Raw genomic sequence first — 60,948 nt, forward strand, 5'->3', positions numbered from 1 at the left:
TTCAGAATTAGGCTTGATGTTCATTCTTCCATGGTCAGTTTCTCCCGTGTGCTGTGTATCCAGACCTCAGTCCTCCTCCTCTCCTGCTTCTGTTTGGAAATAGGGAGGTGGAGAAACATGTCTTCGGGCAAATACCACTGTGTGCTTAACACAGGGCGGTTCCAGAGTGCTGGGGGCAAAAAGCTACAAGAAGTCACTGGTCAAACTTCCTTATTATATAGATAAGGGTGATGAGGAATCAAGGCCCAGAAAGGTGACGGGATGAGTGGAAATCTCTAGGCAGGACCCAGAGCAAACAAGTGTCCCTTTCTCCCCCTCACTTATGCTTACTATTCCATTGTTGCTCTCCCCTCCCTGGGAGGATGAGGGGAGAATTTTTGGGTTTGTTTTCAGTATTTTTGTAATTGAGATGTAATTGACAAACATGTCTTTGATTGATTTTCTGATCTTAAGTGGGAGGAAATAATTATTTAAAACATTCAGAACATTTAAAAAGCTCTATTGTAGTATTTACTGAACATGTAGGGTATGCTCCATACCCTACACGGAGAGAAAAGCATCGGCTGAACACAGCTGAGTTTGGTGGGGGTGAAGCAGGCACTCAGTGGTGGGAGAGACAAGCAAGAACACGGACGACCCTGCTGTGAAGGTGTTAGTTCACCATTCAGAGAAAGGAAGGAGCTTTCCGCTCCGGCCTTCTAGGTCTAACGGGTTAGGTGGAACTCACACAGCGGTCACGTCAAGCCTTTCTCTGTGATGAAAGTCTGACCTACCACATACTGATGCGAAGGGAGATCCTTTGGATTTTGGGTTTGTGGAAGTGGAAGAATTTCCTCCCTGAACAGCCTATGGCTCAGCAGGATTTGGAATCTTGAGGGGTTTGGTAATCATTACTGGAATAGGAAGGACTCTTCTTATTGTTCTCTTTTTCCTCTTCCTCTTTTGATTTCTCTTTATCACATCACATTGGAGACTTTCTAGAAGATCTGCTCTGATTTCAGAATCTATTGTACAGGAGCTTTCTCATTGTGTTCTTTTCTGTTTTCACTGGTTGGATCGCATTCAGCCCTGCTCTCTCACCAAGCAGAAATTCCTATTCTTTTGACTCATTCATTTCCTTTACCAGGAAATATCCAAATTAATCACTATATCATCAGGTCTAATCCTTACATGATTTTCTGTTTCCTTTTCATCCAATCTTTAAGTTGCTTAAATCTAAAACATAGTTGTAGATTTACAATGCTTGTTTTAAATCTATTTTTGATACAAGATGGTATTTTATCTGTAAATTATTAAGACCTTTTATTTCATATTGTAACTTAAACCTTTTAAGCATTATTATCCTTTTACTTTTCTGGATGAGGACTCAATAGTTTATAGTTGTCTAGAAATCTATAATTCTTTTCTTTTCTTTATAAACTCATTTTGTTACCTAAACTCATATAAACATTTCTTATAATTTCTGTTTTTAGTTAAAGCATTTTGGAACATTATAATTTATTTGCTAACATTATAATTTTGATATTGTTACAGAAAATCTGTAATGTCCAGATTTTGACCTTTAGTTTTCCTGATGACAGCATATACATCCTATATTCAAAATGTCACTCCAGGTTAACTTGTCCTTTGAGATGTGGCTCAAATCGTTTGTTTCGTGTTCAATGAGAGACAGTGCTTCTGAACGCCTTAGGGAATCAAGTGGACAGGGCATCTCCATTTCTCCTGGCCTCTTCTGGCCTCTTCTGGCCTGGGCGCCTGCTTCTGCTGATTAGCTCAGTTGATGGCTTACTCACTTCTGTGCCATTCCCTTCTACACATGCTGTCTCCACACAGGATGCTGCCCTGGTCCTCTTTCTCCACGTTCCAAGGCTGTGTGTATAGCAGATGTTCACTGAACTTTAGGGCAGTAGAGCTGTTTAATTAAAAGAAGTTTGAATTACAGCATCATAAAAGTTAAGTATGTATTATTGCAGTTCTCAAATATCTCTGGTCCTTGGGAACTTCATACTCTCCTTTCTCCAGCAGGCTGCCTGTTTTGTAATAATTTTCCTCTTTATTCTCCATCTTCCCTCTGGTCTCAACTCCACCTCTTCAAGTCTTATTATTTCTTATGTTGAGAGTTTATAATGTTCAGCACCTGGGTATCTCTTCAGAATCTCAATTTTCACCTAACTTTTCATTCAGGCATATTCCCAACCAAGGCCTACTATTTTTTCCCCCATGAGGAAATCTGTCACCTGTTGTCAGTCTCCATGGCAGCACATCCACATGCTTCCTTTCAAATAGATAACCTTACACCAGAGGAGGCCATGCTTTCCTTGGAGTCAACCTTTCGGTATACTACTTACTTTAAATGTTTTGTCTTATTTTATTACAAACATTTTTAATATTATACTTTATCTTACACTTAAAAATTCCATAAAATTATGAGAGCTACCAGTATATATAGTGTCAAACTTAATACAAGTGAAGGTGAAAATATCAGCTCAGCATTTACAAAAATTGTTTAATATGCATTATTTCAAAAAATGTTGCCTCCTTGTTGCATTAAAATTTGTTTCTTTTTTTCCCTTATGGCGATTCAAAGTTATATATTCCATTTCTAATTTTTTATGGTTCGGGCTAACTTTATATATATATTTCTCTATCAACATCAAGAATAAAAAACTATGGATTCCCTTGGGCTAAATGCTAAATTTAACACACCTTTCCAAAACCCAGAAATTGCTGCAGTAATCTGAAGTTTGAGTTTCAGATCATTATCATCTTATATCTGCACCTTCAATTTCAAGAACTCTCCTCATCTTTTCAAACAAACGAGTCAAGTTCCAGCATTTCATTAACAACAATTGTTTAGCCTCAGCTGTAAATTGTACCACCTCTATTGTTCGCTACTCTTTCTTTCATGGGATATGTTTTTCTTTTCTTGAATTCTTTATTTAAGAAAGGAAAAACCCTGCATTTTTTGTCAGCCTTGGGCACCTTAAGCACTTCAGCCCTCCCCTTGAAAATTAAAACCCATACATGACACCAAATCTTCCCTACTCCTCACGACCTTTGACACTGGGTCTGAAGCCTAAACAGGTCCTGAATTTGTCCCATTCAGGTCCTGGCCTGTCCTTGTGCTCAGCCTGTTCTGACCCGGAGGTTCTAGGTCAGGGTCTGGTAGACTGCAGCCCTTCTCTGCTGGCTGTTTGGTGTGCTGTTTCTTGGTGAAACTCTCTAGTTCTGTAGCATTATTTCAGGAGAAGTAGAGAGTAACATTCCTGTGTTTAGGACACCTAGTAGTTCTGGGTTTGTATCTTGAACAGGTACTTGTATTCACCTCTCCGTTTTTCTTTTCACCACCTCCCACATCTGCTTGATTTTGTTCTTCAAGGAGGTTAAAACACACACATAGGCATATGTCCACACGCATGTGCAAACACACTCCCACACTCAACCAAAGGGGAAGGGACATGGTGGGGCAATTAAAATAATACAAAGGCTAGTCTCTAGGAATCTATAGCAGGGCAGTCAAACACAGCCACTTAACAAGTACTCCATTTTGATTTCCTGTGCTAAATCAGTCGTGGTCTGAACCCCGCAGGAGTGCACGGTGTGGTGGGGGAGATCCTGTGAGTGCATAGGAGACATTACTGGTGGAAAGAAGAGATATGGGGAAGCTGAGTTCAAATCCCCATTTCATCACTAGGGGTTGTGTGAACTGGAAGAAGTCTCTTAAATTCTCAGAGCCATATTTCTGATTTCTTCTGACAAAAACAAATTTTGTCGTTAAGAACCACCTGCTCTGGCAGACAGAAAAACAGAAAAGGATGAGAAACAATGAAGTCCCTCTGTTTTCACGGGCTGTAACCCTCCAGGGAAGCACAACGAGCACGTAGGGAGTGTGAGAATTGCTGTCCTGTGTGACAAATAAGCCTCCTTGGTGCTCCTGTGAGATCAGAGAAAGACACGAGGTAGTGGGAGAGGAGAGAGGTATTATTTAATATCAAATTAGCTCTAAAATACACTCTTTAGCACTTGTGATCTCTGATCTCTGTTTTAATATGGCAGATGGGTCACAAAATTAGAGAGAGAAAAGAAAAGTTCGGGGACAGGTGGAGTGGCCGTCTGGGCAGCTGGCCAGTGCCTAGTAGCCACACTTGTCCCCAAAGAGAGCATTCTACTATCAGATAGGATATGTTCCCAACGCGTACGGTGTCTTCCATATGTCTCAAAATACTGACAGCCTTGAGAGGTGATGGAAAAGAGCAAATAAAAAGTGAGGAAGAGAGATTACCCAGGACAAACAAGAAGAATGGAGGCCAGCTGTTCTCCATTCTTCCTGGAGACAAAGCGTTCTGTCCTCTGCTCTGTCCCCGCACTTTATCTTATTGCACTTAGCACTTTCTACCTTGGATTGTGATTATTTATGTACGAGGCTTATCTTCCTTTTCGAGCTGCAAGTGTGTGGAGCCCAGAGCTTGCCTCCTTCTTCAGATCCCTTCGATGTGGGCACTTCATAGGGACTCGGTGACTGTGAGCTTAAGGTATACAGAGGCCATCAATGGCAGTGGTGGCGATTTAAATCACATCTAGTTAAGGAAATTTTTCTTGAGGGTTGCTGAATCAGGGAATAGTTGCCTGAGGGGATATTATCTCCTCTAGAGGTCTTTACAAAAAATAACATGTTCTCATCGATTTGAAATGACTTAAATATGGTGTTGTGCGGAGCCAGAGGGAGAGAGCAGCCGAGCTTTCCGGGTTCCTTCCAGAACTCAGAACTCTGGTTCTGTGATGGGAAACACCAGCTTCAACGTCTCACTCCGTCATTCTCTCTCTTCTCCTACCTCTTGGTCAACTGTGTTTAACTCCACCTGAGAGCAATCACTTAATGATAGGATTTATGCATCTGGTCCCTTCAGGAAAGCCTCCTCTTACCTAAAAGAGATATCTTGGCTTGGGAACAAGGCCCAGGCCTTATTGGAGGCTGTGGCAGGCCTCTCTTTCTGCCGGCTGTGATGACTGTGCACTTAGAAAGAAATCAGACGGCGGGGCTGCCCCCTCACCTGGCCTGGAAAAAGCTGAGGCCAGTTAAAGATGGCCTCAGTTCTCTGGAAATCTCCCAACTGGGTCCTCTAACCTTGGCATGAAGATTTTCTTAAGGCCTCTAAGATTTCTCCGATTGTCCTTGGATGCAGCCCCGCATGTCAGCAATCATATATGGAGGCCAGGAAAGCTTTTCCCATTTCTTGCTCCGAACCTGTGGCACAAAGTGAAAAGAGAGGGATTTCTGACAAGAGACCTGCATTCTTCCATTTGACAGTGAAATCACGTTTCTCTGTTTGAAAGGAACTTTGCTTCTGAAGTCTAATTTTTAGGAAGATTTGGAATGAGATGGTCAAGGACCATTGAAGGTGCATCCTTCTATTTTTGATTTCTCATTTCATTTGGGCTTCAGAGATTCCTCATTTGCTTATATTTCTTAGAATTTTCTGTTGAAAAATGACAATAAAGGGTACAGAACTGTTGGTGGTTTGCTGAGACTGGGTTCTTTGGGAAAGTAAATAGTGGTTCAACATTGAACTAAATTGTCTTGAGCCTTCACTCAGGGTTGTTGGAAGCTGGAGAGAGCATGCGCATATCACTGCTTATGTTTTAACGCCAGGTCTCCAACGGGGAACAGGCATCTCTGCCTTTGGAGGTGGAGGAGGGTTCCAGATTGCAATAAGCTGCTTGGAGGCAGTCCCATTGGGTCATGGAAGGACAGGTTACTCCGCTACACTTATTCTGGGAGTTTTAATTGTATAAAACTCTGCTCTCCAGCATGGTGTCACAAGCTCCACGTGGCTATCGAGCACTTAGAATGGGACTCGCCTGAACTGAGATGCTCTGTGAATATAAAATACACACCACGATTGCAAAGGCTGAGCACAAATAAAGAATGTACAAAGACATGTTTCATGGAATACATGTTGAAATGATATTATTTTCGATCTATTGGGTTACATAAAATATACTACTAAATTTCACCCACTTTCATTTTTTAAAGTATGGCCACTGGAACATTTAAAAATACAAGTGTAGCTCAAATTTTATTTCTATTGGGTGGTCCTGCTGTAGACAGAGCACTGCAAAGGGATGCAAGCGATTCCCTTCACTTGATTTTTCTCCTTCACTCTATTTCTTGTAAGTACTAAAGCTGTCCACTGTGGCAAAGAATCTTTGAAAGGTACACATGCCGTTCTCCATGTTTGTCTCATTTTTCCCATTAGATTATACATTTTCTGAGTGGCTTCAAGTCATAGAGTCAACAAAACCATAGCAAGTGATAACTTGTGTTAGGCATGGGTTCTGGGACTGCAACACTGAATAAGACCTGGCTGTTGCCCTAGGAACCTGCTATGTAGAGGTAAGGCAGGTAAGTACACAGCTGCTAGAATCAAATTCGAGAAGTGTCATGGAAGGAACTGGTACAAAAGGTTGCTGCATTTAATCCATCGTGACACCCAGGATTCAGAAGGATGGGGTGTTCCTCTGGATCACCTATTTCTACAAACTCCCCAGCTCTACTCAATCATTTTCATATTACATATGATATTTATATATTAATTTATATATGAGTTGTTCTTATTACACAGGTAGAAGATACTCATTGTAAAAAGGAAAGGAAAAGGGAAAGCAGATAAAGCAGAAAGCGCAAACTTCACGGTTGCCACTGTTAGCAGGTGGGTATAATCCTTAGGTGTCTGAACTCAAACTCAGGGTATGTACAGCATAAAAGGGTGTCTGTGGCTTCTCAGCGGCTGGGTCCACAGATTCAGGCAATTACCAACTGTGTGTCTGTACCCCTCTCTCCTCACCTTTCATTTGTGCTTTTATCTGTGCTGGCTTCATTCTCAGGCAAACTTTTTGCTTATTCTGGAAAGATGGGCCCTGGCAGTTCAGGCTTACATGATCCATTGTGCCTGCAGTTTAGGTAGAGGAGAAAGAGATAGAGACAGAGATAGAGATCGATCGATAGAGAGACGATAGATAGATAGATGATAGATAGATAGATAGATAGATAGATAGATAGATAGATAGACACAGACAGAGACACTGCTGGATCAATCACTAGGTTCAAGAAAGATTAATCCAATTTTAGATATATGGTTTTCTGGAAATCTTCCAAATGGGGACTCTAACTTGGCAAAAGGATTTTCTTAAGGCCTCTAAGATTTCTCTGATTGTCCTTGGATGTATCCCTGCATGTCAGCAATCATACATGGAGGCCAGGAAAGCTTGTACCCAACACAACCCTGTATTGAGAATAGGGGAAGAATGTTACCCCACAGACATAGAGACAGAGAAAAAGGATATGTCTGTCTGTCTACTCCCTTCCTCCTACTTACCAATGTACTTATTTATTTGGCATAATAAAATATTTGGGGGATGATGGAGACAGGAAAGTACTTTATATTTCTTTACTTAATAATGTAGGCTCATTTTACTGAAAGGGCCAAAACTAAAGCCAGGTTAATAGGAGATATATTTTTACCTTAATGTAACATTAGACTGTACTTTTTCCAAGAAAAATATTATTGTTTTTCTTGGTGAGGTGTGCTTACCTCTTCCTAGTTGACATTTCTAATAAAGAAACCAGTTGCATCTCTCTCTGTGGTGGCAAGACCGAACTGGGCTTAGAGCCTCCACGTTCACGCTTGCTCCTGATGGGAGCACTCATTCCCAACCCCCAGCCCCTCATTTACAAAAGAGACTTGCCTGGCGCTTTAGCCAGGGCTGGAGGCAGTGCTTCATTTGGCTGGATACAGGAAGGACTTAGGAGTGGAACCTCCTCTTCTTGTTGGAGAAAGGAACTGTTGCATTTCTTAAGGGAGGGATTGGGGTGGGGAACAGGACTGATAGATTTAAGGGAAAAGCCACAACTGAGTGGGGGGAACCAAAGAGACCATCCAGGAAGAAGAGAGCATTTTCGGGGGACATTCTTGTGGCAAACACCTAAGTCAACCAGGGCTTTCTATTGTGATGTGAGGGGTCAACGACATTAGATAGCATTCTTGCTTTGTTCCTCATACTATGGTTTCAAGATGGACCTGACCTGCAGTAGCTACATTCTTACCTGGCAAGGCAGGGTCTGGAGAAGGGAAGGGCCACATCTGCCTCCATTCTGTTGAGATGTCTGGGAGAATGGATGTCCCCCCTAAGAGGGAGAAAAGTTAGAGACCCCATGTGGCAGCAATGGCTAAGACAGCTCCCTGAGTGTGAGAAATCATAAGGATGAATTCACTGATTCCCCCCCTTTTTCTGTTGAAAGGATTAGTGAGACATGCCTTTGGAACAAAAAAGGAGAGGTTCTGACATTTACACATATAAATATATGTCACCTGGAAATGTCAGCATCTCCCCTGTAGATACTCATTCAGCACAGAGCACATCTACAGTAACGTGGCTTTCTTTTATAATTTTATAACAATTGGCTGGTTTCTAACAGAGGGGACCTGGGGAGGCCAATACTGGAAGTTGAGTGCCCTGAATGGCAACAGTTCTTAGGCCCTGATTGGGGTGCTTCACAAGCTGTCTCTGTGGTACCCAAGACACTTCTCTTGGTCTACTCTAAGATTCTTCTGGCTCCCGATAAAGTAAAGAGATGTTTAGGCTGCATAAAGGTCAAAAGGACACAAATAAGTAACGGGTACGCGTATTGTATAAAGAGCGACCTTAGCCTTTAGAATCGATATACCACCTGTTAATCTGATCATGTTGAATGTGGGTCTTACTTAGGCTAACATAGGACACGATAAAGCCTGATTTACAGAACAAGGTACTTGTAAAATAAATAATTGTGAAACACTTTGAAAGTATACAGTATTATATGGATGCTTAATGATTGCAGCGATTATTTTACAACTTAATTGTGGGAAAATGAAAGAAATGGAGTGGCTTAACGAATTCAAAAATTTATCAGACTGCATGTTATGAAGGAGATAAAAAGGAAAGTTCACAGCTTAACGTCACATTCTGTGACTGTGAAGCCTGCAATCAGACTTCTCAGCAATTTTCAAACAGGGGAGAGGGTTCTAAGAATTACAAAATGATTTTGATCATGCAGATTATTAAAGTGAATTACACTTTACATTCTGTAAGAACAATCTTTTAAAGAAATAACAAGTGGCACTGGCAATGGCAGAGCTGGAGGAACCAGGCACGTGGAGGAGACTTCTGCACCCAGACGTGACTCCACCCACAAGAGTGGAATCTGGAAGCCTGTCTTCCACTCAGCTGTGAGCACAGCTGAAATCGGATGGGTTTCTTTTAAAAACAAACCACTACTTATTGCAATAATAAGATGATATAAATTTGGGCTTTGGAGTGGATTTACTAAAGGCAGTAGTGCGTGGTGTAGGTACAGTTTGTCAGGGATTACAAAACACTGGACTTTTGTTCCATCCATAGAATTCCCCTGCTGGGCCAGGGAGCTGCCTGGAGTAAACTGAACAAAAATGGATATTCAAGTTTTATTGTATTTGGCTACCAAGTCTATTAAAGAAATAGCTTACCATGCTTGTTCACTAGAGGTGCTTTTGGCCTTGGGATTTTTATACCTTTGGCCCTTGGCTACAATAGTTCATACACAATAAACAGAGATTAAAGTTGTTTCCTATCATGAGATGAATAATATTTAACATAGCTAGTCAACGTATCTAACTAATAACCTTTGACCGAATCACTGGGATAACTTGATTTTTAAAATCAGATTTCATCCTGCTGTGATGTGATTTGATCGATGACCTCCAACTAAACGTTTGAAAGGGGCATTTAGGCAACATGGCTTCCTCACCCTGTAAGGAAGGTCAATGTTCAAAGGCTCTTTCATATTTACAATTCAGATTTACTCTCTCACAATCATTTTGCAACCCATCTGCATAGGGCTTACACTTTGGAGGTATAATCCCAAGTAATTTATCACTTTTTCTGTACACTAAAATTAAATGGCTTAATTCTCCGGGGATTAGTTGAGAAAACATTTGCTGTTTCGGCCAAGCCTCTATAATCTATATCTCTCTCCAAGTTGTTAAAATGTCAAATTGAAAGAGGGTCAAGACAAGCCGCCGTAAAGTTCAAAGACAGTAGACTATATTGTCTCCAGTTATTGCAATTTTTTTTATTGGTACCATTGATTTGGGATAATAAATACACGTTGCTATAAGTTTCAGAAACTCAAGAAGATTTTGAGAGATTCAATTTTAGAAATAAATGTATCACTAAAGGGAGGATTTTGCCGACAAGGTAAAGAGCTGGCTTTTCCTTAAAAAAAAAAAAAAAAAAAAAAGGACTGGGTTTGTGGTTTCTCACAGATCAGTTTGATGATTTCCAAACATTTAAAATATATCTATATTTTATCTATATCTGTTAAAAGTATGTTTGAAAAGCTCATGTGCATAGTCGAGGATCACAATTAACAAATTAATGAACTTACTTTCTGCTTACCCTGGATTATAATTGTTAATTGTTGGCTAAGCCTTGGGCCTGTATTGAAAGTGTTGTATTTCAAAGCATTGACAGCCTGAATTTCCTCAACTAACACTCAAGACTTGTGAAATTTAAACATACTTATAAAATCTAGACATCTATTAATGCCCATCAATAACCTGTAATCAGGGCCTGAAACTAGTAGCAAAACAAATAAGCAGCCTTTGGAATTAAAAGGTAAATGTAAGAACTTCAGGAATACACTAATTGCTTCTTCATGTTACAGTTGTTAGCTCCAACTTGGCCCCCAGCAACGTTTCTGTTGCCCAGCAAGAGAGACTGTGTGTGTGGCATGTGTGTGTGTGGCATGCCTGCCTGCATATGAGCACGTGTGGTGTAGCTATTATCTCTATGGGGATTTCAGCCATTTAAGTAGTTCTGAAAAAGAATGATGTGTTACCAGTTTTCCTTTACCTGTAATATTTGCATAGACACAGTCCCTTTCCCATCCTTATTTGAAAAGTCCTTTTCCTTATTCCTTCTTAGTCATTTCCTCTTCTCTCTGACTCCACTTTGCACTCTCAGGCGTTTCCCCACATTGCCTGTCTGCCCACACGGGAGCTGGTCTCTGCCCAGCAAGTCCCTGTACATCCTGACAAAGACTGAGTCTGGGCCACAGCCGAGGGCCAGGCAGCTGTTTGCTCAGTAAGCAGTGTTGGGGTCGCCAGTAGCAGACCTGCTTTAGAGGTGTCCTGTGGGTGACAGAGAAACAATTGTCCCTCCCAGACAGTCAGCAGGAGGCCCTGTGTCCTTTCCCGTTGACCAGATACCAGCCTTGAGCCAGCCATAACCTGTAAAAGGCTAAATAGCAAATGCAGCAGTCTCTTCCAAGAGTAGCCATGAAGTTGCAGGATGCTGCGAACAGCTAGGTTCGATTGTTTAGAAGAATATATGCACTTACGATTTTCCGCGTCTGCAGGATGCATGAAGTAGATCCACCAGACTGCTGCCAGAGCCCCGGGACAGGCACTGTATTAGGTACTTACGATAAATCAATCTTCTGTCATTCCAGGACTCTCAGACTGGAAGGCAGGGCAATGAATCGCAAGGCCCTGCGGTGAGGCCCAAATAGAGGGCTGCGCAGGCTGCCAAAGAAGCATCCTCTTCTCCTAGTATTGAGCTCCTTCTCTTGGTTCGCGGGTGTGCGGTGTGTTCACAGCAGCACTTCCTGAAAGGTCTGTGGACTGGGGCTTCAGGAGGGACTAGGCATGAGGGAGCGGAGTCTGGGTTCAGGAAGGCAAGCAGAGCTCACTTATAAGAGTCTGAGAGTTGATGAGGACTTGGTCTGGGTGAGCTTCATGGAAAAGCAAAGGTTAGATACATATATTTTACACACATACAAACCCACATACACGCACAGGATGTTCTTACAAACATGAGTTTTTGGAAATATAAACTACAGAGCCCAGAGCAACTTCGGATCCTTTTTTAAGAAAAAGACTGAAAATATAATTTGACAAATATGACAAACATCCCAAAATTTAGAAATATGACACTATTTTTATTAACTATCTGGCACACTTCTGTAATGCTTATTTCCTACATTTTTTCTTCCTATTTTTGATCACCTCTACATGTAACTACTTTTGCAGTATTTTCTGTAGAGAGACTGGAAAGATACATCAGCCTTTCCTTCAGCATGGTTGATCAAAATGTCTTTTTTGTTGCCTTTATTGATGGGATGCGTAAAACCTGTAACTCTACTGCTACAGAGCTATACCCTGAGAAACATAGGAATTCTAAGATTTTTTTCTTCAATTCCCATGAAAAAAAGGAAAAAAAATGTATGGCAAGTACATAATCGGACTTGCCCCTTTGTTGAGCATATTCCGGCAAGAGATGTCTCTTTTGGACTCAATGTGGATAAGAATCCAAATCCTCCATTTACAATTTTAGATGTCCTGTGACTAGAATTTCAAAGACTAGCTTTGACTTCCCTGAACCTCCTCGCTCCTTCTCCGCTACCTACGAACTTAGAACATCTTGGGGCGCAGTTCCGCTTTTGTAGAGAAACACGACCTTTTTCATTGTTTTGCCCCTTCCTGTCACAGCACAGGGGGAGTAAGTACAGTGGATTTTAAGAGTATTATTTTTACACAAGGAGAGGAGTGACTACAAGTCAAATAAATATATGCATCAAATCCGAACTAGATAGTATATCCTCGATTTCATCTCCCCTTAGCTCAGAGTTTCTCAACCATGTCACTACTGACATTTGGGACCAGGTAATTCTTTGGGGTGGGAGCCTGTCCTGTGCATTGGAGGATGTTTAGCAACATGCCTGTCCTTATTTTCCTAGATGCCAATAATATGCACTCAGTGGTAAGTAACAACCAAAAAGGTCTCCAGGCATTTCCAAATGTCTGTTCCCTGGAGAGCAAAATCACTCCCACCAGCCTGTCATTGAGAACCACTAGCTTGGACAGATTCCCCCAAATGCCTATGACCTTTCCAACACTGTCTAACAAGAGAAGACTGTGTCAAAGCAGACGCTTCAGTGGGAATGTGACAACAGTCTTTCCCAATTGCAGTTTAAATATTTTACTTGCAGATTTCACAAAAACATGTAACGTAAACACATTGCTGGGTACTCTCCAGGGTGTTGGGAGAGACCTATAAAAGTGAAGGGTTGCCGTGACCAGTGTGGCTTTGTTGGTTGTGCACTGTTCCACAAAGTGGAAGGATACCGGTTCGATTCCCAGTTAGGGCACATGCCTGGGTTAGGGGTTCAGTCTCTGGTCAGGATGTACAGGAGAGACAGCTGATCAGTGTTCCTCTCCCACTGTTTCTCCCATCCTTCTCCGTCTCTAAAATAAATAAAATAAAATAAATTAAATCTTTTTAAAAAAGTGAATGGTAAGGGCCCTGGCCAGGTGCTCAGTTGGTTGGAGCATTGACCCAATGTGCCAAAGTTGTGGGTTTGATCCCTGGTCAGGGCACATACAAGAATCAACCAATGAGTGCATGGATAAGGGGAACAACAAATTGACATTTCTCTCCCTTAAATCAATTTTTTTTTAAAAAAGGGAAGGGTAAGCATGACTCTGCGGAAGAAAAAGTGTCAACAGGATGACAAGGGTGAGACATTTGTGGTTACTGCCATGGTCCAGAACTGGGTGATTCTTGCCTTGAATGAGACAAATTTTCAAATTCTTGCCTTGAATGAAACAAATTTTCATATATTTTGTTGCGTGGATCATAGATGTGACCTAATCTCTCATGAATCAGTCCACTGCAGAAAACACTGACACAGCCCAGAAATTGACATAACCTTCTTGGCAAAACATGGAAACATAACACCCCCAAACTTCTTGGGTTCATTTGGCAATGCAAACTATTTCTTAGGATTAAAAGTGGTAAGGCATTTTAGAAACCAGTTATATAACTTGTGAATACAGGAGGCATTGAATATCAGTCCCAAGTAAGTCTAGATAAGTACTTTCTTCCCTTAGGTTAGCCAGCCTTCATGTGAGACACTTTTCCTTTTCTCCTTGAGGTGGAGACCATCTTTGCTCAAGAGGCCTTCATCCTCAAAGATCATACCATCCCCAAGGAATTTTAAGTGTTCTGCTGGACACTACTTGAAGAGACATATGTTCACTTCCACAATGCACCTGTTCTGCTGGTGGCTTTCCTCCCCACTCATCTCAGTCAAGACCACTACCTAAGCTCTAGTCTTCTTTCTTTCTTCTTCCGAGTAGCAAAAATAGCGCGTGTGTACTCAGGACTTATCAAGAGCCCAAACTCTCTTAAGCATTTTTATATACGTTATCTCATTTCATTGATGCAGCAGCCCCCTGGGGTAGGCAACAGACAAGACTGAGAAACAAGGCACTTGCCCAAGGCTCCTCTCAGTTAGGAAACAGAGCTCAGGTAATCTGACCCCAGGGTCTGAACGCTTAACTTTCATTATAAGCACTGTGACTTGTAAAGATTTCTGTGTGATTTAGGCCCATATGGATACAACTCAGATTTTGGTGATTGAACTAGAAAGGCCTTGATAAATTCTCTATTACCATATGAGAGATAGCAGCACCTCCCTGGAATGTCTTTAGTACAAATTACCCAATGGCAGTTCCACGATGAACTAAGATAGAGAGCAACACCCATAGAATTTCAAAATTGGCAGGACTTAATAAGGCTATCTTTAGGACATACAGGTATTTCTCTGTGACATATAGACATAGATACTTGTATTCCTATTTAACATGTAGACGGATATGCATGTATATATTCAGAAGTATCAAGGAGTTTTGATCACAGAATAAGGTGACTAGATGTAAATAACATTCTTGGAAAGTGACCTCTTCCTCTTCCTGATAAGACACTGACAGGATGTTCTCAGTTTTGCATACTAGGAATCCTCAGGAGATTTGTGTACGTGTGTGAGAGCATGCACACTTCCATAAAGATAATTCTTTTTCTTGCTCATGTGGTACCATCTTCATAAACCTATGATTCACAACAGGAATGTAGCTTGGAACTTCTGCTATGCAAGCAGCTGCAGATACTTCAAATACCATTGTACATGTGATCCAAGACTTGCTATAAATTTGCCCCTAAAAATAAAGTAACAAGTGACTGAGCAGCAATAGGAATTAATCACTGCAGTGCGTGAATGGAATGTGCTAGGCTCTACCTCAAAATCCTTTTATAAAAAGATTGATATAATTAAAACAACAACAAAAAACCCCCCAAAACACCCAAAGATGTTATATTTGAGCAAGTGTGCTGCAAAACTTTGGAAAGAGGATTTTTTCTGAAAAAGAAAGACATGGTAAAAGCGTGTCTCCACAACTTCTATGTCATTGGAAAAAAGGATGGTGTTATTACATCACTGAAGAATTTATCATACAGAGGAATTTAAATTGGATTAAATCTTGGTACACTGGGATTTTTTGAAGGCCGAGGGGATAAACGAGCTTCTCAATTAAGCTGTTTGCCGTGACGGGAAATAACTTCACAGTTAAAATTTCTTACCACAGTTTGTAGCAAAAATTACCTCAGTGATTCAGAAATGTGGATAACCATTTGAAAAACCCAGACAACTCAAGTTTTCAAAATTAGATGTGAATAACTGAATTATTTAAAAAGCAATAAACCAACCAAAGGCAAAAACAAAGAATATGGCTTCCTGAAATATGCCTTTTTCCTATGACTCCAACAGATTCAGTATCCAAGTCCAGCAGCCACTGTCTCTCTTACCCTTACTACTTCCTCCAAAAGAAGGAAGGAAAGAAGGAAGGAAGGAAAACAGACACCACTAACCAGAAGAAGAAGGAGAAAAATGACACTAACCAGCACTAATGAAAGGTCACTAACCAGGCAATTCAGCAAGGTCTCCGATTCTGAGTACTTCATAGGTAATAAAGTGTTTGGGCCATGTGAAAGTGAGTTTGATTGAGGATCAATTTTTGGACATGGGGAAAATGAAAAAGATTTCTAAAACCCACTTGAATTACCAAAGATGAAAGGTTAAAAGCTTTAAAGACCAAAAACTACATTAGCAACTGAACAGTAAATACCATCAACAGAGACATAGAAGGATTAGCAAAACAAATATTAAATGAAGAGAGGGGGAAAAAGAATTCATTGCAGAAGCCAAAAAAATTTCCTTTTCTTTGTATACCAAAATTGATTTTGCCATTTTAGACGGAATTACTAATGGGCAATTTCTATTTAATGCTTTCTAAACAAGTGCACAAAATCACTCTCAACTCCAAAGGGACACAGGGATCAAAACAGGTAGGTTTTCTTGGACAGCTTTGCCACTGCTCCACACTGTGTTGGGAGTTGTGAGTGTTTCTAAAATGGAAGATGATGTGTTTGGTCTGCAGCTCTCTTAATCTTACATGAATTAGGCTTAAAACCACACACTGTACACTTGGTTTCCGCGGCACTTGCTGGTTTCCAGGATAGCTGTGCTGCGGGGAAAAACTACTATGGTTACATCTTATTAATTTAACATTAAAAAACCATTCCAGATCTCTGACACATATTACTTTTGTTTCGTATTTGGTTTATAGTTTCTTTTCTCGTAGTATCTGTCTGGAGCAAATGATTTTTAAGGGAAAATATACCTCAGCCCATGATCGTATCATGTTATTATATAATGGTAGTAAATAAAGTTTAAATGATGACCTTGAGTTATCAAAAAGAGTAAATTATGTTCAATGGTCTCTTCAGGAAGGCAAGAAAATGCATTTTTGTCTCTAACAATAATGGTTAATTTTTTCAAGGTTCAGGAGAAAATTACTTCAACATAATAAAGGCCACCCATGATGCTACCATTACACTCAATTGTGAAAAAAGGAAAGAGTTTTCTCTAAGATCAGGAATAAAACAAGGATATCTACTCTTGCCACTTCTATTCAGCAGAGTTATGACAGTAATAGCCAGACCAGTTAGACAAGAAAAAGAAATAAAAGGCATCCAAACTGGAAAGAAAGAAGTAAAATTATCTCTATTCACAGATGACATTGTATTATATGTAGAAAACCCAAAACATTCCACAAAGAAATGTTAGAACTAATAAGTGAATTCAGCAAAATTGCAGGATCTGAAGTTAACACACAAAAATCAGTTGCGTTTTTTTCTCTTTTTGCACAATAAACAATTCAAAAAAGGAAATTAAGAAAAGAGTCTCATTTGTGATAGCTTCAAAAATAATAGAATACTGCCCTGGCTGGTGTAGCCCAGTGGATTGAGCACTGGCTTGCGAACTAAACAGTTGCCGGTTCAATTCCCAGTGAGGGCACATGCCTGGGTTGCAGGCCAGATCCCCAGCTGGGGGTGCATGAGAGGCAACCACACATTGATGTTTCTTTCCCTCTCTCTAAAAATAAATAAAATCTTTAAAAAAATAGAATACTTAGGAATAAACTAAACCAAGGAGGCGAAGACTTGTAGACTGAAAATTAGGAAACATGTCTTAAAGAAATTAAAGATACAGATACACACACATACACCTCCTCTGTTTATGGACCGGAAAAATTAATAATGTTAAAACGTCCATATTACTCAAAGTAATATACAGAGTGAGAAGATTTTTAAAAAAATCTAAAATGAAAAATCTCAAAGAATTGGAAATAGTCAAAATAATCTTGAAAGAGAAGGAAAAAACTTGGAGGCTGCAAGTTTCCCAATTTCAACACATATTATAAAGCTACAGTAAACAAAATGGTATGGTACTTGCATGAAGATAAGTCATATAGACCGATGGAACAGAATAAAATACCCAGAAATAAGGCCTAGTGTGGATGGCCAAATGCTCTTCCATAAGTGCACCAACACTACATGATGGTGAAAGGATAGTCTCATCAACAAGTAGTATTAGAAAACTAGTATTCACATGCAAAAAAGTAAAGATGGGCCCTTACACCACATACAAAAAGTAACTGAAAATGAATTAAAGACCTAAAAACATAACTATAAAACTCCTAGAAGAAAACATAGGGGGAAAGCTTCATGACATTGGAATGGGCAATGTAGTCTTTGAATATGACACCAAATGCACAAGCAGAAAATAAAAACCAACAAAAGGGATGGCATCAGACTTAAAAACTTCTGCTCAGCAAAGGAAATGATCAGGAAAATGAAAGTCATCTATGAAATGGGAGAAAATATTTGCATACCACATATCAGATAAGAGGTTAATATCCAGAATACAAGTAATATGAAGAAGTACTATAACTCAATGAGAAAAACAAATAAGCCAATTTAAAAATGGGCCCCAGCTGGTGTAGCTCAGTGGATTGAGCGTGGGCCGGTGAGCCAAAGTGTCACCTGTTTGATTCCCAGCTGGGGCACACACCTGGGTTGCTGCCAGGTCCCTGGTGGGGGTTATGTGAGAGGCAACCACACATTGATGTTTCTCTTCCTCTCTTTCTCTGTCCCTTCCCCCCTCTCTAAAAATAAATAAATAAAATCTTTACAAGAAAAAATATGGGCAAAGGACTTGAATAGACTTTTCTTCAGAGAAGATATACGAGTGACCAAAGCAGAAAAGACATTTAGCATCACTAATCATCAGGGAAATTCAAGTCAGAACCACAATGAGATACCACCTCACACAGGTTGGGATGGCCACTGTCAAAAAACCAAACCAAAACAAAACACCAACAAAATCCCCAGAAAATAGCAGTGTTGACAAGAATGTGGAGAAATTGGGTCTCTCATACACTGTAAGTAGAATTGTAAAATGGTGCAGTTGCTGTGAAAACCAATATGGAGGTTACTCAAAAAATAAAAAATAGAATGATCATATTATCTAGCATTCCTGCTCTGGGTATATATCTAAAAGGATGAAAACAGGATCGTGAAGAGACCTTCGCACACTCATGTTCACTGCAGTGTTCGTCTCAATAGCTAAGATGTGGAAGCAACTTAAATGTCCATCAAGGGTAAATGGATAAAGAATGTGACAAGGAGATCCTGGCATTTGCTACATGATGGATGGCTCTGGAGGATGTGCTAAGGAAAACAAGCCATCATCCAAAGACGACCACTGCATGTTTCCACGTACATACGTTATCTAAATGAGTAACACTCAACAGAAATAAAGCAGTAGTAGTCAGGGGCTGGGGGAAGGGAAACGGAGAGCCGTTCGGTGGGTATAGAGTTTCAGTCACACGAGGTGGAAAAGTTCTTTTGTACAACAACATGCATACAGGGAACAAGTGTGTATTGTAATTAAAAACTGTTAAGTGGGAAAGTTTATGTTACGTGCTTTTTATATCACAATAACAATTTTAACTGGCATATTTTTATAGTTCTTCTAGCTTTTAAATTTAAGTTAATTTAAATAATATCTGTTTCTTCTTATGCTGTCAGTTCTTCCTCTGCATGTTATAGGTGTTTCCAGTATCTAATCCTTTCTTAAGTAATAAATAATGCTTGGCGTGAGCATCTGAGTATGACCCCATCTGTCTTATAAATTCATAGGCTTTCTGTATAGCTTCTTCCTTCTCTGAAACCTATTTCCTCACCTACTCTTCATAAAAATATATATTTAAAATTACAGCGAAATGGGAAAAATAATTACGCAAAAGTGTAGATAGTAAGAAGTCTCTCTATGGGAGAATACAATACAATTGTTCTGTACTTTACTTCTTTCACTAAACAATAAATATGAAAGATGTATTTATTACCTCATATTTATATCGATCTCATTTTTAATGTCACATAATAATAGATTTAGTCAGTAAATCAAATTAATTTAATTAGTTCGGTATTGATGGATATGGTTGTTCTCATATTTTTATCTCCTCAAACTCTAAGAAAGCTATTTTTTTTAAAGTGGAAGCCCATGTGCAGCTCCAGTTCACAAAGCCGGTAATAGAAGCAGTGCATACACCTAACATAAATCCAAGGCAGATAAGTTAAAACCATTCAAACGTACCACTGGAGCTAAAACTTTCTATTCCATGTTTTTTACGTGGCATGACGCAGACTAAGTATGATGCTGAGGTGAGCACAGGGTCTGATGGGTGATGCCCGTGACATCTGTCTGGCACGGCTGACCCAGGAACACGAGAGCTGTGGATCCGTGCTTGTACCTGAGTGGGCCCCTGAAAGAGTGAATGATAAACATGAACCGTAAAATTAGTGATGCATGTACCAGTCAGATATGAACACGTGCACAGAAATGCCAGGGAAAGCTGCGTGGTAAGTTCGTGCGGGATGCATGAGCATGCTGGAGCTATTTAATGTGTTGAAATCTGGCACTTAGCACTCTGTACTCTGTATTGATTTTGATACTAATTTAAAAAACATCTAAAGAATGTAATTTAAAAACGAAACCTCAGTTCTTCTCAGCTTGGCAAGGATGTGGGAGATCAGCACTGACATGCGTTGTTTATAAGAACATACACTGGTAGACATTTTGGAGAGAAATTGGCAGTTTTAATAAAACACACATATATCTTTTGATCCCCCAACTACATGTTTTGGGACTTTCCCCAAATATATATACACATTTAAAATGGTTTTAATTATAGCACTGTATGTACTCACAAAAATGATAAACTCTGTAACTGCCCAAAACTATGAGATTATTTAAATAAATCACAGTGTGAAATGCTTTAGATTAGTATGTAGTTGATTAAAAGAATGAATATAGCTGCGTGAATCTATTAGAAGGCAAGGTTTCCAAGTTATTCCGTTTAGCCAGCAGAGCAAGGTAGAGACCAGTTGTGCATAAAACCCTCTTTTTGAGTGTGAGAGATGAGAAAGGTAAATACCTGTGCACACCCATTTGTATAAAAATTTCTCAACAAACTAGTGATACGGTTTACTTCAGGGAGACGGGTTGGGGGATCTGAGGTGGAAGACAAACTGACCCTTCAAATTCTTCTTGCACCATTTCATGTGTTTTCTTCATAATCATAAATACATATTTCAAAATTAAACTGAACTAAAATATTTAGGGAAACACTACAGCGTTTTTATAAAATGAAACTAGAAAACAGCTTTTCAGAGAAGTCCCCCTTCACCAGAAGACAGTGGTGAATATTCAGGCGATATTCAGATGGCAACGCCACTTCCATTTCTTCAGTTTGGGGGACTCAGAAGTCTCCAGGTTCCTGGTTTCAAATCGGAAAGTTTTGAAATAAAGATTTCTCCTGAGAAGATATTATCAAGGAAGATGAAGGTAAGAAGATTTCACTCCAGAAGAACCTAAGGTGGCTGAGAATTAGGTGATGAGACGTTGTCAGAGCAGTTGCCAAACCCTTGGCCTTGCTGGGCAGAGGAGGGAGTTTTGTAGGAGCCTTTGGGACCCGCTCCCCCTTTTCGTTGGGTGGTAAATCATTACCATGTGGTTCACAGTCTCTCCCAGCCTTGTAGCACCAAGGTACACATTCTGTATACTTTTGTAGTTGAGGCGTGAGGAAAATTCCCACTATTTTAATTATTCATTGTTATTATTCTTGTCTTAGCTTAAAAAGATTTTTAAAATTTTTGTTCATTATAAAAAACATGAATAATATAGACATCTCAAGAAAAATTAAAAAGAAAAATCTTCACTGTTCAAAGAGAGCTTTCACTATCTGGTAGATTTCCCTGGTTTTTCGCTTGTTCACTCATTTAATTTGAGCTTTTATGTGCATGTGAACATACTGTCTATACAATTTCATTTCCTGTTCAGACAGGCCTAGGAAGCGCTCCTCAGGACCCTGCACTGTAATAAAGATGTGAGGGGACCTGGATTATTATTATCATGAAACAGCTACAACCACCCAAAACAGTCATAAAATTCCTTAAGAAAATGTGGTAACAGGTCATTGACGGTAGATTTGGAGAGTGGGGATAAGGGATATGGACATAACAATTAAATTCAGGGACAAAGAGGGTGCTCGATTTGCACTATGCGACAGCTTTCAACTTGCAGGAAGGGGGAGGGAGAATCTGTTCTGGTTGTGTGTGTTCTTCCTGATCTGGCGGAGTCACCCCAGTGGGGCAAAGAGCATCTATCTGCTAAACCAGCCCTGGCAGAATCCGACCAGGGGTGCTTCAACTTCAGGTAATAGGGAACCCAGCCAACAGTGGATTAAACAAATAGGCCTTTATTTTTAAATTTTTATTAAAGATTTTATTTATTTTTAGAGAGAGGGGAAGGAAGAGGGAAAGAAAAAGAAAGAAACATCAATGTGTGGTTGCCTCTCACATACCCTCCACTGGGGACCTGGTGGGCAACCCAGGCATGTGCCCTGACTGGGAATCAAACTGGTGACCCTTTGGTTCCCAGGGCCATACTCACTCTACTGAGCTACACCAGCCAAGGCCAAGTAGGACTTTAATTTTCTCACATGATAAAGCCTCTGGAGGCTGCTCCTAGCTTTAATTCAATGCATGGATGATATTAGGGCTGCGCTATGTGATCCTTCATGCCTGCATTTCTTTAATCCTCATCCAAGAATATGTTTATTGACTTTATAGACACAGAAGGAGAGAGAGAGAGAGAGAGACATCATCAAGGGGCTGCCTTCCGTATGTGCTTGACCAAGGATGGAACCTGCAACCTAAGTATGTGTCCTGACCAGGGATCCAACCCCCAACCTTTTGGTATATAGGATGATGGTCCAAGCAACTGAGCCACTAGGTCAGGGCCCTTCATGGCTGCACTGCATGGTACCTAGACAGCTGCTGCTCTGCAGACACCATGACTGCTTCTGAGGCAAGAAGATGGGAAAGAGTACACCAGCCAAAAGTGCTTCCTTTTATTAGGATGTCAAAAGCTATCTCCGAATCTCCATGTCTTCTTATTTCTCACTGGCCAAAACTGAGTCAAATAGCCACCCAAACTGTCAGAGAGGCCGAGAAGACAGGTTTGTTAGTTGACCATAGTGCTATATCACGTGGAATTTGGATTCTGTTCGTAGGAGACAAGCATCATACATGTAGACAGGTCACTTTGTTTGACAAATGTTATCCGCTTCAAGTTTCTTATTTGCAAGTTGTGTGTAGAATATGTCTTCCCTTTGCTTGCTGCCTCCAAGGGTGGGTTCTGTGGAAGACTGATGAGAACGGGAGCCCAGATTTGCTGAGGACCACAACAGCACTGAGCAAGGAGAGGGGCCTGTAGAGGAATGTGAGCTTTCCTGGCAGCCAAGGGTTATCCCTGTGACTGAATCTCAAAAGAGACCGTCACTGCCTAGGGGAATGCCCACCTCATATCCACCTTGAACCTATGAGGGGCTCTTGTGAAAAAGCCCACTCGTAGGCTTGATCATTCAAGTCCCCCTTGTCTCATCATGTGTAGTCATATGAGTAGGAAATGGACATTTTCCTCTCCCTGCATTTTAACCCAACACCAGAGCTAAGGTCTGGGGAAAAGAGAGGGCATGAGAGAAAGCTGAGTATACTCTTCACCTTTAGATTACAGAAGTCAGAGAAGAGACTCTGACTGGGTGGGGAAGTAAGCTCTGGATTACATGGGATTACATGAAGTGGACTGAATCTTACAAACTCAGATGAAACTGTATTGACTAATGTGTGTGCCTGAAAAACTAGGGAGTCAGACTGAGCGATTGTAAGGGAACTGCTACTCAGCAGGAGAGGAGGAATTGACAAATCACAGTGATAGAAGCAGTAATGGGTTGAATTGTGTCTCCCCCAAAAGATATGTTCAAGTCCTAACCCCCAGGACCTGTGAATGTGACCTCTGGAAATAAGGTCTTTGCAGATATAATCATGTAAAAATCAAATCATATTGAATTAAGGTGGGCTCCAATCCAATATGATTAGGGTCCTAATAAGAAAAAGGAAAGTTGGACCCAGAGTTATTGTGCATAGAGAGAATGCCTTGCGAGTACAGTGGCAAGGGGTTGGAATAATTCAGCTGGGAACAAAGGGAAGCCAAGGATTGAGAACTACCTTCACAAGCCAGTAAGAGGCAAAGAAGTTTTCTCTCCAGAGGGAGCACAGGCCAGTCTATACTTTGATGTTGTATGTCTAGAACAGTGAGAGAACAAATTTCTGTTGTTTTAAGCCGCCCACTTTGTGATGGCAGCCCTAGGAAACTAATACAGCAGCCAAGAGAACCAGAGAACAATGGTTTTATATGTATACCCCTAATGACGTGAGACTGTTCATTAAACCAGGATCTAATAATATCATCTTTGATATGGATTGATATCTTCCTCACTATACTATTTTCAACGACAACTTAATGTCATCTTCTTTGCCTGGGCTAAATAGAAAACATTCTTTAATTGCCTTGATTTTTTTCCCTAAAGCAGAAACTTGTCAGGCTCTTCTTGCCTAGAGAACGCATAGGGGTTTTGCTTTGGTTGTTAAGCATTTTTTATTAGGTGCACGGAACTTATTAGAGAGAAGGCATTAATTGTTAATCTCTCTTAATGTTATCTGAGAGAAGATATAGCTCTGGCTCTTCTGAATCTGTTTCTGTTTCTTTTTCTGTATTTCCTTTTGCAAGGAGGACAAATTTATTTTCACAGGCTCAAAACCCTTGTGTCCTTTTCTCTTCTTGCAAAACTGCACATGAGGAAAAATTAAGGAGAAGCTCTAATCATTCTATCTGGCCATGGTGGTCTTATTCTGACTCTTGGCTACCATGGCAACAAGATTTGGTCCTTATCCATTCTCTTATCTGACCTAACTAGTAATATATATATATTTGCCTAGTTGGATGAGTAGGCAGAGGAAGGTGAGAAGCTAACATTTATGGAGGATTTAGGGTATTCACAGAGTACCTGTGCTATTTTATTTGAAGTTTCCTGGCTAAGCTCTTTCAGTATTTTGCAACTTGCCTTCTGCTTCTTACACAGCTTTAAAATTTTTCCTAAAGATTTAAAATTATTTTAACACAATAGAAGTTGGCAGTATAAACTTTACTATGATCTCTTCCTCATATCTTTTTTACTTCAGAGAATACTGAATCAAATTTTACAAATCATATTTTGAGATCTCCAATAAATGTTAATTTTTTAAATGAAAAAATGGGTTCTTATATAATCTTAAACCAAATGTTTGGTTGAAGATTTTAAAAAAAGTTTTTGATGTTTGATTTGTTTAAAGGTAGAATACCCCTGGGATTATGGCACACTAATTATATTGGGGTATTTCTTCATGTTCTAAAGCTTGTGCCATGGAATATATATTTGTCATGTGAGCATGTTTGAGATATTTGTTACTGTAAACATGTTTTTAATTGGTAAGGGTAAATGCTACTTGTTAAATATCCTAATTCTTATAATATACAAGTTAATATTTAACACAAGAAACAAAATAAGAAATAAAGACCCCCTTAATGCTAAAGTTCACCATTCAAAAGTGCTTTAAAGTTTTCTGAACTTAATTTGAACCTTAGTATGTATTTAGGGGCCATTAAGGAATCTGGAAGGGGAGTGACAGAAACATCATTTGAAGTTTGCCCCTAAAATAACTTTACCCCTTTGAATGCATATTTCAGGGCAGCATTAGAGAGCAGTAAACCCAAGAGAGAATGAGGGGAGAGGATTTTTTCTGGAGCCCCCATGTCTGTGTGGTGTAATTTGAAGTGCACAGGTACTTTGGGAACTGGTGAGTGGGGGAGGCTAGGCACCCAGGTAACAACTACAGGAGAAGGAAAACGGAAACTTCTAACTCCCTGGATTTTCCCTTCTCTCCTTTCCCTCTCTTGGCTCCTGACTCTGCCACCCAAGTTGTGAACGTGGGAATGACTTTCACGATGCAGACACGCACTGCATAACCACATTTCAGCCCACGATAGACCGCATGTACGGCAGTGGTCCCATGATGAGAGTGGAGCTGAAAACTTTCTACTGCCCCGTGGCCCAATGCATTGCTCACGTGTTTGCGGTGATGCTGGCCTCAACAAACCACACTGCCAGTTGTATAAAAGCACATACCCTTTTGTGTGAAAAGTACATCACAGTGAACTGCAGAGTGGTATCAGAGAGTGAAAAAAAATTGAGTTTTATTTGAAAGGTCCTAATTCTCCTTACACCAAAATGCATGTAGGCTAAGTTAAAATACTGAATTTTGGTATAAATAAATATATATAGCATATACAATTATGCACAATCATAATATTTGATAATGATAATAAATGATTATGTTATTGGTTTATGGATTTACTATACTATATAGTTTATCACTATTTTAGAGTGTACCCTTTCTAATTAAAATGAAAGTTTGCCATATAACAGTGTGCTGTGTGACCCCAGAAGCAGCCCCACACATCCAGTATTTAACGCATCTCTTGATGGCATCATTTTCTCTTGTGCTTAATTTAATCTCGTGTTGTTTTGTACAGTAACATGATGCACAGGCTTGTAGTCTGGGAGCAACAGGCTGTACCATAGAGCCTAGGTGTGCAGTAGGCTTTGCCATCCAGGTTTGTGTAAGGGCACTCTATGATGTTCACACAACAGTCGCCTGACAACCTATTTCTCAGAGCGTATCCCTGTTGTTAATTGGAGCATGACTGTACTTCCTTCCCCTCTCTTCTACTGTTATTGATATCCAAGTCTGATATTACCTCTTTTGCATAGAAATTTGATCCTTCCTTTTGATTCCTTGAAATTGTTCACAAGGACAATTCCAATAGGCCCCTCCTTATTTCCAATCCAAATTTGATGCCAATGTTAGAGAAATCTTCCTAAACCACATATATGATCCTATTACCTGCTTCAAAGCGTTGCAGGGTTCTCAGTACCTTTAGGATAAATCTTAATTTCTAGGGCTGGGCCTTATCTTCTGACTCAGCTGTACCTTTCACTTTGGGCTTCTTAGAAACCTTCCCTTGAGCACACAGTCATGGTGTCTGGAGTGGTCGCTGGCGAACCTCTAGGGAGTTTATGTGACCAATGTCCCCTCTGCCTGAAATGCTTTTTTCCCATCCTGTCTTTCTTTTAAGACACCGTTTTTCTTTTTATTTTTTCCTTTGTGAAATATTTTTAAAAGTTCAGTGATCTCTTTAATAGACACACTAAGTGGGAGTTTCTCACATAAAACTTCTTAGTAGGTGCCTTCTGATAAGCAGCACTGGATGGTTTGCATTCTCCAAGGTCATAACTTCCTTCATTCTTCTTTCTCATGCACAGGATACAGCACCAGCAGGATAAGGAAAATTGCAAGGAGAAAGCTGATCACTTCATCAGAAATGACAGCTGCCAGGACTTCTGTTCTTTTAAAAAGATTGTCTGGGTGTTTCTCAGTATACACATTTGTATCCTCTTGAGCCAGGTCCATTTTTATTTCTCTCTTAAAAAAATATTCACCTGAGGATGTGTTTTATTGAATTTTTTAGAGAGAGAGGAAGAGAGAGAGAGAAACATCGATGTGAGAAAGAAACATCAGTTGGTTACCTCCCTTACGCACCCCAACCAGTGATCGAACCTGCTACTTGGGTATGTGCCCTGACTCGGGATCAAACCTGCAAACTTTTGGTGTATGAGATGATGCTCCAATCAACTGAGCCACCTGGCCAGGGCTGGGTCCATTTTTCTTTCTGAGTCAGAGAGGTAAACATTCTCTTTCATTAGTTTCTTTAGGTGACTTCATCTGAGCAGGTATTTTGTTCTGCATCTTCAGCATTGTGGCTTCCACTTTTGGAGCAGCACTAGTGAACGGTATCGTTAGAAGTGGTTGAGATATTGTCAGCTCAGGATTCTGCATGTCCTCATCAGCTCCTGGCCTGAGGCAGAAACAGAGTCATCACTATCAACAGGATACACCCCTGAAGTGTCTTGAATGGAGCTGTTGTCAAGGTATGTTACATTGATTGTGTGTGTGTGTGTGTGTGTGTGTGTGTGTGTGTGTGTGTGTGTGAGAGAGAGAGAGAGAGAGAGAGAGAGAGAGAGAGAGAGAGAGAGAGAGAGAGGGAGGGAGAGGGAGAGAAAGAGAAACACTGATCAGTTGCCTCCCACATGGGCCCCAACTGGGTACTGAACCTGCAGCCCAGGTATGTGCCTGACTGGGAATCAAACCTGCAACCTTTTGGTGTACAGGATGATCCTCCAACCAACTGAGCCACCTGGCCAGGGCGGGGTGCATGTCTTTATCAGACGCAAGCTTTATCTTCTGCTAGACTTCCCTGTAAGCTGGAAGAGACCAAGACACCCTCTTTTTTGAGTTCCTCTAAGTACTTCCTTCCCTGAAAACAGAGCCCTTCTTTCCTTGTCCCCTCTGTACCTATTTCTTTCATTTACTTACTCTGCAATTCTTCAATATCAAGTATTTTAAAAAAGATTTTATTGATTAATTTTTAGAGAGGGAGAAGGGAGGGAGAAAGAGAGGGAGAGAAATATCAGTGTGAGAGAGAAGCATCAATGGGTTGCCTCTTGTCTGTGCCCCGACCGGGGACCAAACGAGCAACCCAGGCATGTGCCCTGACCAGGAATCAAATTGGTGACCTATTATTTGTGGCACAATGCCCAATTTACCGAGCCACACCAGTCAGGTCTTGAGTATTTTTTTACATGCTTTTCCTCTCTGCTCCCCAGGAAAGAGTAAACCTCTGGAAACAGATGCTGTTTTATTTGTTTTTATATCCTCAGCACTTAGCACTTTGCCTGGCACACAGAGATGCTTAATATTTTACATAAAAATATGAGTGAATGAATGGATGCAATGCAATGAACTTTGGGTTGGCGTGGGCAGCTCTGGGTTGTCTCTGTAAGTGTTTTCTAAGTGCATTTGGAGTGTGTTTCCTTCCATACCAACTTTGCTCCTATCCTAACACTACCTGTCCCTCCCGATTGTTTTCTAGTTGCTTTACCTATAGCTTCCGTCTTTAGCAGAATTTGGCTTTATCCCGGAGCAAGTATTATCCACCACCGTATACTCTCTACTTTCTTGTATCATATTTCTCTTCTTTTGTGGGGATGACCAAGGGTTTACTGTGACTGCAGTGCAATTGGCAGCTGTGAGAATCAAAACTCATTAATAAAAAAAACAGTAATGCTTCAAAGTACATTACATTACTCCTTCAAAGTCTTTTGTGAACATTATCTTATTAATCATCACAATAGCTCAGGGGAAGATAAACATTGTTGGTTATCTTACCTCGATTGTATTTTGAAAGAACTTTTTTCCTTGTTATTGTTTGATTATGCTATGAAATCTGGATAGCAATTTTCATATTGGCTATTTGGATATAATTTGATATGCTGATGTAAAAATTTCCTGGGATTGGTAAGGTGTTTTTTATTTTTATTTTAGATGTCTCACCCAGACTCTTGTAGAATTCTTTCCAGAGAGCTGAGCAAAGAATAACAAGCAAAAGATCCAGATACTTCTGCTCAAGGATTGAAAATTTCTGAATAGCTTCAGGCTCATTAAACCATATATTTGTGATCTAGAAGTCAAGAGATATACATAGTAGGTGCTCAAGTAACTGCTGAATGACTGAATGATGTACTGATTTATTAAATGGGAGTTTAACTGAGGGGATTTGTAGGAAATTAGTATCCTAGTCAGGAATTCCATTAGAAACTGGTGTCAAATAGCTAAACAACAAATCTTTTAGGAAAGGAATTCTACTTAGAAAACTGGCTTAAAAAATTTACTCAATTCTGTCCCCACCTCACCTTTAGTAGTCAATCTTCACTTCTCACATATTTCTTAGTGTCTTCGTTCACAAGTTTAGCTTCCCTTCTGCAGCAGGGACTGTATCCTCCTACGGGCTTGAAATATAATGGCGGCTCAATAAATGACTGTCGATTGAAAAAAACTAACCAGAGAAATCTTTCCTATACAAAAAATTGAAAGGTGGATAGGTTCAATTTAAAAAATTATAGAAAGGAATCATCTAATAAGCGGGCACTGTATTCAAATTGGGCTTCAGACCCTGGCCAGGTAGCTCAGTTGGTTAGAGCACTGTCCCGATAAACCAAGGTTGTGGTTCGATTCCCGGTCAGGGCACAGACAAGAATCAACCAACGAATGCATAAGTAAGTGGGACAATAAATCTATGTTTCTCTCTCTCTCTCAAATCAATTTAAAAAGTAACAAAAGATCCCTCTGCAAATTGGGCATCGGGTATTCTCAGAGCGCCTCGTGTGAAGAATTTGAACTCTTCCAATAACTCAGCACCGAACTGCACAGGCCCCGGAAGATTGTCTTCCTTCTAGACAGGAGCTGTGTCACGGGTGATATTGGCACTCTCTGCGTTCTAAGGTGGACTCTCGTTTTGCGGAGGTGTCCAGGGTGCAACTACACCTCTGTTATCTCTGGTGCTGGGAAAGTGCGTTGGGTAAGCCTTCAGGAGGTTTACCTCCAATTTTTTTTCAGTCCAGGCAAACATTTCTGACTTCATAGATTCTGTCCATTCTTTGTGCGCCCTGTAAGCGTAGACTAAAAAGACTAGGCTAAAGTCGGGCTGTGGTGGTAATCAAGCATCTGCCTTTTCTCAACCCAATGGGGTGTGGGGCTGAGTGGAAGGGTGGAACATCTCTTTTGTCTTGTAGTTCCCCTCCTGTTTGAGCATGCGCACACCTTTCTCAGGCGCCCTTCCTACCCACTCTGCCTCCTGTGACTCCATGGAGAGCTGGTGCCCAGGACAAAAATGGAGGCTTTCTAAAAACTTCCTCAATTTGAGCATACTCTTAAAATCTTTCTCTGAACCGCAGGGAATTGTGACCCATTATTGAGATATGTGCAAACAGAACATGCAGGCTTCTATCTGCTGCCACTTTTTAAGATTCAGAGATAAAATATCTTTATATTTTTCTAAAATCTTGTTCATTCTTGCTTTGTCTCTTTTAGTAAGAAAGTTGGTGATGACATGTCATAGAAGAACACTAGCGAGGAGAATTAAAAGTGGTTCTAGATTCCAATTAGTAATGGGCACCTTCTACCACTCTGCTGTAGAGGGGAGAGTCTTAGCCAATGGCTTCCCAGGAGAATGACAATGCTTTTAAAACAAAACCCAAGTTCTAACAAATCTAGTTTCTTCAGCTTCAGCTCTTCAACTTTGCACTTACTAGTGCTCGTACCAGCATCCGTTTCATTCTTTTGAACAAAATAACATTGTTTTGATGAAATGCCGGTGCCTCTGTGGTCCATGCTTGCACAGCAGTTTTAGATGAGGCATTTGTAGCAATCGTGACTGTTGTTTCCATCCCGAACGGTCTGCAGAAGAGGAGCATCCCCAATGCTGCAACTTCTCTCAGGGAGCTTTCTATAGATTTGGGGAGTTTCAGAATCCTCTGCACACCTCAGCATTCAACATACTTTGTTGGAAAGAGTGGACCCCTGGAAGGTAAACATTGAAGGCAGGTCATATTTTCGGTGGAGGAGTCCAAGAAGTTGACAATAAGCAGGTAGGGCAACGGTCCTCAGCTCCTTTTCAGTCACGTTCGCCCCCCTTTTATCTTCTCTCTGTCTTGAGGTGGGTCATCTGGTAGTAAGTAAATCAAGTATTTTCTAGAAGTCTTGAGGCACTTCCCTGGAAACCAAGCAGTTACAGTTTGAAAGAACCACAGTACAGCTCCAGCTTGCTAACAAAATCTGCAGTGAGGAGACTGAGCAAAATTTCCGAAACTGTTCACTTTCCTTCTAAAAGTGAGAAGCACTTCCTAATCTAGAGGACTAATTGGACCTCTGATTCTTGGAAGATTGATTTTAGAGTTGGCAAGTTAGGAGTTGAAATATTCATGACCTTTTTCTGAGAAGGAACACTTGTACCTGGATTGTGATTCTGTTCCCTGCCTTTGAGATAAACTTAATTTGATTTATAGGGTCAATCCTTAACCTTCTGAGTCTTCAAATGAGTTGCCCAATGGAGGCAGGGTGTGGGTGTGCTCACTTTTCTCAAACATCAACTGCGAGACCCAGTTGGAAGTCTAGCAAACTTGACACTTCTGCTTGGTTCCCTCATTCCCTCCTGGAATGCTGCCCTCTCCCCTACCTGAGGCGTTAATTATAACTCTAGCTCTGATATCAATAGAGCAGTTACTTAACCTCTTAGTGTTCAATTTTCTCCTCTGAAAACAAGCAGATATTACAGTGAAATGATCAATAAGGCTCCTTTGGTTGGTAACAATTGATGATGACGTGGGGTCTGCAGCGCCCTAGGCTACTCCTCAGGCCACCATTCTCTTAGACCCCTGCGTCCCTGACCCCGATGCTATGCAACACAGTGGCCTCGTGTGGGGTGGTTCAAAGGTATGACCAAATTTCACCTCAGCTGTAAGAATCCTTCTTTCCCAGCTGCTTTGAAATGTTGCCACTGGAGACCCAAGTTTAAATATTATTCTCTCCTGTATGATTCTTGGACAGATAACACATTAAATCATTAACAAGTTATGGGAATTGTTTTTATTTCCTCCATGACAGGAAGACCCTAGAGAAGAATGAAAACTCAGGGCAGATGGTGTAGGGGGAGAGAAAAGGTTTTCTTCCTTCTAGAAGTTCTGCGGCTGGGTCTGAGGATTACACTAACATAAGACTGATTAACAGGAGGGAAACATACACATTTTAAATAATATTGTTACGTGCACACGGGAGTCTTCAAAAGGAAAATGAAGACCCAAAGCAGCCATGAGGTCCCAAAGCTTACATAACTTTTTAAACACAGAATGATAAATTGTGGGGATGTGACAAGACAAAGGGGCTTGGGCTAGAGGCAGTAAATTGTGGGACAGTGACAAAGAATCGTATAGGGGAAATTGATGGGAGATCAGGTTTATTTTAGTAAGTTTGTTTGTACAAGCCCATTTTTGCTTCGACTCCCAGTCTCCAGTGATAAGAACATTCTTCCTGGCAAAATAAGGGCACCTTTCTCTTGGGAAATCTACTCACCTACTTTTAGGTAGAAAGGGGGAGGTCAGAGCGCCCTTCATCTGCTATTTGTTTCTCAAGTGCCTTCAGCTCAAAATAATCAAGATACCAAAGCAGAATATTTTGGGGTTCCTTGTCTGAACCCTTTTACTGGAGAGGTGGTAGTAGTGAAGAAAGGGAGGTTAAATAAAGGCTTTTGAACCAAAAAAAAAACTGAAATCAAGTCTTGGATCCATTAATGAGTTGTATGGGTTACTATGTTTGCCATGCATAATGCATGTATAATACATGTATTATGTTTTATAATACCATTACATGCATGTATAATTTTTGTGCACATTATACATGAGATTATTATACTCATGGCATGTAATCATTATACCCATGTATAATGTGCATCCTTATTTTTCTGTCAAAAATTTGGGCAAAAAAGTGTGCAGTATAGACAGTAAAATACAGGTAATTATTTAGGCGTTTAGTCTTCAGTTTTCTGTGTCTATAAGGTTGTATCGATAGTATCTGCCCCTGGAGGACTGCTGTGAAGACTGAACCCTACGCTGTGTAAAGCACCTGGTGCACAGCAGGAACTCACTAAAGGGACCTGTACCTTCACAATTTTACCCACAGCTGCTAGATCTGCAATTGAATGTTCCAATCATCTAGTTGAAAACAAAACTCAAATAGAAATCTTGGTATTCAAGGGCCAAACAGACACACCTTCCCGCTGGAGGAACAGCTTTTTAATTTCATAATCATCTGTGCCTGTGGCAGAATTAGGCTGGTCTGCCAAGAAGTCCTTCTCTGATCTTCCTCATGCGTTCTCCAATACCTCTGAGATGTTTGGCACATGTTTTGAAATGTGAAAATGGGGATGGTACTCTCTAAACAGTAAAATCATTATGTTAAAAGCTCATTTTATTTTTTTTCCATTTGAATACGAACTACAGTGCTGAGGATAGTCTTTGTTTTTGTTAGGGATTGGGTTCTCTCTCTCTCTCTCTCTTTTATCTGTCTTCCATTAGGGAAGTATTTTTTGATTGCTTACACCATTTATTTTGTGTAAATAAGAGTCTATTGTTCTATCAAGGGGGAAAAAAAGCCACTTCAATAACCATGTAGAACAAGGAGAAGAAAGGAAAGTATTTTGGAGAAAAATAATTCCTTTCCCATATTTCTCTTAAGTTGTGTATCTTGGAACTAGTTTTCCATTATAAGGAACTTGCCTTTTGTTTATGAAAAAAATCTCTAAGAAGACAAAACCCATAGGATTTGTCCATTTTCCTAACTAATTTTCAGGCACGATGAAAAACGTGCCATTAAGAGTCTCTGTTCTTTGTTCAGTCCAATGTGAAAATATTTCCTTAGAGGTTACAAAAGATTTCAAAAACACGGTAAAGGACGCTTCTTGAAAAGTTGACTCCCCTTAGGAACTTGGAAATCAGATTTTTAAAATGTTCTCTGAGCTGCCTCTGAAATTCAATCTTGACTATCATCATACTGTCCTCCTAGCAAAGGCTGGGTAGCTTCATCTAGTTTCCAAGCAGTGTGATCATAGAGGTTAGAGCTGGCCAGACAGTGTGCCCAGTTTGAAGGGTTTATTCACAACTTTTGTCCCAGCTCAGCACATAGATTGCAAAGGCTGATCCTTCTTATGGAGCATATTTCCTTTCCTCTAACTGGAAATGTTAGCATTGAGGCATACTTATTAACATTTTTTCTTTGTATGTCTCAGGTGTATTAGTGTTTGCCCTCAGCAAATAGATTTTAAATTCCTTGAAGCTGGGGGCCCCTGTGTCATATTCTTTGGGATTCCCTAGGTGCTTAATTCAGCGCGGGTCTCTTTGCAGCTGCTCTGTAAATACTGTACTTGTCTGTTTATTGGTAGATTATCTATTAGCTCCATCTGTAATCCAGCAGAAAATTAGAAAGAGGTTCGAAGCTCTTGATGCTCAATTTGGCTAACCAGAAAGGACTTCTAGAGCAAAATACTCACTTATTTCTCTGCCCCAGCTTGACTACACACTCCCTCCCTTTTGATTAGGTATGAGCTATAAAAAGCAAACCAAGATGGCAGCTCTTAGTTCAGCTTAATGTTTTAAGTGATGGAAAGGTCGAGCAGGTTCTCAGATCTTTTTGTGTTGGATCTGCCGGTTATAGTTTATTACACCCTCATTAAACTGTAAGGCAGATAAACATAGCTTTCAGATGATTTGCAGAAATACTTCCCTCTCTTAGAAGAGATAAGAATTGGCTGCATTTCTATTTTGCTGTGTTTTGTTGAACTCTTCTTTAAGGAAGGAGGCCATCATGCCGACTTAGCAAGGTTAGTTTGTGGGACAGCATTGGCATGCATCTGATTAACCTGCCATTTTACCCAAGACGAAGGCTCAGGGGGGCAAGTGGTCCAGAAGGCCAGCCGCCAGAGGCACAATCAGGACTGAGTGCTCTGTCTAGTTCCCCTTCCACCTTGCTTCATCATTTCTTTTGATAAATGGACTGCCCCAGGTTTGGAGATAAGCTTAAATGATTTCTTCTTTGATTGACCTTGCTTACTTATAAAATAGAGTCATAGTACTGAAAATATTTCCAAATTCCACTTGTAACTCTTATGGCATTTAATGTTGAGCATTAGATCAAAATGTGAGGCACTTTTAGCTATTGATGTTTGGTAGAAATTTGCCATATAAAATAGGGTTTTTTTTTTCTGGTTTGATTGATGTTGATTGTTATTTAGTCATTGTACTTTTTTTTTACTTAGTTTTTTTTTTTAATTTATGGTAAAATGCACATGAAATTTACCATCCAAACCATTTTATATGTGCCATTCAGGAGTTTTAGGTGCATTCAGTGCTACGCCACCACCACCACCATCCATCTCCAGAACGCTTCATCTTGCAAAACTGAAACTGTACCCATTAAATATTAACTCCCCATTCTGCCCACCTCCCGGTTCCTGGAGACCACCACTCTCCTTTCTGTCTTCATAAATTTGACTAACCCGGGCACCCCATACAAGGGAGTCATGCAAATCATGTCTGTTATTCTGGGACTGGCTTATTTCACCCAGCATAATGTCCGTTCACCCATAGGTGGGCACGGGCGGCTCCCGCCTTCCAGCCATCGTGAGTAATGCTGCCGTGACCAGGGTGCACGAGAATCTGTGCGAGTTCCTGCTTTCGATTCTTCTGGGTGCACACCCAGAGGTGGGATTGCTGGGTCATATGGTAATTCTATTTTTAAATCTCTGAGGAATGACCATAATGTTTTCCACAGTGGCTGAATCATTTTACATTTTCACTAACAGAGCGTAAGGGTTCCAGTTTCTCCACATTTGCTATTTTCTTTTTCTTTTCCCCTTTGATAGCCACAAGATAGCATATTTTTGAGGTTAAACAAAAACAAACAAACAACAAAAAAGGGCAATCATGGAGAAAGACCAAAGAGCCTTGCTTTGGCTACCCTTGCTTTGTCCGGCCACATCATGCTAATAAATTTAAATCTGATTAACAATGAATGTGATTTTTGGGAGATATGTAAAAATGGCTTTGATGGAACCAAATAACACAGGCTTGTTATTGTTCTGTCATCACAGTTGGAAAGGTGTGGCAGGAGAAAGCGAACAGAGACTCTCAGATGAAACACAATATTGATACTTGGCATGCTCAGCTATGTCCCACCCAAAGACATGAAATCCCTTTACCCGCACTCATTATGCTTCTCCACCGGGGCCAGCCCTTGGCACAGCCGGGAAGTCGCCAGAGGTTGACTTTGGCTCCTCTGGCCTTCCCTCGCTGTACCCCGTTTCCTTTTTGATACTGCTCTCACCGTTTTTGGTGGTGGTTTAACAACCATCTGCAGTGAAAGAAACAAATTCCTAGGCGCCAAGCTGAGCTACTGAATCGGAGTATCTGTGAGTGGAGCCCAGGAATCTGCATCTCCCACTCCCATCTCCATGATCTTCTGCACACTGAGCTTTAAAAGCCACTGAGCTAATCACCACTGCAGCCTCCCAGATGTTTATGCTGTTCTTCTGCCTGACAGACCCGCTTTCTGAAGTGTAGATGACAGATGTGGTTGAGTGGGAGCGCTCACCAGTGATATCCAATGATATGGGAGAAGCGTCTCTTTGTTTAAAGAGTTCTTCCTCTGTGTCTTCATGGAATGTTGGACTTTGGAGTTGACTGAGGGGGGTATTTTAAAAATTTTAAAATCTTTTAAAGATTCAATCTCTTAAATATTAATTTAATTGTTAATATTTAATTTTTATTTCACACAGAGAATTTTATGACTAATGACTTTTGTTGCTTGGTCAGTTGAACAGGCTTGGTATTTGAAATTAGACTCTTGGGTTAAGATCCCGACACCATCACTTACCAACTTGGTGATCTCACCGATTTACTTAACCGTTCTTAGCTTTCCTTTTCCTCATGTATATAATGGAGATAATAATACAGAAACTGAAGTACTATTTTGAGAAGTAAATGAGATAATCACTCCACTGAAACCATTTCTTTTAAAGATACCACTAATGTGCATTTTGCCAAGGTAGTGTTCTACTGCCCTTTTACTCAACTTCTCTCCAGCACTCAACACAGTTGACCAATTCCACCCTGTTGCTAGTGCATGTTCGTGATATAGTATTTTCTGTAAGTCAGCCCTTGGTCCCTGCTCGGATGTCTGACCCAGGTTTTAAGAACCAAAAGCGCTGAGCCACCTGTACAACCACCAGTCCACAGGTGACACTAGCACCAAGAAATAACAGGGAGCCAACACAGATGACTATGATATTCACTTGGATTTTATTGATGCAGAGTCACTCAGCTTTTATTAATGCAGATTTCATGCAAATCTATAGTAACCTAATAACAATATTCATCACTCAGAAACAATCAGTAATAACATCACACGAGCGGTATGGGAGATAATGAACCCGAAGACAGTCAGTTTAGGTAACTCTTTTAAAATTTTTGTTATGGCCCTGGCTGGTGTAGCTCAGTTGGTTGGAGCATCGTTCTGTAACCGAAAGGTTCAGTCCTGGTCCATCCACGTCCAGGTGCAACTGATTGAGGCTTCTCTCTCACATCAGTGTTTCTGTCTCTCCCTTTTTTCTCTCTAAAAAGTAATGAGGGAATATCCTTGGATGAAGATAAAGATAAATAAATAACTAAATAAATGAATAAATAATAAAAATAAAGTTTTTGTTATGAACATGTGAACATCTAATTTATTATGCAAGCCAAGACAGTTTTGAGAGTGAAAAGGGGAGGGGTATGCTAAGACTAAATAAAATTATGTAATTAAAAAATTACATTATTGAAACAATTTATGTATTGCAAAATTCATTCTTTTAGATATACAATGTGATGAGTAAAACTATATATGTTTGAAATAATTATTAACAAATTGGTGGCTCTTTAAAAGTCTTTTCAAAAATGAAATTCTCTCTAAAAAATAATAACATTATTTATGTGGGTAGTAAAAAAAATTAGTCCTCACTATATTGATTTAGTGAACAATTAAAACAACATAAGTAAAATAACTATTCTTGACATATGATCACAAATTTGGAGAGTCCTTTGTTGTATCAATCTCCATTAGTTTTCAAAAGAATGTACTTTTTCCAATGTGGTCTTATTATCTGGACTTTTCCATAAAATTGTCTGCAATATTTTTCAGTGTTGCATTTTATGAACTAAAATTTGAAATTATGACAATTTCTTTACTCTTCTTTGTAAAACACAATATTTTAAATGACAAATGTACTCTCTGTCTCCAGTAGGGATATGTGATTAGTTTAGAGCAAATTCTGTTAATTGAGGTCATCCTTATCTCTGTTTCTCTTTTTTAAAGAGGTATAATGAACTGTTTAAATATTTGAGCTCAACTTTTTTATTTATTCTGTTTTCCCCTTTATTTAAATCATCTGTTACAAAAATATTTTTGAAGACAAAAACTCTCTGGTGTACTCATCTTCATTTATAATTTTTGGATTATTGCACAAATTTTAATGTTATAAAATCATGGGCCTCCTCAGTTTCTTTTTACCTCTGTATAAAACATGAATTTTTTCCCAATAACTAAAGGAGCTCTATCAAAAGATGCCCCTTACAAATTAAGATATTCAAAAACATAATTATAGAATTTCACAATCAGATCTCACATAAAGAGTGAACTCTCATCATTTAATATGTTCAGTTTCTTTTTGCTTTTGTAGGGATCAGTTTCAGTGCCTTCATACTTGGGAGCTTTATTTCCAATCATTTCAATTTATAGAAAGCCTCAAAATTTGAAAGTTTGTGGTGCTCAATGTATTGACTGATCTGATTAAAGTTGTCCAGCTGATTCTAAACAAAATACAATGAAAATTTTAAGAACTGTGTTTATAGAAAGCACACTACCATTCTGGGATAATTTAGTTGATTTACAAATTAATATTTTAAAAAGACACTTCTAAACTCCAATTGGTGTCAGGCAGCAAAGACAGAAAGAATTTACTTCTATGCTGAAATAATTTTTATTTTCAATTATTTAGTAGTTTAGTTACTTTGTATAAATATCAAAATACTTCTATTATGACCAGTACATTATCACAACCTTTTATATGCAGTTACGAACTATGGGAGCACAATAGCAGTTCCTAGAACATGTCTGCACCAAAGCTTCATTTAGTAGGAATTCTGCATTTAACAATGACACTGTGCTCTCCCACGCTTGTTTCTGTATTGTCACCCTGTGAAAAACATTTTATCTTCAGTGTTGAATTTTAAGTGGATTTACAATAGTATTCACAATGAAGTCAAATATCTCAAAATATTTATAAAATAAGCCTCTAAAAACTTTATTGTATTCATGAAAAAAATTAAATTACTGAACCATTATTGGAATTAATTAATTTTTTTTGTGTGGAGTATCTAATGTTACCGATATAAAACAAACATGATTTTAATGTTTGCAAAGTTCTTCTGCTAATGAAATCAACACATTAATAGTCATCACTTTTTCCACATGTAAAAGAAAACTTGAAATACAAATAGGGAGAATTATTTGATCTAAATGAAAAGTTATGCCTCATAAAATGATACGCACATGCATCCTTTGTAAGCTACACATGTGAAATTGCCATCTTTGAGTATACTACTTTTAAACTCACTCTTAAGTTTTGCAACAGATGTTGGTGTTCTTCAACATCTGTTGCTGAAGATGTTGAAGTGTGTGTCTTCTGGTTTTGTTCTCTATGGTGGGTATTAATGCCAACAATATTTTGTGCAATTAACGTTCTATGTTAATGTTAATGAACGTTCTTCCTTTCTCCTTTCTCCTTCCTTGTCCAATTCCTCTTCTCTTCGTATTTGTCTTCATCTCTATCTTCTTTAACCACTCCACAAAAGACTAGAGGAATATTGCCTTTGTTGTCAAGGTTGACTTCATAATATGAAAGGAATAACTTGTGAAACCAGAGATCATTTCAACTGCTCTAATGCTCCCATGCTTTGCTTTATTAGCATTCATATTCACAATGTGTGTTTCTTCTAAAGACCTCAAAGGTACCCTGAGTGTTGTGCCTCAGTGGGTTGGGTGTCATCCCACAAACCAAAAGGTTGCCAGTTCAATTCCTGGTCAGGGCATATGCCTGGGTTGTGGGCCGGGTCTCCAGTTGGGGTCTTGCAAGAGGTAACCAATTGATGTTTCTCTCCCTCTTGTTCTCCCTCCTTTCCCCTCTCTCTAAAAAAAAAAAAAAAAAAAAATCTTAAAAAAAATCTCAAAGGCTCTGAAACCATACTGTTATCATAAGGTTGTGACTCAAGTATACGCAAACTTAAATTGAAAAGAAGAATGATTAATTTAAAGGAGGCCTTGCTTAGCTAGTGCTGACTTGTTTCTTTTTCCCGTGGTGAGTATGAGTTTTCTGAATCAGCTAGTGTGTCCCTCTGTAGTAGAATGGTGACCCAACCCCTGTTTTTGCTGAATCAGAGGCTGCTATTTGCTCATACTGCCTTTGGGTTCAGTGACTACAGGAAGCTCTGCCATGCATACTTTTTATGCACGCGACACATTGGGTAACAAACAGCAGAGAAGGTTAATTCCCAGGGAATGCCAGCAGGACTGCTCACCTAGAGGAAATTGTTTCTGATAAAGAACCACCTGCAGCTAGCTAAAGGCTTTTATTTTCTTCCAAGCTTGTTTCGTGTTTAAATATTGCTTATATGGGAAAAAGCCAGTGATACTTGGAGTGTGTGTGGTATTTTTTAAGTCGAGGTGATTCTAATATGATCAGCAGAAATCATGAATGACTAATTTGGATTCTGCTTGTTACAAAAACATCTGTGTGATTTCTTTTTCTGATAACTATATATGATTGTGAGTTTTCCAGAAGATTCTGCTTTTTACATTTTAATACTCTTGGTAGACGTTTATTTCATGCTTACTGTGTGCAAAGCTCTGTACCAGACACTGGGGAGGGAGATTAATGGAAAGAGACATCACAATGATTACACCAGAGGCACAGCCCTCAAAAAGGCTTATTGCCTGGAGGAGGCATCACACCCGCCTGTAGACACATTAGAAGGTCAAGAAAGTTCTTAGGCTCTTCTGTGATCTAAATGTGATGGGAAATCTCCAGTTTCCAAACCAGGACTCTAAGGCTGGTACCATGGCTGCTAGTATGTCTATATTAGCGGTCTTCCTTCAGATTATTTGATTCCAAACATTCATGCAAACATCACACTTCTTTAATCAGCCCATGCTGGATCGATATTATCTAGTTTAACTGGAACTAATATAAAATATAAAGAAGAGGGGGAAACAATCTCCAAACAACTTAGAGCTATTTTGTTTTCTAAGAATCATGCTAACTTAGTGTGCTTTCTATTCTGAACAGTATCTTCTGAACTCTCATCTTCCCTGTTCCTCCCTACCACATTCTTAACCCTACTAAGTAGCTCTTTAAAAATAATCATTAATCAAGGGAAGAAATGAAAGAATGGTGTTAAAGTAATTTCTCTTTGAAGGAGAAGGAAGGGAATAATTTTTCTGGGGGGATGTTAAGTGTATTTTCATCGAACCTTAGAATCAGGAGAAAGCTTAGAGATTGAGTTGAATATTTCTCCAATTAAATGTTCCTTTTTCCAACCCCTGATAGATGCTCTAGTATCCTAAAGTTTTCAAGTGTTTCAAATGACTTCTAGGTGACTCCATTTGGGTGTCCTACTCCCATCAGGGACTAGTCAGGTCTTTTCAGTTGCAAGTGATAGAAAGTTGTTTAATGTAGCTTAAACAGAAATACGAACCTATTGCTTTCTGTAAGCAGGTAGACAGTCAAACCCAGGAGTTTATAGACTGTCATTAATTATCTTGTCTCCTGTTTTGTCTGTGTGGATTTACTCTCAGGCATCTTCTTTCCATGTTGTGGCAATATCGGCTACCAGCAGCTATAGGCTTATATCATCCTTTCATCAGGGATTGTAGTGAAAAGGCCAAACTTCTTTTTCAAAAAAAGTTGGTAGAAAAACACCTAAGGAAAAGCTCTGATTGGGCCAGCTGGGGTTACATGTCCACTCCTGAACCAGGGGATGAATTCCTCTGGCCTGAAGCTGCAGGGTATGGTCAGTCCCACTTGAACTGTGTGCACTTAAGATGGGGTGGAATAGTTTTCCAGGAATTGTTAGCTATCTAAACATGCGTTTTTTACTACATACCTCTAATTCAGCATGTCCAAAACAGAATTCTTTATCTCTTCTTCTTAAATCAGCTCCTCCGCCTTTATTCTTTTCTCAGAGAATGAGGATGCCATCTTCTACCTAGTTCACCAAACCAGAATACTTGGAAACATTCTAGACCCTGCCTTTTTTGTAATCCTCACCTGAGGATATGTTTTTGTTGTTGTTGTTGATGATGATGATTTTAGAGAGGAAGGGAGAGAGAGAGCAACATTGATGGGAGAGAGAAACATCAATCAGTTGCCTCCCATACATGCCTGACCAGAAATGGAACATGCAACCCAGGAAATGTCCTGGCCCAGAATCGAACCTGCAGCTTTTTTGGTGTAGAGGACTGTGGTCCAACCAACTGAGCCACCCCACCAGGGCTAGACTACTTTCATAACCAATCAACAAGTCTTTCCAGTTTGACTTTACTATTTCTCAGAACTGTCCACTTCTATCTGATCTGATCATTGAATCTTTATTCAGATTCCCCACCATTGTATTTCGGTAAGCCTCCTAACTGGTCTCCCTGCCCTTAGACTGAAGAGGTGCTCTGCAGTCCAAATATGTTCCTCACTAGCAAACAGAGCGACCTTTTCAAAGTAAAATTCTGATTATTTTACAGCCCAATTTAAATTACTTCAGTAACTTTTCATTTCCCTCAGGATAAAGTGTGAGACTCTGCATGGTTGAAAAGGCCCTTCATCATCGGACCACTGTACACACCAGTGCCATAGAATAAAAATTTATTTTGGTTGTCAGTTTTGCTTGGTGGTAATTTAAAACTTTATTTTTATAAAAAAGGATTTAGAGTGAAGAGGATGTAAAATTGGAATCATTTTAAGATAAAATAATTAGAGTAGATATATACTACTCACTGAGAACTGTCTCTCCTCTTCTCCTGGGCACATGGACAACCCTTCCCAGCCCCTAAGGCTGGATGCCTCGTTCTGGTTAATGATTTACGAGCAGGTCATCTCATTGCTGGCGTGAGGCTTTCCAGAACTGTCTTTCATTCTCACAAAGTGATTTGCAATATTTTCAGATATTGCCTCCTTGTCAGCTTGGATCTTGAAGTGAGAATGATGCTAAGCAGATTTTGCAGGCAGCTTGTGACAAACGTGAAGTGGCAATAGAAGAAAACCTTTTGATTTCAAGCAATGTTGGGGATGTTTGTTGCTGCAGCACAACCTCCCTCTCTTACCTGAGGGTGTTGATCATCCTCTCCAATTCCATGGAGGCAATTCTTCTCACTATTCTGCTGTCAAAAATTCAGGTGCCATTGGAGAAGTACTGCTTTGTGGCATCTAGCTTAGTGCCATATGTATATTAGACGCTTGAGTAATGTTTCTAGAAGACAATACATCATATACCACAGCCTTTTCCCAAGTTTATTTTATAAACACACAAGGAATTTTTAGCATATTTACATGTGTTTCACTCCCCGTGATAGAAATGTGACGTCTCCAACTTTGTGGGAAACACAAAAATGGCTATGGGTGGAGGTGTGTATTACACGTATACCGCACCGTCTGCATGTGAAGTTAGTCTTTCCCCAGGCAGGTCTGACAGAGGGTGAGGGGAAAGCTTGTAAATTTGAGTCAGTGTTGGAGAGCAGTAAAAACAAGTAAAGAACGAGCAGATTTCAATAAGACAGTCCTTTATTTCTATATAACTACTCTATGCTCTGCCCCCCCACCACACCCCCACTTAAAAAGTATTGCAATAGGCAACTATGGGATGCATAAAGAGCTAAAAACACTTACACTGAACTACGGCAAACCTGCAATTAGCAATGCTGAGACAAGCCATAAGATTTCCCAGGGGTGGCCACATTCTCTTTCCATCCGAGTGAAGATTCTCCCTTTGTTTAGTTTTGCATATATTTGGTCCCGGAAAGTTTAATATCCTTTACTAATTTGCTTGCTGGTTATGGCTTCATTTGCTCATGGAGCACAAATTCAAACCTTTCCACATCTCTAAGTATGACAAGAATTTCTATCCTGGGATAAAGTATAAACTCTGTTAAGATAGCAGTGTATGTAGTTTCCATACAGTTTAAATAGTCACATTTTTAGACATGCTTTTTGAGAGTAGTACAGTTATAAAGATAAATTTTTATGGAGCAATATCTTGCTTACACTTAAAATTCAGACATTATGTAGAATTTTATTATTGGCATGCATGTTTTTCAGTGCTAAAGTTTGTTTCATTTTATGACTGAATATTTGATTCAGGAGAAAGTATCCATTTTTATTTATCTGCAATGTTGATTCAATAGGTTTAACTCCTAGTTTCTCCAAGAACTTTTCTCTGATTCACTACGTCCATACACCAATTAATCCGGTTTTTATGCCCATGCCCCATATCTTGTTCCTCTCTTTCGCTCTACACATACACACCTGGTCCTAGAAACAGAGGTGGAAATGATTTAATCCTGATTGTAGTAGTAACAAATTATGCATGTACCATAAGGAGGTTTTTATACTGGTATATTTTCAGGAAACTTTTATATTTTTTTAAATGTTTGAATCCTCTACTTTCTGTAGTATAGTGAGCCTCTTTTGTAAAGTGCCATGTCCTTCATCAAAATGACATCATAAAGTCCCTTAAATGCCAGGGCGACATGTTTTTCAATTCTTCTACTTCATATACTCCAATATAGACATTTCAAACATTTTAATAAATATAGATTTTTATTAAAAGAATTAGAATATTTCACCTTTTTCTCAAGAAGCTCATTTAAGTGACACAGTTCACTGACTTTAAAATTAAACTATGTCTATTATATCTCAATAAACCTGAAAAAACACAAGATTAAACTTTTATTATCAAAGTTCCATAAAATCTGTACTTCGTTGACCTTTGTCATCATCATTATTGAGAACACAGGTGCTGCTCCTAGTGTCTAGAATTTAATCAAGGTGTTGCTCCTCTTTTGCAGTAGAGTAGGTATGGGTAGGTGGGTGGAAGGGGTTCACCTTGGCTACAGGCAATAAGGGGCTGCAATATCTGTGGAGAACTTAAAACAGCAATAACTTAAAGCCAACTAGATGCCAGTCTGCTTTCCTTATGGACACACGCCAGCATTTCTAAACAATGGCAGTGATCGGCATCTCCTCGCTGGCGGGTGCACAGTTTCACAGCCTTCCTCTCACTCAATGGGGGGAGCAGTGCTTTGGGCCCTAATTTTTCAAGCTAAATTGCTTATCATTTCAAAGAGGTTACATACTTTAAAGTGCTAATGTTCTATAAAAAGAATTTAGCAGACGCTTGAATGATCTTTAGTTTCAAAGAATTAAGTCATCTCAAGGAAGGGGCAGTTTTGTCTTCATTTGAGGATGATAAAGAACAGACATTTACAATGATTCTGAGCTCAAAAAATGAGGGCGTTTTTGAGGATGGCCTTTCGATGGGTGACTCAGTCCTCAAGATTTCAAAAGACTTTTCAGTGTCTTCCCTGATCCCTGCCCTGGTCTTTTCTTCTTTATCTCTCTTACTGTAAATGTAGGCAACTGTACTTGGCAATTAAAGATAAACGAAGGTAGCTGGCTACAATTGGGATTCTGTCCACAAAGGACACATGCCTGGGTAATTAAGATATCAATGCATCATTTTTATAGTGCTCATAATGTGTCTGCCGAGGACATCACCACAAATTATTCACAGCATGTGATTTCACTTCATTGAAAACATTAAGTGAACAATCATAATAATGCTTTTTTCTTTCACAATTGCTCAATCATTTATCATGTCTTTTAATATTCTAACAACTATGTATGAAAACTTAAAGCAACCAAGAACAAGGTGATTGGCATACATTTACTCTGTATCTGTTTAGAAAAGCAGTGTTTTATGGTAAAAAAAGAGAAAATCTTGACTCTAGACCCACCATTTACTAATTGTATGGTAACTTTTAGCAAGCTCACATTTCTGGTCTGAAAAGGAATAATGTAGCTAATATAACCCTCCGTGGGGCTGTAGTAAAGAGTAAGAGAAACAGTGTATACGAAATGACTGAGAACTTAAGCAGAATTGGCAGACTCAAAACTCTACGTGGGCCCGCACAAATGTGTGAATGAGGCTCAGTGTAAAGACAAGGGCAGTGGGTGTATAGCTGGGGTGAGGAGGGTGGCCCGCCACTAAATCCATTCAAATGCACTTGCTTGTTTTGTAACGTGTACCAAACAAAAGAATGAGTATCACTGATTGTGATACTAATTCAAATGTTAATACAGAGATCTAAGAGTCATATTTACAGGGATGTTTACACTGTGCCTGTTTTCTGAAATAAAAGAAAAAGAAATTAGCCATTGAATATGCTTGTCTAGCAGCTGAAGGGATTTAGATTAAATATTCAGTAAAACTTTTTAAACAGTTCAAAATTACATCATCCATATAATAGTTTGAAATACAAATGCTATAAAGTCCCCACATGTTTGTGTTGGCAGAAAACCATATTTTCTCCTCTGGAGTCCTCTCCTGTTCCCCTCCTCAGCTGGGTAAGATTCTGAGGGGTACCCTGGGTGGACCAGTGAGCAGAAGAGAGTGAGCAGGAGCTGCTGTTCTTTCCCCTCACGACGTTTCGACAGCTGCCCCATGTTACTGTTGAACACATGCTCCGCACAGTCGGGGCAACGTCAATTCCCTGCCCGTTCTGCCATGTGCTGAGCACTGGCTGGCTTCTGGCCCTTTAAATGTCGTAGTAATGTCCCATTCTTGGTGGGCAGATTATGCCCACCTTGTTTGTCACCAACAAAGTCAGCTATTTTTCTTCCCTCACATAATTCTGTGTTGGGTGCAGAAGATTCAACAGACAACTGGCTGAAACAACAACAAAAGCAATGGATGAGAATGAAAAGGCCACGTGTAAGGTAAGGATGGTCATACTTTAGGGGAAAAGAATGGGGATGAAGTCATAACAGAGAAGGTAACTAATATTTCACATACATACCAGTTACTTTGGGGGAAGATTAGAATAATTAGAAGTCAATAATAAAAGATACAATGAAAGAAAAGTTTTCCCAGCTAAAAATAAATATGGGTATAGAAATGGAAAACTTGTAGAGTATTCTGCACAAAATCATTGAAAAGAGCTCCACACCTAGAGACTCTTGCAGTGTTTAAAACAATCACTTATTTCTTAAATAAGGAATATACTCACATAATCAAAATTCAAAATGTACAGAAGTATTTCTGGAGGAGAGTCTCCATCCTGTCTCTGACTCCTCACTTTTTATACACATGGTGGCATTCTACACGTATGTTTTTCTGTGCCTTTACTTTTTTTCACTAAGCAGTGCAACTAAAGTACATTCTATATCTTCTAATTAATGAGCTTCTTTCTTCTTGAAATTTTTTCCCACACACTGTATAACAGACTTTTATCTTTTTTGAAAAACAACACAGCTGGTTCAAAGTCCGTAATTCCTATCCAAATGCTCAAAACTTTGGAAAGGCCATTTCATACTTCTTAATCAGGAGCAAACAATCACGGATTACCACATATCGAAGGAATCCTTCTGACATGAAAAGAAGAGACAGACAAACAGACAAAAGCAACTTAGAGGAAATGAAGATTATTCATGTGGAATAAAACTTTAAAAAATACATAGCATTTATAATCTTAAAGAGATAAGACAGGCAAAGGCATCCATGAAATAGTAATTGTAGAAAATAGAAATGGAACATATAGAAAAAAAAGGTGTCATTAGAAGTTAATCATGTTAGTAGAAATAAAAATATCAATATAAATATTGGAAAATAAACTTGAGTTAATAGTAACTCTAGTTAATAGTACAGAATAGTAAATAGTAAAGAAATTAGAACAAAAATATAAGGTTTGGAAAATAGAAAAGCAAAGGTAAGAAAAATCATAAGAGCAATCCTGTAAGTCCCATTGGCTGGAATAGTACAAGTTACAGAAACAGAAAACAGAAAAATCAGAGAAGATGAAATCATCAGTGATATGATGCAAGGAAATTTCCTACAACTCTGAGTTTCCCAATCAAGAGTCTCTATCAATGGATGAAAATATATTTATACCAGCGTACAACATTTTTATGTATTAGGATACTGGGAACAAAGAGAAGGCCTACAAGTTTCAAGGGAGAAAAAGTATCATAAAGGATCATATAAAGGATCAGAAATTAAAGTGGCTGCCGATTTCGTAATAACAACATGGGGAACTTAAAGATAATGAAGCACTGCCTTCAAAATGGAAGGAAAATAATTTCTATACTAGAATTATTTTGCAGCCCAACTAACAATCAAGGTTGACAACTGAATAGCAATTTCAAATATTCTATTTTATACATGTGTTCTTAGTGAGCTACTAGAGGATGAATTCAACCAAAACGAGGGAGTAAATGAAGGGAAGGAAGGCGTGGGACTAAGTGTAACAAGGGATGCAACACAGAAGGGAGACTGAATAATAATGGGAGATTTCCAGGATGTGTAGAAGGCCTGAATAGCAACAATTCTCACTAGAAAAAGAACAGAAGTTTCCAGGAGGACGTTTGCAAGGTGACTGACTTTCTGGAAAACTGTGCTGGTAGTCCATTTGAACGTTCTTGACACATTTAACAAACAGTCAAAGTAAAAAGGAAACTAAAAAACAAAAAAAATAAAACCAAATCAGTTACTAACTTAAGGGGTGGGGAAAACAGTATATTAAAATATTCAGCTGTGAGCAGTAGTTGCATGGTTTTAATTATATAATATATAATAATTAAAAATACTATGGATTTACCGCCCCCCTTCCCAAATTATATTAATTTTGGGATGCAGAGTGCATTGTAGAGGCCTAAAGATATTCCCAAAATACAGAGCTAACCGTAGGAACATGACATACTGTATTTTGCCGTGTATAATGTGCTTCCATGTATAGTATGCACCCACGTTTTTGGCCCAAAATTCAGGAAAAAAAATATTTTGTTTTAACTTTTAATTAAGTTACTTACATATTTATAGTTAGAAACAAAACTGATCATCATATTCCAGGGTATTATTTTGCATACAGATGTCATTGCTTTCTAGATTTACACTTTTAATGCATAAGCATAAATAAAAGAATTAAACACATTTACATATGTACAGAATTAGTACTACCCATGTATAATGCACATCCTTATTTTTCCCCTCAAAAATTTGGGCAAAGAAAGTGTGCATTATACATGGCAAAATATGATATAGTTGAATATTCTCCCTAATGATCAAATTCCCACAGAGATATGAAAAGTTCAGAGAGTGCACCCCTTGTTGGTTCAAGTCCATGAGCAGAATAAAAAACCTCAAAGCAGTTGAATTTCTCTTTCTTACCCTGTGAGTTAAATCCAAAGCCATCGAAGTCCTTGTTAATTTTGTATTCTGCTCAGTCCCGGCCTGAGAGGTTCCTCTTCGCCTGGGTAGCTAGCAGCTGTGGAAGCTCTTTTCGCAGGTCTGCTGTGGGACTTCCTGAGGACCCCCGAAATGAACCCAGCTCACAGCCATGTCTCTGACATATGCCCACTTGTAAGAGTCTCAGTAGTGAACAGTCTATGAGACCATCACAGTTCTGGCCTCACGCAAATGTGTAAAAATAAACAGTCTACAGACCCCAAACCAGTTATTCTAGGCAAAACAACATTCCTAATATCCCTGTCCTTAGAACTGCCAAAGACCAAAGCAGAAACTCAAAGTATCAGGATGAAGAAGAGAATCTTCTTGGTTTTATCTTCACCTTTCTAGGGGAGTCAATTAATTATATGAATTTTTGAAATTATAACTAAAAACCTAAAATGAGTTGAGAAAAATTTCCTGGGAAGAGGTTAACTTGGGCCCATGTATTTACTGGATCTTTGGGAAAGGTCGCTCTACGTGCTGGCTCCTCCGTCAGTGACATTTGAGATGCTCCTGTTGTGAAATGTGGCCTCCTCAGTCCCCATGTTTCAGCTTGATGGCCCTCTCAGCTGATTCCTGAACTGTGGCTGCTGCTGCTGTTTCTGAGGTTTCTGTCCCTGGGGCCTGGGGAGGAGCGGTACTTCTGCCATAGATACTCTCTTGCCTTGACTTTTGAATACCGCAGCCCACACAGAGCACTTCTTTCCGCTCTGTCATTTCCTGCAAGGCTAGGATAAGGCTCTGGTGTTGTCGTTTTCTCTGCTCTCATTGGCTTTATCCAGGAAGATTCAGTGGAGTTTGGGGGCTGGTCTGCTAAATACCTTCATGGGGTTTTATTGTTTTAAAAATGTCCAGCCCTTGCACCAAAATATTGAGATTTTTAGGGGCCCTGGGCCAACTGTGAAATAAGACAACATAGAGAGGGGGAGCACCAAAATTCCCTTTTGTACTGAAAAAGCCTGAATTGGAGGAGGTTGTAGTATTCGTTTCCTATGGCTGCTGTAACAAAGTATCACATAGGGGCTTAAAACAACAGAAATTCGTGGTCTCACAGTCTGGATGTTGAAGTCTGAAATCAAGCTACTGGCAGGGACGTGCTCCCTCTGAAACCTGTCTGGGAGAATCCTTCCCACCTCTTCTAGCTTCTGGCGCTTGCTGGTAATCTTTGGAGCCCCTTGGTTCATAGGTGTGTCACTCCAATCTCTGCTCCATTGTCACAAGGCAGTCTTCTCCCTGTGTGTCTCTTCTTGTATGAACACAAGTTATACTGGATCTGAACCACCCTAATGAACTCAGCTTGTTCTATCTGCAAAGATCCTATTTCCAAACAAGGTCATATTCACAGGCACTGAGGGCTAGGACTTCCAAATATCTTTTGGGGGGTTACAATTCAACCCATAACAATATTTTAGAATAAGAGCCCAATGGATAAGCTACTCAACCTCAAAATTGGGCAGACTTGTTCAGTCATGGTGCTTTATTTTAGGGCAGGACTCTCCACGGCAAGTAAAACTCATGGCGTGAAGAGCAGAGAGAAGCCTTTATTTCCTGGGGTAGTTAACCCTCGAGAAAATGATCCCAGGGCAGAGCTGAGCATGCCCATTCTTTCCCATGAGCCACTCTTCTCCTTCTGGGAGGTGTAAGTAACGAGTGGAGAGGGACCAGGAGAGGCTACATAGAAGGAAACGTCGGGATTGGGGAACAACCCTTCCCTTCCACACAAATGTCAAGAATACATTTGGGAAAAAAACCCTATAAAATCTAAAAAGAATAGTGCTTTCACAACAATATCTTTATTGTGAAACTCTAAATTATATTTATAAATCTAGGAAGTCAGGGATGAATTTTTCATCTTGTGTAGGTAAACTTAAATGTAACATCATTCTTGACTTTGGTAAACAGAGAAAATATTTGTAAAATATATGTGTTTTTAATACTAAAATGTAATGACTATAAGAATGAAAACATTGGATATGTAGCTTCTAAAAAAATTACAGGAGGTAAAAATAAACAAAGAATAGTTCATATATTATGGAATAAAAACAAAACATTCAAGATTCAACAAGAACACCTAAAGAGCATTTACAAACAAGATTTAAAATGATTAAACCCATTTACTCTATCAGTAAATATGAAGGATTCAAAGACTGGTGTCCAAGACACTCAGTAATTAAAGTATAATATAACAATGGTCAAGTTTATTAATAAATAATATTAACAAAAAGAAAACAGATAATATTTTGTACAACAAAATAATTAATAAGATTAAATTTAAATTTATATTGCTGATTAGCAATAGAGAAAGATATATAGAAAGAAACATTACAAATAAGAAAATAAAAAAATTAATTGACAGAAACACTAACTTAATCTTTAGTCTTCCCAGAAGCTCCTCCTGTTCCCTACTCCCAAATAAGGGAGTGTACAGGATCTGAACAATGTAATTAATGGGCATGAATTGATAATTATACAGTAAATAAAATAAACTATAATTCTTTTCAGGTGCTCATGGAATGTTTCCCAAATGGGTCATGTATTTGTTCACATGGGTATGTAAAAAAAGTCCTGAAAAGTGAAATACCTTCTCTGACTACAGATAACAAACCAGAAAGAAATAGTAAAATTTAAAACAAAACCAAATCCTTTCCAAATAGTGTATAATAACTTCAGTGAGTGATCTTTTGAGAAGTATTTCTTAATTTTTAAATATCTGAAAAGGATTTGGTTCAAACCTATTTGAAAGAAAATTGAATGGTGCCAGATTTCTACTCAGAAGCGCATTCATAGCCCTACATCATACGGCAAGAATGGAAGGATAGGTTGTGGGTTCAGTCCCCGGTCGGGGCATGTACAGGAGGCAACAGATCGACCTGTTTCCCATTCTCCCTCTCTCTCCCACTCTCTCTCTCTCTCTCTCTCTCTCTCTCTCTCTCTCTCTCTCTCAAATCAACTACAACAACAACAAAAACATCCTCAGTGAGGATTTAAAAAAAAACGGAAGGAAATAAATTAAGTATTCAACTTAATGTGGGAGAAAAAGAACTATGAATCAAAACTAAAAGAACAAATAAAAGAGAAAATACTTTAGAGAAGATCATTATTCTGACATTGAAAGTAATAGAAGTCATAAAAATAATTGAAAGCAAACATGTTTAATTACTAAAAATACTAATGAGTCTCAAACTGAGACAGTAAGATTGGCAAGCAGTTTTAGTCACTATTTCTCTTTATTTTCCCACTATTTCATAAGATTCTGGTGTATGAAGTCTGAGGTATATTAACCTTGTCAGAAAATGGGTTCTGAAGCAGTTGAAAAAAGAATGACTGTTTGAGAATTGGCAAATGAGAAAATAGGTACTGTGGAAAAGCCAATGCAGAGAAAGGAGTCCAATCTTTTGGCATCTCTGGGCCGCACTGGAAGAAGAAGAGTTGTCTTGGACTACACATTAAATACATAAACATTAACAGAAACTAATGAGCAAAAAAAGGTTCTAAGTAAGTTTACGATTTTATGTTGGGCCATATCCACAGACCTCCTGGGCCACATGAGGCCCATGGGCTGCAGGTTGGATACCCCTGGCAAACCTTAGAGATGTTTAAAAAAAGTATTTGCTGATGATAAACCTTGCACATTAAAAAATAATCTACCTTTGTGGGGGGTAGATATAGCAGTTTGTGGGACAGATACCAATATTTCTGGTGGTTTATTTAGTCAGCATCTACAGTAGGATCCCTGATCTGGGAATCTACGGCATTGATGAAAGATGTGCTTTCCCCCACCAGTTTTATTGAGGTATAATTGACAAACAAAATTGCATATGTTTAAAGTGTACTAATTTCATATATATATATATATATATATATATATATATATATATATATATATATACACTGTGAAATATTTACCACAATCAAGTAAGTTAACATATCCATCACCTCACATTGTCAGTTATGCTTTTTGTGTGTGTAGTGAGAACTCTTAAGAGCTTAGCAAATTTCAAGTATACAATGTTATTCACTAAGTCACCAGGCTGTATTTAGATCCCCAGAATTTATTCATTGTGTAATTGAAAGTGTGTTCCTTTTAATTAACATCTCCCATTTTCCCCAGCTCCTGGCAATACCGCCATCCTTTTCTGTTTCCGTGAATTCAACATTCAATTTTTTTTTAAGATTCTACCTGTAAATGATGTCATATAGTATTTGTCTTCCTTTGTCCATTTTGTTTCACCTGGCATAATGCCTTCCGATTTCATTCATGTTGTGACAAATGGCAAGATTTCATTCTTTTTTACAGCTGAATAGTGTTCCATTACATGTCTATACCACGACTTCTTTACCCACCCATCTGTTGGTGAACACTGAGTTTGCCCCTCTCTTGGTTATTGTAAATGATGCTGCAATCAACATGGAATTGCGGGTGACTATTGAAGATCCTGATTTCATTTTCTTCCGATATATACCCAGAAGTGGGATTGCTGGATTATATGACAGTTCCTTTTTTAATTTTGAGGAACTTTCATAGTGTTTTCCATAAATAATAGCTGTTCCAATTTACTTTTCCACCAACGGAGCACAAGAGTTCCTTTTTCTCTACATCCTCATCAACAATTGTTACTTCTTGTCTTTGAAAATACCATTGTAACAGGGGTGAGGCGGTATCTCACTGTGTTTTGACTCGCATTTCCCTGATGATTAATGATGTTGAGCACTCCAGAAAGGTGTACTTCAAATATTGAAAATTATAAAATAAAAAAGACTGAGAGGAATTTAAGGCCATGGCAATTGCCATTTTTATGTTTATATTCTTAGTGATTAGCACTCTAAACTTGTTCTATGATTTATTATTGGACAAAAGCTTCTTCAGTATACATAATTATTTATTTCTCAAACAGAGGAATAAATGAAAAGTGTGGAAAACAGCCAAGTTGCATTATAGAATTGAAAACTTCTTTGACTGGGCAGAGGTATAAATGATCTTTCTCAGGTGGTGAAAATATTCGTCATCATAAACTGGCTGATGGTTACTGAGGTGTACATCATTAAAAATTGCTTGAGCTGTACACTAAGGATTTGTACATTTTACTGTGTACAAACCATACCTCAAAATCAAAACCCAAAACTGAACAAATAAGAAAAGCTGAGTATCCACGAAATAAAAACTTATTCTTTGATATGTTTGATCGACTTTTGCTTTTTGTTCCTGTTCTCCTATTAAGCAAAGTGACTAAAATTTGATTCAGCTTTGGTATGGAGTAGATGAAGGAAATATTGTGAAATTTGTTAATATGGTTGCTTATTTCCAAATAGTACATACTTGTTACCACCGGAAGTTTGGGTATAACAGTAGGGTAAATATACAAAGCCATGCTCACTTTTTCAACTTTATAAATTATTCCCTGCACAAAAAAGCAATCAAACTATGTGTTGAAAACAGAAAATTCAGCCCTGGCTGGTGTGGCTCAGTAGAAAGCCTGCCCGCACACCAAAAGGTTGCTGGTTTGATTCCTGGCCATGGCACATGCCTGGGTTGCAGACCAGTTCCCTGGTTGGGGTTGTGTGAGAGGCAACTGATCGATGTTTTTCTCTTTTTCCCTCCCTTCTTCTCTCTCTAAAAAAAATAAATAAATAAAATCTCTTTTAAAAGAAAATTAAAAAAAAAGAAAATAGAAAGTCATCTAATCAATTCTAGACCCTTGTTTTGGTTATATGTTTATAATTCCCTTAATACTAGCTATCTTCTTGAGTCATAGTTGTGAGCAAAGTACTAGAAGGAGCACAAATGAAGGCTTTTCAATAATTTGAACAAGGTGATACTTTTTTTCTCCAGAGGTGGCTATTTTAGTCTCTTTCTCAAGTGTGGATATTCCTAAACTCAAATCCATTTTATAAAAGAGATGTAACAGATCCGCAGTTTATTCGCAGATGGTGCAGACGTGCACCTGTTTCTAGCACCTGAGGTCAGTTATCCTTTGGGGGCATCACAGTAATCTCGGAAGCGTTTCCCCTGGTCAGTGGGTTTCAAAGATCACATTGATCAAGTCTTGGAAGTAGACAGGTGCTTTGGCTGCAGCATGTGTGTGACTGTCTGCCCTTGACTCAGCCCTTCGGCATGGTGTTTGCATTTGAACACAGTTGTACCAGCACAGAATGTCTCTTGAGGTTGTTTTTTAACTATGGGCCTGATCCTGCTGAAAGGTGAATTTTCTAATTTTTGAATCGGTATGTTGCATGGAGCCAGAGGACAGGAATGATACAAAATAACTTCTTCAAAATTAAATACAAGGACAATTTTTGAAATCTTTCCATATTTAGAACTTATTCAGTAAGTATAAAAAGAAAAAAATCTACAAGTTTATTACCTCAAACGGTGAACAAAAAGAAAAGTATGCCAGGACAGTTAAACACATACACAGTTAATTGTGGCATTGATGCGCTAGCTTGTGGGAGTAAAAGCACCTTCTTCTAAGGAATTTAATGCACTTCATGACCTAGGTGGGCTTCGCTTAACACTTCACTAACTCATTTATTCTACTTTGTTCAAAACTCCTCTGTACTTTACTTCTTGCCGTGTGAATCCATTTGAATAACCTCATTTGATAGTTTTCTAATTCTCCAAATAGATGAATATTAATCATTTTTGTTTTACAGATTGAAGTAGATTCAGGTTGTCTACTCAGACAAAGCAGAAAATATTCAAACTGTATCTATAAAGATGTTAGAATAGCTATTTCTACATTGGGAAAGCTGTCCAAACAGGCCTCCAAGATGCCTTCAAACTCTAATATTTTAGCCTGGGTCCCTTTTAGGGCTAAAATAACCAAGCAATAATGGCAGTTTCCTGACTCTCTTCCAGGCATTTTACTTCTATTCTCTCTTATCCTCAAAACATTGTGATAAGGTTGGTATTATTATCCCTGTTCTACAAGTGATACCACGGAGATTTAGAAAGGCTCATTTAACTAGTGAATCGTTTGTCTGAAATGCAAAAGTAGGTCAGCCTGAGTCTAGAGTTTACACTCTTTTCGCTGTACTTGAACTGGGCACCGGAAGGATTATGGGAAACCACAATGGTGTGGAAGGACATGTCGTTCCATTATTTTGTTATTCCGTCTTATGACATGGTTTATGACATGGTTAAAATAAAAAGCAAGAATGCCCTCTGTTTCAGAGCTTTCTCTCTTCTTACCCAGAGGGTGTACTCATATGCTTTCTTATGCCTGTGATCCAGGGAGGCTCCAATGTGTCAGGATTGTGATATCCAAGTTTCTAGTGTCTTTGGCTCTCTGAGAAACAACGAGGGTGAGGAGATATCCAATGGACAATGCAATGTCTGCATGTGAGCAGGCTCCTGAAGAGTACAGAGAGACTGTGGTCCCTTCAGACAGGAATCCAGGCAGCACCATCCTGCACCTTCTCTCAGGGGCTCAGCCCATGATCCCCCCGGTCAATACATGTCCAGATGTCTCATCAGCCCTGCGTGTGTCTCAGTCGGCATTGCCTTGTTTTCTGCCTCACAAAAGGGCGCAATTGGGCTTGATGGATAACCGACCATCATAATTGAACTTTCAGGTGGAAATGATACGGGGTGGCTTGAGGGAACCCACTGTTGCTAATTCACTCTTTATGGATGGCAAATCAGATAACGCTGGTGTTAAACACAAAAATCCAAACAATCAACAAACAAACAAACAAAACCCCACAGACCATGGAAAACCTGTGAGATCTGCAAAGGAGAAAGTATTCGTCCTTTCTCAACAGTACTGCAAGAACACACAGCCTTTTGAGTCAGTCAGACCAGCCTGCATTCGAATTTGTCCTTTCCCTTTATTGTTTTATAATCTTGGGCAAGTCATTTAACCTCTTTGAAACTGGTACTTTATCTGTTAAGTGGGGTTAGTAATTTTGACCTTATAAGGTTGTTGTGAGGAAAAATGGGCTCAGTATGTACAATACCTAAAGCAAGGTGTGGCAGTAAACCCTCAGTAAATGCTGGCCGATTCTCTCCTTCTCTCTGGGTCCATTGGCTTTTCTAGGAAAAAGTTGTTTTAAAAGGTCAAAGGTACAATACTTGGCCTTTAAGAATCTTGAATTGTTTATTTTGCACAAGTTTTTAAAAATAGCTTTGTTTAGGGAACACAACTACAAAAGGATAATCTAGACTCTACAACGACTGTAGTGGAAAACAGAGAAAGACGAGGAGAGTCCTGTGTACGTTATTTGCCAACAGGGACACTTTTCTGCACGCAAACTTTAGGCCCCTCGTTACTTTGTAAACTGCATAGTCTTCTCAAGTATGGGGCAGTTCTATGTGAACGATGTGTCCATTCATTCCACCATGTTTCAGTTATGTTTTCTTCAACAGTGAAATGAATACTCAAAAACAATGCCCTGCTTATCCTGTGAACAAGAGGAAAGAGAAGTGTGTGTGTGTGTGTGTGTGTGTGTGTGAGCATCTCCCTGTGATTTAGGAGCCAGGGTGATTTTAATTAATCCAACTACAAGTTTATTTTTAAAATTTTCTTAATAATGTTTAGAAACAAGGCCTAGAATGAAGGACAGCAAGTGGCAGGCTCTGTTGAAGACCAGTTCTGTCGCTCTCCTGCTTCCGTCTGATTACCTCCGGGGAATGTGCTGTTCCTTGAAACGAATCAGCCCTGCACAACGTAAGAGAGGTTGAAAAGTTTAGGACGTGGAAAATATGTGGAATTTGCTCTTGAATAACGATTTGTATTTTTCTTTTGCAATAAATATGACCAATGACCCAAATAGGAGAATGGCAATTACTTAATGAATCAAGCTTTAGAAATGTAAAAACACTTCATAATAAAAATAAAGGCAATAATAGTAGGAAGCCAAGTTAAGTAAACAAGGATAATGCTCCTCATCTCTGTAGATGTACATTTACAGATTCCAAAGCTATGACTGTGAGAGGGATTATTCTAATGATACCAGTGCTCTCGGTTTTCATTGCCTGTTGAATTGGTTCTTTTGAATAGTGAACAGATAATGCTCCCTGCTGACTTCCCTCACGCATCTGGGAACCAGTTAGCTGGGATGATGTGTCACTTGTGTGGCACTGTGATTTAGCAGTCCCCTGGCTCTGACAATCATTTACGTGCGTGCAAGGAACTTTTGCCCTAACAGTCGCAGGTCTTTCAAAGTAAATCATTTCCAAATCTGTTACAGCCTGTGTAGTCATATCTTTTTTTGCTCAGTTATGTATTTAAAATCTGCTGTTTATGTGAAGCTGTCCTTGACTACTGAGCAGTCGCTAATTTGTTACATGGAATATATTTCCAAACTTTAGAGAAGAAAAAAATTGCTTTTATGAAAGGGCAGGTGAGAGAGAGGAGGCAAAGCTATGTATGCACAGACTGTGGCCAGTGTGGAACCGGAGCTTCATGGGTTCGCCAGTGGAAGCATTTTTGCCTTTTAAAAGAAGAGTTGGCAGTCACTTCCCTTAAGGTATATGGTGTCACCAGACTGGTGACTTTGCAAAAGTTGCAGCCTTTCTTATAAACCTAAAGATTCAATTAAATGATATTTAAGGGCTCTTCCAGCCCCAAGATATTGTGAGAGCAAACGCAAAACAACAAAACATTTTCAAGGTCAAGAAAGTCTTTTAGAAAGCAGAGGGCTATTTAGATGTTAAAAACACAAGTTTCAGCAGTGTTATTTCCCTCCCTGGTCTCCGAGTAAATTGTAGGCAGGAGATTAACCTGTGTCATCTGATCGCTATATGTATACGTGTCGCTCTCCTCTGTGCCAACATTTCTCAAATGTTAGCATGCGTAAGAATCACCGGAGAAGCTGTTGAAAAGGCAGTTGCAAGGGTCACATCTCTGGAGATCAGTTGAGCCAGTGAGGATGGGGCTCAGGAATCTGTATTTTAAAGACATTCCAGAAGTTTGTGAGGCAGGAAATACTAAAAGTTACTGTGCTCTTAAGGAGACATCTTTCTGGGAGCTATCACAGGGTCACCCTGCTAGTGGGGAGGGAGGGCCGTCTTGTAAGAGCCTGTCTCTGCTTAGGGGAGCTCCAGCTGCAGGTGGGGGAATGCACAGTGCTTGCCACGTGGGCTGAGGTTGAATCACTGCCAAAAGCTACTGGTCTGTTTCAACCAAAAGCAACAGATAAATAAACCTATTGAAGAAGTGTTATGTGAGAAGTAAACAGTTCTAGTATCCAAGCAATTAGTGGAGAGTAAGGGAATTAATTGAGGGAGCATGAGAATAGGAGAGAATCCTTAATCAAATTTCTAAAATGTGCCAGGTACTTTATACACATTGTTTCCTTTAATCCTTACAACAATGTGTGAGCAAGGAATTAGTCCTACAGTTGACCCTTGAATAATGCGTGGGTTAGGGGTATGAACCACCACACAGTTGAAAATCTGCATAAAACTTTTGACTCCCCAGAAAATGACTAATAGCTTCCTGTTGACTGGAAGCCTACTTACAACATAAAGAGTTAATACAAATTTTACATGTTATGTGTATTATATCCTGTATTCGTATACAATAAGCTAGAGAAAAAGCATTATTAAGAAAATTCTAGGGAAGAGAGAATACATGTGTAGCATATAAAGAAAAAATCCGGATATAAGTGGCCTCATGCAGTTCGAAATTGTGGTGTTCGAGGATCTACAGTATTTGCAAATAAAGAACCCAAGGCTGATAGACCCAGTAATTCTCAAGCTGACTGCACATTGGAATCTCCTGGGCTGAGAGGAGTCGGGGGGAGCTCGGAAAAATGATCTGTGCCTAGCCCACACCCCCAAAGATACAGTGTCATTGGTCGGGTATTGATATCTTTTAAGTGCCCTGGAGACGCTACTGTGCAGGCAGTGGCCGGCCTCATTGATGTTAACTAAAGTTCACAGGATTACCAGAGCGAAATGGGGGTGGGGGAGGCAGGAGATGGTAAAGGGGGAATGAATGGTGATGGAAGGGGATATGACTTGGGGTGGTGAGCACACAATACAACATAGAGATAATGCATTATAGAATTGTACCCTTTAACCCTATATACTTTTATTAGCCATGTAACTCCAACAAATTCAATTAAAAATAAATTGCAAAAATAGAAATATAAAAAGATT

The 60,948-nt window shown here is 39.2% G+C and overlaps 1 pseudogene; it reads right to left on the reverse strand.

Annotated features, from left to right (window-relative positions):
* Positions 1-19,895: 19,895 nt before the first annotated feature.
* LOC112310290 (syndecan-2-like) lies at positions 19,896-36,615 on the reverse strand (annotated as a pseudogene).
* Between the last annotated feature and the right edge of the window lie 24,333 nt (positions 36,616-60,948).

The sequence above is a fragment of the Desmodus rotundus genome, chromosome 13 (genome assembly GCF_022682495.2).
Source record: "Desmodus rotundus isolate HL8 chromosome 13, HLdesRot8A.1, whole genome shotgun sequence".
In the NCBI taxonomy this organism is placed as follows: Eukaryota; Metazoa; Chordata; class Mammalia; order Chiroptera; family Phyllostomidae; genus Desmodus; species Desmodus rotundus.